The sequence below is a fragment of the Bombina bombina genome, chromosome 4 (genome assembly GCF_027579735.1).
Source record: "Bombina bombina isolate aBomBom1 chromosome 4, aBomBom1.pri, whole genome shotgun sequence".
In the NCBI taxonomy this organism is placed as follows: Eukaryota; Metazoa; Chordata; class Amphibia; order Anura; family Bombinatoridae; genus Bombina; species Bombina bombina.
In genome coordinates this window covers 805,688,393-805,760,481 of record NC_069502.1, presented here as the reverse complement: position 1 = coordinate 805,760,481, position 72,089 = coordinate 805,688,393, and the positions used below count along the sequence as shown (strand labels likewise).

General features: G+C 39.9%; 1 pseudogene; it reads right to left on the bottom strand.

Annotated features, from left to right (window-relative positions):
* Positions 1-17,755: 17,755 nt before the first annotated feature.
* Positions 17,756-68,588, bottom strand: LOC128657055 (zinc finger protein 260-like; annotated as a pseudogene).
* Positions 68,589-72,089: the final 3,501 nt, after the last annotated feature.

Below are 72,089 nucleotides of genomic sequence, written 5' to 3'. Positions count from 1 at the left end.
TTTAAAAGATTTTTTATGTTTACTAGAAGGAGAAATAACAGACATAGCCTTCTTGATGGATTCAGAAACAAAATCTCTTATGTTATCAGGAACATTCTGCACCTTAGATGTTGAAGGAACTGCAACAGGCAATGGTACATTACTAAAGGAAATATTATCTGCTTTAACAAGTTTGTCATGACAATTAATACAAACAACAGCCGGAGGAATAGCTACCAAAAGTTTACAGCAGATACACTTAGCTTTGGTAGTTCCAGCACTAGACAGCGATTTTCCTGAAGTATCTTCTGACTCAGATGCAACGTGAGACATCTTGCAATATGTAAGAGAAAAAACCAACATATAAAGCAAAATTGATCAAATTCCTAAATGACAGTTTCAGGAATGGGAAAAAATGCCAATAAACAAGCTTCTAGTAACCAGAAGCAAAGAAAAAATGAGACTGAAATAATGTGGAGACAAAAGCGACGCCCATATTTTTTAGCGCCAAATAAGACGCCCACATTATTTGGCGCCTAAATGCTTTTTGGCGCCAAAAATGACGCCACATCCGGAACGCCGACATTTTTGTCGCAAAAGGACGTCAAAAATGACGCAACTTCCGGCGACACGTATGACGCCGGAAACAGAAAAGATTTTTTGCGCCAAAAAAGTCAGCGCCAAGAATGACGCAATAAAATGAAGCATTTTCAGCCCCCGCGAGCCTAACAGCCCACAGGGAAAAAAGAGTCAAATTTTAAGGAAAATAAGGAATGTTGAACATCCTGAGTCAAGGCAAATAAATGTTTGAATACATATATTTAGAACTTTATAAATAAAGTGCCCAACCATAGCTTAGAGTGTCACAGAAAATAAGATTTACTTACCCCAGGACACTCATCTACATGTTTGTAGAAAGCCAAACCAGTACTGAAACGAAAATCAGCAGAGGTAATGGTATATAAATAAGAGTATATCGTCGATCTGAAAAGGGAGGTAAGAGATGAATCTCTACGACCGATAACAGAGAACCTATGAAATAGACCCCGTAGAAGGAGATCACTGCATTCAAATAGGCAATACTCTCCTCACATCCCTCTGACATTCACTGCACGCTGAGAGGAAAACCGGGCTCCAACTTGCTGCGGAGCGCATATCAACGTAGAATCTAGCACAAACTTACTTCACCACCTCCATAGGAGGCAAAGTTTGTAAAACTGAATTGTGGGTGTGGTGAGGGGTGTATTGATAGGCATTTTGAGGTTTGGGAAACTTTGCCCCTCCTGGTAGGAATGTATATCCCATACGTCACTAGCTCATGGACTCTTGCTAATTACATGAAAGAAATAAACATGTCCAAGAATGAACTACTTCTAATCCCGCAAACTCTACTCCAGTTTCTAATTTTTCCATCACTGTTGGCGGCACCACTATCTCCTCCTCACCCCAAGTCCGCTGCCTCGGAGTCACACTTAACTCAAATCTGTCTTTCATTCCCCACATCCAATCGCTCGCATCATCCTGCCGCAACCACTTACGCAATATCTCCAAAATTCATCCGTTTCTGAGTGCTGAAACTACTAAACGGCTAATCCACTCCCTGGTAATTTCCCGTCTTGACTACTGTAATAACTTGCTATTGGCCTTCCTCTCTCCCGCTTCTCTCCCCTTCAATCTATCCTAAATGCATCTGCAAGGTTTAATCCAACTTTCTCAACGCTGTTTCTGATGCTTCTCTCTGTGAGTCCCTTCACTGGCTCCCCATTCACAGTAGAATTAAATTCAAAATTTTCACCCTGACCTACAAAGCCCTCACCAATGCTTCCCCACCCTACCTATCCTCACTCATCAACAAATATACCCAAGCCAGCCCCTAAGATCCAACAATGACCTGCTTCTTGCGTCCTCTACCATCACCTCCTATCATGCTAGACTACAGTACTTCTCTCGTGCGGCCCCAACCCTCTGGAATGCACTTCCTTGAGCTGTCAGACTTTGCCCTACCCTCTCCTCCTTTAAACATTCCCTAAAGACCTTTTTGTTCAAGGAAGCTTATCACCCCACTCATTAAAAAATGAACTTCACTTACCCAACAGTTGCCCTCATCTACAGTATCTCCTCACTAATATCATTCTCACCATTGCAGTCCCCACATCCTGTTTCCCATCCTCCCACCCATCTAGATTGTAAGTTCTCACAGGAATAGGGCCCTCAATTCCCCCTGTATTTGTCTGTAAAATTTTGTCTCTTATTGTATTGTTTCTTCGTTGTACTTTTATCCTTGTACTGCGCTGCACAATCTGTTGGCGCTTTATAAATAAAGAATAATAATAATAAAATGTTATTAGGTATACCACAAATTTAGAATTACATGTTAGGTGACTCAATATTCTATATGGTTTCCCTGTTACAGAAGAGAAAAAAATGTCCCCTTTGGAGACATACTTACATCTTTTACATGGTAAGGTTTCACATTTGAAGAAACCCGTTTTATGATGTAAAAGACTTCCAGTCTGCTTATTCTTCCTAGAGAAATCTCTTCTTAAGATACTTTCAAGAGTTCTCGCTTTTCTAGAAATGCACTGTATACCTCTTTTAGTAATACGACTACCTATAAGAGGGCAGAGCTCTTCATACAATGTCACAGATCTGTCTGTAATGTCTGCTATATGTGGTAATAAACCTAAAAGGACTTTCTCATTATCATAAACTTTCTTACTTTTATCCTTCAGTAACGCAAATCTGTCCATTCAACTTACTTCATCCCTGATGTTAGTAAAACCTATTTTATCATAATACAACATATTTAGAGATGCCTGAGGAAATAGCCAGTTAGGCTGAGAAACACGTTGCAATCTGTTACATTTGTTTTTATATTTTTGGGTAAAGTCCTTACACCCCTTTGTTTTTATCAACCATTTTAATAAATATGTTGTATTATATGGAAGCCTGAGCCTGTCTTACTTATCACACCACTTGGATATCCTGGATCCCATCATCCTATTGCAGGATCAGTGTAGCTGGGTCACTGTGATTCCCCAGCTTGTGTCAATTAACACATTGGTGCTGCTCCTTTTGTGAGTATTATTTTATTACAAGATCTTTTTTATTACCACTTTCCCAATGTTGCACTAGGAGGCGCCCTCTCTCTTTGTGATCCTTTTCAGAGATTCCTGGTTTCTGCTATATATCCATGAGAGGAGCTGCTCATTTTCTTCTGAATTGATCTTCATTGGCTACATCTGGATTGTCATACACAGATGAGTTACTACAAATGATGAACCGGGACAATTTTGAAAACTGGACTTTGTGTTATAAGTCCTCACAAAGACTCAGCTAAGTTTTTTACTAACAATGGGTGCTTATGACTGATGACTGAAATCATCTGGTTGTTTTTTATGCATATGTATATTACCTATATAGGTAACATTGTGATTACTCACCTATTCTAATCACATTATACTCACAGATTGTCATATCCATATACTCTGCATTGATAATTTGCTCATTTTATTAGCCATATTATAGCTCCCCCTAAGGTTGGACACCTAGGTGTTATGAACAGTTGTTGAATGTCCTTAGTGCAGTTGTGTCTCAAATGTATAAACTGACCCTTCGGAATGGCCTTTTTTAAATGGAATGGGTGATGAGAGTTAGCCCTTCGGATAGTGTTGCCTGCTATCTGTTTTCTATAGGATTCTGTTATCAAAATCTTGTTTATAGGATCCTTAATAATTAGTAAATCCAGAAATGGTATTTGTTTTTCTGAAAATTCATAAGTAAATTTTGGATTCATATTGTTATTATTCAAGAAACTCACAAATTTTGTATTTAAATTACGGTCCCCACGCCAGATCAGAAGCAGATCATCAATGCAGTGTGAATAAAATTTGATGTTGCTCTTAAATGAATTAATAGTAGTGAAAAGTATCATCCAGGCAAGTAAATACTGCAATCCCAAGAGTTCTGATTACAGACATAAGGGCACAGAGTCTCAATAACAGAATCAGAGAACCCTCTCTGCTCAAGAACTATTTGTTCAAGCTCTACGCCATCAAGCTTAGAGATTCGGCTGGAAAAAAGGACCTTGAGACAGAAAGTCTGGACGCAGAGGAAGTGGTCAAGGAGGACAACTGGACATCTGAACCATATCTGCATACAAAACTCTGCAAAACCAACCTGGAGAAATTATAATCACTTATGCTTCCTCTTGTCTCACTCTGGAAATCACCCTGGGGAAAAACAAGCTAGTTGAAAAGACTATGGAACTAACAGAGCATCCAAAAAAACTGCTTGAGGATCTCTGGACCTCGCACAATACCTGGGAAAATTGTAATTCAACTTAGAGGCCATCAGATTTATTTCTGGGAGGACTCAAAAGATCCACTATTTAACTGAAAACATCCAGATGAAGAGACCACTCCCCTGGATGCAAGGACAAACGACGGTGAAATTCTGTTTCCCAGTTGTACACTCCAGGAATATGAACAGCAGAAATTCAACAATTGATTTCTACCCAGGAAAGAATTTTAAATACTTTCTTCATGGCTAGGGAACTGTGAGTTTCCCCTTGATAACTAACATATGCTACTGCTGCAACATTGTGTGAAATCAGAGCTAAGACTCAATTTTCAACAGAGGCAATGCTGAAGGGCTCTGGAAATTTCAGAGTTCTAAAACATATATAAGTAACCTCTTGCACTCTTTAAAATGCCCACGCGGCCTACCGACCTGAAAGACTTGCATCTGTAGGAATCATAGACCAAGTAGAATGAACAAAAGAAGCCCCCTTATTTGACTTGTATGATATGTCATCTCCTATACCTATGTCTACCTGTAACCTGTGAACACTGTCTCTCAATAAAAAAAAGAAGCCCCCTCCATACAAAGCTGATGCTTCAGCCACCAAAACAGAGACTGGCTTGTTCTGTAATCTAGATGAGTTATTTAAGATAATTGAGTATGCACTATTGTGAAGCATACAAAGCTGGAGAGGCCTCTTGTGGAAATAAGCAAACGGAATAGCACCCAAAGCCACAATCATAAGACCTAACACCTCCATGCAAAGAGCAACCGAGGGAAAAGAAAGAGACTGAAGGTTTAGACAGGTGGAAACTAACTTTAAACTCCACATCTGTCAAGTAAATTCCCATGGAAAAGGAATCTATCTGAACCCCCAGAACAAAACATAATTTATGTAAGAACTTACCTGATAAATTAATTTATTTCAAGGTGGCGAGACTCCACAAGCTGTTACCTATGGGATATACATTCCTACCAGGAGGAGGCAAAGTTTCCCATACCTCAAAAGCCTATAAATACCCCTCCCACCTCAAACATACCTCAGTTTAACGAATAGCCAAGTAGTAAGGTGTTTAATAAATAAAAGACAATAAAGAGAAGCAGGGAAAAAGATATGTTTTAAAGAAAAAATATAACCCACAGATGGGTGGGGACCACATGTAACAATTTAAGGTAGGAATAAAATAAAAACAGCTTGAAGTCTTAAATCATCAAAAACTCAAATTATAGGCATAATTATCAACCTGAGAAAACTGCCTGAAGGACCTTTCTACCAAAACCTGCTTCTGAAGAGGCAAAAACATAAAAACTGGATATTTAGAAAATGTATGCAGAGAAGACCAAGTTCCTGCTTTGCAAATTTGATCAAATGAAGCCTCATTCTTGAAAGCCCAAGATGTGGCAACCGATCTAGTATAATGAGCTGTTATTCTCTGAGGCAGAGACTGACCCGCCTCCAAATAAGCACTGTGAATCAAAAGTTTCAATCAAGAGGCTAAATATATAGCCAAAGCCTTCTGGCCTTTTTTAGAACCATGAAAACAGAACAAACAGACTGGAAGTCTGTCTGAAATAATTAGTAGCATCAACATAATATTTCAATGCCCTAACAACATCCAAATAATGCAAAGACTATTCAGTAGTATTCTTAGGATTTAGGACATAAAGAAGGAATGATAATTTCCCTATTAATGTTGTAAGAGGTAAAAATTTGAGCAAAGACAACTTTATCTTGATGCAAAATCAGATACGGAGACTCACAATATAGAGCAGACAAATCAGAAACTCTTTTAGCAGAAGAGATAGCCAAAAGAAACTACACTTTACAAGAAAGCAGTTTAATGTTCAAAGAATATATAGGTTCAAATGTAGGAGCCTGTAGAATCTTCAACACTAAGTTAAAACTCCAAGAAGGAGAGATACTGTAGGTTTAATTACAGGTTTAATATGAATTAAAGCCTGAACAAAACAATGAATATTTGGAAGATGAGCAATCCTCCTGTGAAACATCACAGAAAGAACACAGATTTGTCCTTTCAAGGTACTGGCAGACAAATCTTTATCTAAACCATCCTGAAGGAACTGAAGAATTCTAGGAATTCTAAAGGAATGTCAGAAGTAATCATGAGAAGTACACCATGAAATATAATTTTTCTAAATGTTATGATAAATCATACTGAAACAGGCTTGCAGGCATGAATAATGGTGTCAATCACAGAGTCAGAGAATCCTCTATGATTAAGAATTAACGCCTAGATAATGAGTTTTGCGTTATGAGGGGGGCGGTGCTAACTTGCACGTTATTGTCACCGCTCACTTACCTGCAGCGCTGGTATTACGTGTTTTTATCAACCCGGCGTTAACAGGTAAGAAGTGAGCGTAGAGCAAAATTGAGCTCCATACCGCACTTCAATACCAGCGCTGCTTAAGTGAGTGGTGAGCTGGTTGTACGTGCTCGTGCACGATTTCCCCATAGACATCAATGGGGAGAGCTGGCTGAGAAAAAGTCTAACACCTGCAAAACAGCAGCCTAAAACTCAGTAACGCAGCCCAATTGATTCCTATGGGGAAACACATTTTATGTTTACACCTAACACCCTAACATGAACCCTGACTCTAAACACCACTAACCTTACAGTTATTAACCCCTAATGTGCCGCCCGACATCACGCCACCTACATTATACTTATTAACCCCTAATCTGCTGCCCCAACATCGCGACACCTACATTATATTTATTAACCCCTAATCTGCCACCCCCAACGTCGCCACCACTATTCTAAACTTATTAACCCCTAAACCTAAGTCTTACCCTAACCCCCCTAACTTAAATATAATTTAAATAAAAGCTAAATAAAATTACTATCATTAACTAAATTATTCCTATTTAAAACTAAATACTTACCTGTAAAATAAACCCTAAGCTAGCTACAATATAACTAATAGTTACATTGTATTTAGCTTAGGGTTTATTTTTATTTTACAGGCAAGTTTTTATTTATTTGAACTAGGTAGAATAATTACTAAATAGTTATTAACTATTTAATAACCACCTAGCTAAAATAAATACAAATTTACCTGTAAAATTAAACCTAACCTAAGTTACACTAACACCTAACACTACACAACAATTAAATAAACTACCTAAATGAAATACAAATAAATCAAATACAATTAGCTAAATAAAAAAACACTAAATTACAGAAAACAAAAACAAATTACAAGATCTTTAAACTAATTACACCTAATCTAATAGCCCTATCAAAATAAAAAAAGCCCACCCAAAATAAAAAAAACCCTAGCTTAACCTAAACTACCAATAGCCCTTAAAATGTCCTTTTGCAGGGCATTGCCCCAAGAACTCAGCTCTTTTACCTGTAAAAAAAAATTCACACAACCCCCCAACAGTAAAACTCACCACCCACACAACCAACCCCCCAAATAAAACCCTAACTAAAAAAACCTAAGCTCCCCATTGCCCTGAAAAGGGCATTTGGATGGGCATTGCCCTTAAAAGGGCATTTAGCTCTATTGCGACCCAAAGCCCAAACCTAAAAATAAAACCCACCCAATACACCCTTAAAAAATCCTAACACTAACCCCCTGAATATTCACTTACCGGGAGAAGTCTTCATCCAAGCAGCAAGATGTCCTCAACGAAGCTGGCAGAAGTGGTCCTCCAGACGTGCAGAAGTCTTCATCCAGACAGCATCTTCTATCTTCATCCTTCTGACGCGGAGCTGCTCCATCTTCAAGACATCCGGCGCGGAGCATCCTCTTCCAACGATGACTACCCAACGATTGAAGGTACCTTTAAGTGACGTCATCCAAGATGGCGTTCCTTAGATTCCGATTGGCTGATAGAATTCTATCATCCAATCGGAATTAAGGTTGGAAAAATCCTATTGGCTGATGCAATCAGCCAATAGGATTGAGCTTGAATTCTATTGGCTGATTGGAACAGCCAATAGAATGCAAGCTCAATCCTATTGGCTGATTGGATCAGCCAATAGGATTGAACTTCAATCCTATTGGCTGACTGCATCAGCCAATAGGATTTTTTCAACCTTAATTCCGATTGGCTGATAGAAATCTATCAGCCAATCGGAATCTAAGGGACCCCATCTTGGATGACGTCACTTAAAGGTACCTTCATTCGTCGAGTAGTCGACGTTGGAAGAGGATGCTCCGCGCCGGATGTCTTGAAGATGGACCAGCTCCACGTCGGAAGGATGAAGATAGAAGATGCCGTCTGGATGAAGACTTCTGCTCGTCTGGAGGACCACTTCTGCCCGTCTGGAGGACCACTTCTGCTGGCTTCGTTAAAGACATCTTGCCGCTTGGATGAAGACTTCTCCCGGTAAGTGGATCTTTGGGGGTTAGTGTTAGGATTTTTTAAGGGTCTATTGGGTGGGTTTTATTTTTAGGTTAGGGCTTTGGGCCGCAATAGAGCTAAATGCCCTTTTAAGGGCAATGCCAATCCCAATGCCCTTTTCAGGGCAATGGGGAGCTTAGTTTTTTTTTATTTAGGGTTTTATTTGGGGGGTTGGTTGTGTGGGTGGTGGGTTTTACTGTTGGGGGGGTTGTGTGTATTTATTTTTTACAGGTAAAAGAGCTGATTTTTTGGGGCAATGCCCCGCAAAAGGCCCTTTTACAGGCTATTGGTAGTTTAGGTTAGGCTAGGTTTTATTTTATTTTGGGTGGGCTTTTTTTTATTTTGATAGGGCTATTAGATTAGGTGTAATTAGCTTAAAGATCTTGTAATTTGTTTTTTATTTTCTGTAATTTAGTGTTTTTTTTGTAATTTAGCTAATTGTATTTGATTTATTTAATTGTATTTCATTTAGGTAATTTAATTGTAGTGTAGTGTTAGGTGTTAGTGTAACTTAGGTTAGGTTTAATTTTACAGGTAAATTTGTATTTATTTTAGCTAGGTAGTTATTAAATAGTTAATAACTATTTAGTAACTATTCTACCTAGTTAAAATAAATACAAACTTGCCTGTAAAATAAAAATAAACCCTAAGCTAGCTACAATGTAACTATTAGTTATATTGTAGCTAGCTTAGGGTTTATTTTACAGGTAAGTATTTAGTTTTAAATAGGAATAATTTAGTTAATGATAGTAATTTTATTTAGATTTATTTAAATTATATTTGTTAGGGGCTGTTAGGGTTAGACTTAGGTCTAGGGGTTAATAAATATAATATAGTGGTGGTGACGTTGGGGGCGACAGATTAGGGGTTAATAAATGTAGATAGGTGGCGGTGATGTAAGGGGCGGCAGATAAGGGGTTAATAATATTTAACTAGTGTTTGCGAGGCAGGAGTGGGGCGGTTTAGGGGTTAATATGTTTATTCTAGTGGTGGCGATGTGGGAGGGACTTGGTTTAGGGATTAATAGGTAGTTTATGGGTGTTAGTGTACTTTTTAGCACTTTAGTTATGAGTTTTATGCTACAGCACTACTGACTTTAAAATGCGTTAGGAATCTTGCAGGATGGGCTGTACCGCTCACTTTTTGGCCTCCCAGGACAAACTTGTAATATCAGCCCTTATGGAAGTTCCATTGAAAAAAGACTATATGCTATTTGCGTAAGTTGGTTTGTGGTAAGGCCAAAAAAGTGTATGGTGCCCCTAAACCTGCAAGACTCGTAATACCAGCGGGCATAAAAAAGCAGCGTTAGGACCTGTTAACGCTGCTTTTTCACCTTCCCGCAAAACTCGTAATCTAGTCGTAAGTGTTCAATTTCCATGCCATTACGTTTAGAGACTTTAGATCTGGATGGAAGAAGGGACCTTGAGACAGAAGGTCTAGTCGTAGAGGAAGATGCCATGGCGAGCAACTGGATATCCAAACTATGTCCGCATAACAAATCACATGAGGCCACACAGGGACTATTAAATCACATAGGACTGTTTCTTCTTGATCTTTGAAATCACTCTGGGAATCAGGACGAGAAGGGGGGGAAATGTAAGGAGGCTGGTAAGAACAAGGTACTGCTAGAGCATCCATCACATCTGCCTGATGATCCCTGGACCTTGAGAGGTACCTGGGAAGTTTCTTGTTCAAACAAGAGCTCACCAGATCAATTTCTGGAAGGACCCATATCAGTACAATTTGATAGAACACATTTGGGTGGAGAGACCACTCCCTGGATGTAGCGATTGATGACTGAGATAATCCGTCTCCCAGTTGTCTACATCTTGGATGTGAATCACAGTGATAATACAAGATTTTGATTCTGCCCAAGAACATATTTGAGATACTTCTATAATAGCTAAGAAACTTTGAGTTCCCCCTTGATGATTGACATATGCCACTGTTGTGATATTGTCCGTCTGAAACCGGATATAAGGTAATGCTTTTCAATAAAAGAGAACCTCAGAAATTGACAATGTTCTGGGTGGACTTGGATGTGAAGGTAAGTATCCTGTAAGTCTATTGTGGACATAAAGTGACCTTGCTGAACAAAAGGTAAGAATAGTCCTTATAGTTTCCATCTTGAAAGTTGGAATTCTCACAAATCTGTTTAAACACATTTCAGAAATGCTTGGCTTTCAATGGGTGATTTGGAATATGGGTGAGAAAAAAAATCTTTCTGTATGAGGTCTTATTCTGAAACCAATTCAATATCCCTGAGAAATTATGTTCTGGATCCACGGATTTTGGACAGATTCTGACCAAAATTCTTGAAAGTGTTTTAGTCTGCCTCCTACCAGAAGAACTGAATTGGGCACCGTACCTTCATGCAGGCTTAGAGGCTGGATTCTGTTTCTTATATTGTTTAAATTTATTCCAATTTGAAGGTCTCCAGTTAGAGCCAGACGGTTTATTGAAGGGGTTGGCTTTCAGTTCTCTATTCTGATGAAAGGATAGAAAATGATTTGGTGCCTTAAATTTTCCTTTATACTTTTTGTCTTGTGGAAGGAAAACCCCCTTATCTCCAGTAATAGTAGAATAAATAGAATCTAATTGGGAACCAAAGAGATTTTTATCCTGAAAAGAGATAATAATCTCGTTTTACATATCATATCCGCATTCCATGATTTAAGCCACAAAGCTCTTCTTGGAAGAATAGCTAAAGGTATAGTTTTAACATTGATTTTCATGATATCAAATACTGCATTGCAAATAAAATTAAGTAAATGAATATTTGAGCATTCAGGATCAGAAGTGGACTGCTTAACAAGACTTGATATACAAAAAATAGATGCATCAGCTATGTCAGCAATAGAAATCGATCTAAAAGGGTCATTGAACAAAGTACTGTCTTCCAAAGGAATAGTAGTACGTTTAACAAGAGTGGAAATAGCCCCATCAACTTAGGGTAAGGTTTCCCAAAGCTCTAACTTAGAAATAGGTAAAGGATATAATTTTTAAAACCTTGAAGAAGGGTTAAAATAATTCCCTGGTTTAGACCATTCCTCAGCAATCATATCAGAGAAATCGTCAGGAATAGGAAAAACCTCAGGGAGATTGATAACCATTTTAAACACTGAATTTAAATGATTATATGGTATATTGTTAGAAGGATTAGCTTCTTAAACTTCTTGCGTGACTATAACTTCTTTTAAAAGAGAACGTATGAGTTCAATTTTAAATAAAAAATAATTATCAACCTCTATGTCTGATATAGGAATCTCAAATTCAGGTGTCCCCATCATTAGAAGATACATCAGTATTAAGTTGGTCAGTAAATATATTACTAGCAGTAGGTAAAACATGTGCTGACCTTTTATGTTTATTTGAAGGCTGTAGAGAAGTCAGGGCCTTCTCAATGGCGGCAGCTGTGGGTATGCCTTCTGCATTAGACTGTAAGGGAAAAACAGCAGTTTCGTTTGAATACATAGAAACATTGTCAGAATGTGATAAAAATTCAAAGCATGCGGGTGCGTGTCCTAGCAGCGGCTCTGAGTGGTCGTACGTTCTGAAGCTCCAGAAGAATTTGAAGTAATCCACCGATTATTATCATTATTCTACAGCATCTGATAAACATTGCAACCTTGCTGGGTTACTAGCACCTATCAAACAAACCTGATAAACAGATCGCTGTATTTATGATTTTGGAGCCAGAATCAGACGTTTGAGGCCGGTAATTACCAGGTAACACCCCCCCCCCGGAATCCCGGGGTACTTAGCCATGTCTGGACTAATCATTTTCCTTAGAACACTCCACAACATACTGTTGTATCAGTCACCCATCTGCAAAGCTAACCTCGCTATCTTCATTTGCTTACTTCAATTACAGTCCAAGAAATCCACTCCCTCATCCCATTACAGAGGAAGAAAGCCGTGACCATGAGGGGCGTTGAGTCCTTATATCATTTGGATCAATATTTTTCTAAAATAGAAGCCCTTCTGCAAGCCCTAATCAATAAAGCACCCACAAAATATGAGTTAAATCATTACATTGAGATTAAAACATTTAAAGAGTACACAGGGCCTACAACAGCAAGCCCATTGGGCATGAAAACTATCATAGATTCATCATGTGGCGCATATATCCCATCCGATACACAGATGACCTCAAAGTTTACACCACCGGACAATCCCCATGATCCACTAACATTTCTAAAGCTGCCTGACTATACACATGGATATATACGCATCAAGGGACTGGCGCTCATCACAATCTGGTAATACAGATGCAAGAAAGCATGGGCACAGCTGGACTAACTTCAGCAACAACACTGTTTTAATTGTCAGCAACCTAAGATTTTTCATAAGAGCATTACGATATATACAACTCCATTATTACGATTTCCTGTTAAAATATAAATTAATCTATAAAGATATTTTAATTGTTCTCCTGTACATTGCTATACACCCTAAAGATTCAGAATGAAGTGGCAGCAAAATTGAAATCAAACAGGTTTATTCAGCACATAAAACACAACATGTTTCGGGAGCTCCTTCCCTTAGTAATGCATGACTAAGGGAAAAAGTTCCCAAAACATAGCATATTTTATGTGCTGAATAAACCTGTTTGATTTCACTTTTGCTGCCACTTCATTCTGAATCTTTAATGATTACCTTGAGGGTGTGGTGGTTACTCTATGTGGTGTGCAGTGGCCTGTGTGCTGGACTGTGCTGTTTGTTGATATTGGACATCACTATACACCCAGCTTTATAATAGTGAGGTTAATATATAGTTATTCTTTCAGAAACAATTATTACCTTTGTTCCAGTCTAACAATTCAAATCATTAACTATCACTAGCTGGCCATACTTTCACAACAGAATATGCCGTCATATAAGATACATAACATTTAAGGAAACCCTACCAGGTGCTGATAATATATTTAACTGATGTTTTTCCAGTTCTGACCTTTATTCTACTGCAACTGTTTTTTTACAATTTTATTTCTGCTAAGCTTGCAGTTTGAATCTTGTTTGAAAATCCTTGTTAGGGTTGTACCTATTATATAATCTCTATATTATTTGCTATATGTTTTAATCAAAGACCCAAGAGAGGTCCAGGTTTGATGTCTACAGGGATAAAAACAAGGAAAATCATTTTATTTATATTATTCTCTTTTCTTAAACATCACATGTAATTTGAATTATGTCCATGTATCTTGTGCCAATATGTTCTTTTTTCTTTTCATGTATGTCCTCAATAAAAAAATGAAAATATGAGCCACATAAATCAGCTGAAGAAGCCACTTCAGTATTTTTACAATAAGCACACTTAGCTTTGGTAGAAATGTGTCCAGACAGCTCAATTCCTGTAACTTCTGGGACAGGTGAAGGCTACTCCATTATGGAAACACAGAAAAATAAAAATAAACAAATTGAGTATGCAATAAAATACTATTTTAACCCCCTGCTTAAGTAAGCTTTTTTGTCTCTCTTTAAAAAAGGTTTGCAAAAAAACGCTTAAAATGTTATAATCCAAATTGCATTGTGATATCATTATGTATAGAACAAAGGATGCATAATCTAGCCCTTTGTTATGATCTAGGTCAATAATAGCAGAGGGGAAAGTACTAATATAGAGAAAGAAAGGCGCGAAAATTATCGTTTGGCGCCAAATGATGACACGGTCAATTACATCATAAATAAGCGACACGGTGAGCGTGCACATGCACGTAAAATAAACTAATGCTTCATCAAAGTGGATGCCAGTTCTTATTCTAAGGCCCAGTGTCATGTCTTAGAAAATTTAGATGATGCCTCATATAAATTTAAATGGTATGCAAGTTAAACCCCCTGCTAAGGCAGAACACAATTGCTGATTATGGCACTGTGACCAGATATTAGTTTGCATTGATAAAAAATACTGCTCTAATAAAATAATCATTGCATAAAGGGGAATAGTACCTGTTCCAGGGGTCTTATATATAAATATATATGCTAACTTTTGAATAAGTGCCCAAACCATAGCTGTGTCAGATAAATCCATATTTATTATACTTACCCATAGACACTCGTCCACTGATAACAGACGGCCAAACCAGTACTGAAACATATAAGCAGAGGTAATGGAATAGAAGTATGATGCAGATCTGTAAAGGGAGGCAGAAGATGAATCCCGGCAACCGAATTTACAAAGAGCCTATGAAAAAGCTTTCTTGTGAGGCAAAAACATGGCGTCATAAGGCAGTACTCCCTTCACATCCCTCTGACAAGCACTGTACTCTGAGGGGAACTGGGCTTCAAAATGCTCTGAAGAGCTTTTCCACTGAAGACATCAAGCACATTATAATGCTTCAAGTATCTCCTAGGGAGGCAAAGTTTAAAACTGAGGTATGTGTGAGGTGGGAGGGGTATTTATAGGCTTTTGAGGATTAGGAGACTTTGCCTCCTCCTGGTAGCACCAATATGAAAGAAAAAACCTTTGTCTGAGGAACCAGCAAACTCTTTGAAAAATTTATTTTCCAACCATGTTGTTGAAAGAACAACAGTCTGCTGGTGTGAGATTCTGCTCAATGAAAAGATGGAGCTTGAACCAAGATATCATCCATGTAATGAAAACACTGCAATACCTTGATCTCTGATCACAGACAAAAGGGTACTCAGGACCTTGGAGAATATTCTGGGAGCTGTATCCAAACAAAATGGTAGAGCAACAAACTGAAAATGTGTGTCTAGAACAGCAAACCTTAGAAACTGATGTTCCTTGTGAATAGAAACATGAAGGTATGCATCCTTTTAAATCTATTGTGAACATAAAGTGACCTTGCTGAACAAAAGGTAGAATAGTTTGAATAGTCTTCATTTTAAAAGTAGGGACTCTGAGCCTTTAGTTCAAGAACTGGTCTGAGAATCCTTTCTTTCTTTGGAACTGATGAAATTAGGATATTGGAGTAAAACTCCATTCCCTGTTCCAACAAAATAACAGGAACAATCACTTCCATAGATTCTACATTCAAAACTCACTGAATAAAGGCCTTAGCTTTTACAGGATTTCTCAGAACATTGGACATAAAAAAGAAAACTTTCCCCTGGGAGGCCTTGTTCTGAAACCAATTTAATAATCCTGGAAGACTATAATTATAACACAGGGATCCTGAACAGACTGAAAGCAAGCTTCATTAAAAAAAAAAAAAGAAAACATAATTTTTGCTTACCAGATAAATTCCTTTCCTTCCGGATAGGGAGAGTCCACGTCTTCATTCCTTACTGTTGGGAAATACAACACCAGGCCACCAGGAGGAGGCAAAAACACCCCAGCCAAAGGGTTAAATATTCCTCCCAATTCCTCACTACCCCAGTCATTGTGCCGAGGGAACAAGGAAAAGTAGGAGAAACAGGGTATAAATGGTTCCAGAAGAATAAAATAAATAATACGGGACCGTCCATAGACAAGAAAAAATGAGTGGGGGCCGTGGACTCTTCCTATCCAGAAGGATTGCAACTGATCAGCGAAATCTGGAGGCCAGAGGGCCCCTCCCATTAGAAGATTAGTAGTGCCCTGGGGAGCAGCATGTGTAATCAGAGATGAATGTAGGGAACGCACCTCACTGGGCGGAGAACCCTCAGTTGTACTAAATATCTTATTCTGTTTGGATATTGCAATTTTATCAAAGCATGTGGAACATACATAGTTGAGCAGGCAGATCAACAACCGGAACCTCCTCACAATAAACACACATATTAGATTTAGTTAAAGAGGGAGTGCCCTCTAACATAGAGTCCTCCATAGGTTGCACCTTTATTATGGACTAGATAGATTAAATGGCACCTTTATACCCAATGGCCGGGGTACTCACCACCTCCTATGACCCAGACCACAGAGAAACCGCTTTGTCTCATGCAACTGCCGGTCAAGAAAGAGGAAGTTGAAGAGGTCACACCCGATCACATGGAGTGCCATGCAGGACCGCCCCTGCACTAAAGAGAAAACACACCAACAAAGGCCACGCCAAAATCTTCCAAGGAAACCTGACCTTTCACACATTAACAGAGCCTCATCTCACACATGTCGCAGTATTAAACACAATAACAAATATTATGCATAAATCCCCCACTGTTAAATAACCCCCTTCCGGGGATATTAACCCTTGATTCTATAGAGATAAAGGAGTCACACTGTGCCCCTGCCTTCTTACGTTATCATATGTGTATAAATGAAACAATCTTACCAGAATCGACACTGTGGAACAGGAACACAGCCCTTCAAGTGTGACAGGTTAGTAGCATAGCTCCTCACATGGACTTGAGTGCAGAAAGCAGGCAGTGAAACTCGTCAATGCCAATTGCTAATGGAACTGTTAATCTGAGTTGGAAAGGTTTCGCAGAAAGTCTCTCCCTGCATCTCCAACTATAACTTTCATCCATGCCCTCACTGAGACTAACAGGACTACTTAAAACTCCAGTCCCATCTAAAAACTGTTGACACATCTCTGCCAACCTCCTGTGACGAAAGGCAAATGACTGGGGGATGAGGGGAGTGGGGGAGGCATTTAAGCCTTTGGCTGGGGTGCCTTTGCCTCCTTCTGGTGGCCCGGTTCTTATTTCCCACAAGTAATGAATGAAGCCGTGGACTCACCTCCCATAAAGATGGAAATTATATGCATGTGAAATGCCTGTAAGGTTTAAAAAATGTACGAGTGAAAAAGTGACAAATACATAAAAAAAGTTTTTAAAACGGAAATTAAATAAATATATAACAATAACCTAAGAGGCTTATAGATTGCCAAATAACAAAAAATATAGTACTTAACATTGGACACCCTACTAATGTAGAAAACCAGTAGGAAGCCAAAACCAGTGCTGAAACATAACAGCAGAGGATCTGGAATAAGAGTATATTCACAAACCAACAGAAAGAGGCAAAGGACACGTCCCTGTGACATTTGTGGAAAGGCTTGTGTTTAAATCCCAATAATTGAAAAATATATCACTACCTATACTACAAATACATCCCTCCAAAAATCATTATACTCTGTGGGGGAAATGAGCCACAACTCGGTCTGAGAACCCCTCTCACCAAAGAATCAAATGGATTGTGGACTTTCACCACCTGTATGAAATAAATCATATTTTTATTACAATTTCAATACACAAGATTTTGAGATTATTTTCTCAAATGTAGTCAAAACATTTAAGGATTAATAAATATATTAAGTAACCTTTCTAAAATAATTCAGTGTTTTTATTTTTAATAAAAAATTGTAAATCAAAATATATTATTTGTTATAACTCAGCACAATGCATTTTATGCAGCTAGGGAGACTATCCTAAACCAGATAAGGGCTTAACATAGCGGTTCGCTCTGTGCAAAATATGAGAATGCTTTATCTCCAAAATTAATTTTCTGATGCGCAATAAGTTTTAACATCGGAGCAAAACTTTTCCCACATTCAGAACATGAAAATGCCTTCTCTCCTTTATGAATTATCTGATGGCTTCTAAGAGTTGATTTCTGAGCAAAATATTTCCCACATTAAGAACATGAAAATGTTTTCTCTCCTGTATGAACTATCTGATGTCTTATAAGACTTGATTTATGAGCAAAACACTTCCCACATTCAGAACATGAAAATGCTTTCTCTCCTGTATGAATTTTGTGATGGCTTCTAAGCGTTGATTTGTCATTAAAACACTTCCCACATTCAACACATGAAAATGGTTTCGCTCCTGTATGAATTATCTGATGACTAATAAGAGTTGATTTGTGAGCAAAACACTTTCCACATTCAGAACATGAAAATGCTTTCTCTCCTGTATGAATTATCTGATGACTAATAAGAGTTGATTTGTGAGCAAAACACTTTCCACATTCAGAACATGAAAATGCTTTCTCTCCTGTATGAATTCGCTGATGTCTAATAAGACGTGATTTCCGAGCAAAACATTTCCCACATTCAGAACATGAAAATGTTTTCTCTCCTGTATGAATTATCTGATGACTAATAAGAGTTGATTTGTGAGCAAAACACTTTCCACATTCAGAACATGTAAATGCTTTCTCTCCTGTATGAATTATCTGATGAATAATAAGAGTTGATTTGTGAGCAAAACACTTTCCACATTCAGAACATGAAAATGCTTTCTCTCCTGTATGAATTCGCTGATGTCTAATAAGACGTGATTTCCGAGCAAAACATTTCCCACATTCAGAACATGAAAATGTTTTCTCTCCTGTATGAATTTCCTGATGGCTTCTAAGCGTTGATTTGTCATTAAAACACTTCCCACATTCAAAACATGAAAATGGTTTCTCTCCTGTATGAATTATCTGATGTCTAATAAGAGTTGATTTCTGAGCAAAACATTTCCCACATTCAGAACATGAAAATGTTTTCACTCCTGTATGATTTATCTGATGTCTAATAAGAATTGATTTCTGTGTAAAACATTTCCCACAGTCAACACATGAAAATGGTTTCTCTCCTGTATGAATTATCTGATGACTAATAAGAGTTGATTTGTGAGCAAAACATTTCCCACATTCAGAACATGAAAATGCTTTCTCTCCTGTATGATTTTTCTGATGGCCTCTAAGAGTTGCTTTGTCAATAAAATACTTCCCACATTCAGAACATGAAAATGCTTTCTCTCCTGTATGATTTTTTTTATGGTTCCTAAGAGTTGATTTCAAAGTAAAACACTTGCCACATTGAGAACATGAAAATGCTTTCTCTCCTGTATGAGTTATCTGATATCTAATAAGAGTTGATTTGTCGGTAAAACATTTAACACAGTCAGAACATGAAAATGCTTTCTCTACAGTATGAATTTTCGGTATTAAAAGATTTGATTTCCTGGTAAAAAAAATCCCATATTCAGAACATAAATTTTCCACGTTGCTATCCGTATTTTCACCATGGGTAGGATTAGGATAATTGCAGTTTGTAAATGCACCTGTTAAGATATACAATAGGATTAATGTTAGTTATTAATGACATAATTATTATATTTTGAGCACATTTCAACTGCTATGAATGAGTGTCTACCACAAGAGTAAGCCACAAGCTATGACCCCGCTACACCTTTCCCTAGCTTTATGCTAATGCTTAAAGGAATATGAAACCCAACATTTTTCTTTCATTATTCAAATAATACCATTTTTTAAAGTTTCCAATTTACTTCTATTATCCAATTTGCTTTGTTCTCATATTATTTGTTGAAGAGATACCTAGGTTAGCAGCTTGCACATGCCTGAAGTACTACATGATAGAAAATAGTGCTGTAATCTAGTGCTCTTGATAATGTATAAGTTGTTGCAAAACTGCTGTGATATAGTGCTACAGACAAGTGCAGACTCCTGAGATTACACTCCTGCTTTTTAAACAAAGGAAAACAAGAAAACTAAGAAAATGTGATAATAGAAGTACATCAGAAAGTTGTTTAAGTATGTTTTATATTTATTTTATAACCAACATTAAAGGGACAGTCAAGTCCAAAAAAACTTTCATAATTCAAATAGGGCATGCAATTTTAAACAACTTTCCAATTTAACTTTATCCCCAATTTTGCTTTGTTCTCTTGGAATTCTAAGTTGAAAGCTAAACCTAGGAGGTTCATATGCTAATTTCTTAGACCTTGAAGGCCGCCTCTAATCTGAAAGCATGTTGCCAGTTTTTCACCACTAGTGGACATAAGTTCATGTGTTTCACATAGATGACATTGATCTCATGCACGTGAATTTACAGAGGAGTGAGCACTGATTGGCTTAAGTGCAAGTCTATCAAATTAACTGAAATAATGGCGTAGTCTGCAGAGGCTTAGATACAAAGGTAATTACAGAGGTAAAACGTGTATTATAACTGAGTTTGTTATGCAAAACTGGGGAATGGGCAATAAAGTGATTATCTTTTAAAACAACAAAAATTCTGGTGTTGACTGTATCTTTAAAGAAATCATGTAAAAAAAAACAAAATTTATGCTTACCTGATAAATTTCTTTCTCTTGTGGTGTATCCAGTCCACGGGTTCATCCATTACTTGTGGGATATTCTCCTTCCCAACAGGAAGTTGCAAGAGGACACCCACAGCAGAGCTGTCTATATAGCTCCTCCCCTAACTGCCACTCCCAGTCATTCGACCGAAGACAAGCAAGAAAAAAGGAGAAACTATAGGGTGCAGTGGTGACTGTAGTTCAAAAATAAAAACCACCTGCCTTAAAATGACAGGGCGGGCCATGGACTGGATACACCACAAGAGAAAGAAATTTATCAGGTAAGCATAAATTTTGTTTTCTCTTGTAAGGTGTATCCAGTCCACGGGTTCATCCATTACTTGTGGGATACCAATACCAAAGCTTTAGGACACGGATGAAGGGAGGGACAAGGCAGGCACTTAAACGGAAGGCACCACTGCCTGTAAGACCTTTCTCCCAAAAATAGCCTCCGAGGAAGCAAAAGTATCAAATTTGTAGAATTTAGAAAAGGTATGAAGCGAAGACCAAGTCGCCGCCTTACAAATCTGTTCAACAGAGGCCTCATTTTTAAAAGCCCATGTGGAAGCTACCGCTCTAGTGGAATGAGCTGTAATTCTTTCAGGAGGCTGCTGGCCAGCAGTCTCATAAGCTAAACGGATTATGCTTCTTAACCAAAAAGTAAGAGAAGTTGCCGACGCCTTTTGGCCTTTTCTCTTTCCAGAGTAGACAACAAACAATGCAGATGTTTGACGAAACTCCTTAGTAGCTTGTAAATAGAACTTTAAAGCACGAACCACGTCAAGATTGTGTAACAGACGTTCCTTCTTTGAGGAAGGATTAGGACACAGTGACGGAACAACAATCTCCTGATTGATATTCTTATTAGAAACCACCTTAGGAAGAAACCCAGGTTTGGTACACAAAACTACCTTATCTGCATGGAAGACCAGATAAGGGGAATCACACTGTAAGGCTGATAATTCTGAAACTCTTTGAGCCGAAGAGATAGCTACTAAGAACAAAACTTTCCAAGATAAAAGCTTGATATCTATGGAATGCAAAGGTTCAAACGGAACCCCTTGAAGAACTTTTAAGAACTAAATTTAAACTCCATGGCGGAGCAACAGGTTTAAACACAGGCTTGATTCTAACTAAAGCCTGACAAAACGCCTGAACGTCTGGAACATCTGCCAGACGCTTGTGCAAAAGAATAGACAGAGCAGAAATCTGTCCCTTTAAGGAACTATCCGATAATCCTTTTTCCAATCCTTCTTGTAGAAAAGACAATATCCTAGGAATCCTGACCTTACTCCATGAGTAACCCTTGGATTCACACCAATGAAGATATTTACACCATATCCTATGATAGATTTTCCTGGTGACAGGCTTACGAGCCTGAATCAAGCTATCAGTGACCGACTCGGAGAAGCCACGTTTTGATAAAATCAAGCGTTCAATCTCCAAGCAGTCAGACGCAGAGAAATTAGATTTGGATATATGAAAGGACCTTGGAGTAGAAGGTCCTGCCTCAGCGGCAGAGTCCATGGTGGAAAGGATGACATGTCCACCAGATCTGCATACCAAGTCCTGCGTGGCCACGCAGGTGCTATCAAAATCACCGAAGCTCTCTCCTGCTTGATCTTGGCAATCAGACGTGGGAGGAGAGGAAAGGGTGGAAACACATAAGCCAGGCTGAAGGACCAAGGCACTGCTAGAGCATCTATCAGCGCTGCCTGGGGATCCCTTGACCTGGACCCGTAACGAGGAAGTTTGGCGTTCTGACGAGACGCCATCAAATCCAGTTCTGGTTGGCCCCAAAGTTGAATCAGCTGGGCAAATACCTCCGGATGGAGTTCCCACTCCCCCGGATGAAAAGTCTGCCGACTTAGAAAATCCTCCTCCCAATTCTCTACTCCTGGGATATGGATAGCTGAGAGATGGCAAGAGTGAACCTCTGCCCAAAGAATTATCCTGGAAACCTCCATCATTTCCAGGGGACTCCTTGTTCCCCCCTGATGGTTGATATAGGCTACAGTTGTGATATTGTCCGACTGAAATCTGATGAACCTGGCCGTAGCTAGTTGAGGCCAAGCCTAGAGAGTATTTAATACCGCACTTCGTTCCAGAATGTTTATCGGAAGGAGGGCTTCCTCCTGAGACCACGAGCCCTGAGCCTTCAGGGAGTTCCAGACTGCGCCCCAGCCCAGAAGGCTGGCATCTGTCGTCACTATAGTCCACTCTGGCCTGCGGAAACTCATTCCCCTGGACAGATGGACCCGAGATAACCACCAGAGATGAGAATCCCTGGTCTCTTGATCCAAATTTAACTGAGGAGACAAATCTGTGTAATTCCCATCCCACTGATTGAGCATGCAAAGTTGCAGTGGTCTGAGATGAAGGCGGGCAAACGGAACTATGTCCATTGCCGCTACCATTAGGCCGATCATTTCCATACACTGAGCCACTGACGGCCGAGGAGTGCAATGAAGAACACGGCAGGAAGATAGAAGCTTTGATATCCTGACCTCTGTCAGAAAAATTTTAATTTCTACTGAATCTATCAGGGTTCCTAGGAAGGAAACTCTTGTGAGGGGGAGAACAAACTCTTTTCTCTGTTCACCTTCCACCCATGAGACCTTAGAAAGGCCAGAACAATATCCGTATGGAACTTGGCACTTTGAAAAGTCGATGCCTGGATCAGGATGTCGTCTAAGGAGCCACCGCTATGCCCCGCGGCCTTAGAACCGCAAGTAGGGACCCTAGAACCTTCGTAAAGATTCTCTGCGCCGTGGCTAAACCGAAGGGAAGAGCCACAAACTGGTAATGCCTGTCTAAAAAGGCAAACCTGAGGAACTGATGATGATCTCTGTGGATCAGAATGTGGAGATAAGCATCCTTTAAGTCCACGGTAGTCATATATTGACCCTCCTGGATCATAGGGAAGATGGTTCGGATTGTCTCCATCTTGAAAGATGGGACCCTGAGAAATTTGTTTAGAATCTTGAGATCCAAGATTGGTCTGAACGTTCCCTCTTTTTTGGGAACTATAAACAGGTTTGAATAGAACCCCTGCCCCTGTTCCTCCCTTGGAACTGGGTGGATCACTCCCATAACCAGTAAGTCTTGAACGCAACGTAAGAATGCCTCTCTTTATCTGGTTTGCAGATAGTTGTGAGAGATGAAATCTCCCCTTTGGAGATGAACCCTTGAATTCCAGAAGATATCCCTGGGAAACAATCTCCAGTGCCCAGGGATCCTGGACATCTCTTGCCCAAGCCTGAGCGAAGAGAGAAAGTCTGCCCCCGACTAGATCCGGTCCCGGATCGGGGGCTACTCCTTCATGCTGTCTTAGATGCAGCAGTAGGTTTTTTGGCCTGCTTTCCTTTGTTCCAAACCTGGTTAGGTTTCCAGACTGGTTTGGACTGGGCGAAATTTCCCTCTTACTTTGCATTAGAGGAAGCTGAAGCTGCGCCACTCTTGAAGTTAAGAAAGGAACGAAAATTATTCTGTTTAGTTCTTAATTTATTGGACCTATCCTGAGGAAGGGCGTGACTGTTTCCTCCAGTAATATCAGAAATGATCTCCTTCAGTCCAGGCCCGAATAGGGTCTGCCCCTTGAAGGGTATGTTAAGAAGCTTAGACTTTGAAGTAACATCTGCTGACCAGGACTTAAGCCATAGCGCCCTACGCGCCAGAATGGCAAAACCTGAATTCTTAGCCGTTAGCTTGGTTAAGTGAAAAACGGCGAAATAAAGGAATTAGCTAACTTAAGAGCTTTAATCCTGTCTAAAATATCATCTAACGGGGTCTCCACCTGTAGAGCCTCATCAAGAGACTCGAAACAGAAAGCCGCTGCAGCAGTAACTGGGGCAATGCATGCAAGAGGCTGGAGAATAAAACCTTGCTGTATAAAGATTTTCTTAAGGAGACCCTCCAATTTTTTATCCATAGGATCTAGGAAAGCACAACTGTCCTCGACGGGGATAGTTGTACGCTTAGCTAGTGTAGAAACTGCTCCCTCCACCTTAGGGACCGTCTGCCACGAGTCCCGTATTGCGGCATCTATCGGAAACATCTTTTTAAAAGCAGGAGGGGGAGAGAACGGCACACCTGGTCTATCCCATTCCTTAGTAATAATTTCCGTAAACCTCTTAGGGACTGGAAAAACGTCAGTGTAAACAGGCACTGCAAAATATTTGTCCATTTTACACAATTTCTCTGGAACTACAATGGGGTCACAGTCATTCAGAGTCGCTAAAACTTCCCTGAGCAATAAGCGGAGGTGTTCAAGCTTAAATTTAAATGCTGTCATTTCAGAGTCAGACTGACGCCTTCCCTGAATCTGAAATGTCACCCACAGATAGAAGCTCTCCTGCTTCGGCTTCTGAGTATTGTGAGGGTATATCGGACACAGGTATTAAAGCATCAGAAAGCTCTGTATTTATTCTAGCCCCAGAGCTGTCTCGCTTTCCTTGTAATCCTGGCAGTTTGGACAATACCTCTGAGAGGGTAGCATTCATAACTGCCGCCATGTCCTGTAAGGTAAAAGAATTGGACGCACTAGATGTACTTGGCGTCACTTGCGCGGGAGTTATAGGTTCTGACACATGGGGAGAGCTAGGTGGCACAACCTCCCTTTTGTCTGTCTGAGAATTCTCTGGTGATAAATCTTTAAGTGCCATAATATGGTCTTTATAGTTTATAGAAATTTCCGTACATTTGGTACACATTCTAACAGGGGGTTCCACAATGGCTACTAAACATATTGAGTTTCCTCTATGTCAGACATGTTTAACAGACTAGTAATGAGACCAGCAAGCTTGGAAAACACTTTAATAAATGTGAAAAAGCAATTAAATAAAAACGGTACTGTGCCTTTAAGAGAAAAAAAAACTAGCACATAAACTGCAAAACAGTGTTAAAAAGTAGTAAACTCTTCGAAATTTTTACAGTGTGTATAAGGGACTAAAGCAGCATTGCACCCACTTGCAAATGGATGATTAACCCTTTAGGCCCCAAACCGGATTTGAAAAACGTTAATAAACAGTTAAACACCTTGCCACGGCTTTGCTGTGGCTCCTACCTGCCCTCAAATACGATTTAGTAAAGAAATAAGCCCTCTATAGTGGTCCTCAGATGCCAGAAGACTCCTTTAGGGAAGCTGGATGTCTCAGTCTGAATATGAACTGTGCATCTAGAGCGTGAAAATAGGCCCCTCCCACCATGCACTCTATGTCAGAGGGCCTTAAGAAAATACTCCTAGGAGTATCTGACTAGCCATGTGGAAACTAGGCCCCAAAAAACGATTTATCACCCTCAGAGAAAAAACGTTCTTTCTATATAACCTGTAAACGTTTTGTCACTAAGAAATATGAGTATTAACATGAATATTACCCTTTTTTGCAAGCATGATCCCAGTCGTGGTTAAATCACTGCATCAGGCTTACCTCAATTATATAAGGCTCTGTCAGCATTTTCTAGACCTTATCATCTCTCTAGAAATAAATACACTGAACATACCTCAAAGCAGGTAATCTGCAGACCGTTCCCCCAACTGAAGTCTTTCCCATACTCTTCAGTTATGCGTGAGAACAGCAATGGACCTTAGTTACAAACCGCTAAGATCATTAACCTCCAGGCAGATTCTTCTTCTAATTTCTGCCTGGGAGTAAAACAGTATGACGCCGGTACCGTTTAAAAATAACAAACTCTTGATTGAAGGTAAAAACTACAGTAAGTCACCACATATCTCTTGATACTTCCTATCTTGTCGAGAGTTGCAAGAGAATGACTGGGAGTGGCAGTTAGGGGAGGAGCTATATAGACAGCTCTGCTGTGGGTGTCCTCTTGCAACTTCCTGTTGGGAAGGAGAATATCCCACAAGTAATGGATGAACCCGTGGACTGGATACACCTTACAAGAGAAATACATTTTCCGAAGATCTAAGATCCAAATATTGTACAGATGAAGCAAAACATAAGAATCACTTATAAAAAAAATCTTTAACAGACCCAATATTAGAAGAAGAAAAAAAACTAAAAAAAAAAATATAATCTGTTTTCTTTATTTAACCCCTTAATGACAAACGACGTGCAGGGTACGTCCTCCAAAAAAATACCCTTAACGCCCGAGGATGTACACTGTACGATGTCGGTCCGCTTATTGCAGTGATGCTTCGATATCGAGGCAGCCTGTAATAACCTTTATAAGCCCTCTGGTGCAGAGAGAGACACTCTGTTGCCCTCTCTGCACCGGACATCGATGGCCGCAATCGTTGGGTGGGAGGCGGGTGGGCGGCCATCGATGGCTTCAATGATGCAGAGGGGGGCGGGATCTCGGGCAGATTAACCGGGGGCGCACATGGACGCGCATGCGTGCACGGGGCGGGCGGGAACCGCTACACTACAGAAAAATGTTAGACCAAAAGTGAGAGAGAGGGGGGTGGAAGTATTAAATATAAATCATCTAAGGGATCTAGGAGGGGGTGGGGGGTTGGTCTATAGGGGGGAAAGCTACACTACAGAAGAAATATATATAAAAAAAATATTTTATTGTAAACTGACAGTACCCAAGATGGCTCCCAATAAGTTAGAGGGGGGGGGATCAGGGAGGTTGGGGGAATCCTACACAGCAGCATATGTAAATATGCTTAAAAATTTAAAAAAAATAATCAAAGATAGCTTTTATTTTAGTACTGGCAGACTTTCTGCCAGTACTTAACATTGCAGGGACAATTGTGGGGTGGAAGAGGGAAGAGAGCTGTTTGGGAGGGATCAGGGTGTGTGATGTGTCAGGTGGGAGGCTGATCTCTACACTAAAGCTAAAATTATCTATGCAAGCTTCCTACCAGCTACCTAATTAACCCCTTCACTGCTAGCCATAATACACGTGTGATGCACAGCGGCATTTAGCAGCCTTCTATTTACCAAAAAGTAACGCCAAAGCCATATATAACTGCTATTTCTGAACAAAGGGGATCCCAGAGAAGCATTTACAACCATTTGTGCCATAATTGCACAAGCTGTTTGTAAATAATTTCAGTGAGAAACCTAAAGTTTGTGAAAAAGTGAACAATTTTTTTTATTTGATCGCATTTGGCAGTGAAATGGTGGCATTATATATACCAAAATGGGCCTAGATCAATACTTTGTGTTGTCTACTACACTAAAGCTAAAATTAACCCTAAAAGTTCCCTACAAGCTCCCTAATTAACTCCTTCACTGCTGGACATAATACATGTGTGGTGCGCAGTGGCATTTAGCAGCCTTCTAATTACCAAAAAGCAACGCCAAAGCCATATATAGCTGCTATTTCTGAACAAAGGGGATCCCAGAGAAGCATTTACAACCATTTGTGCCATAATTGCACAAGCTGTTTGTAAATAATTTCAGTGAGAAACCTAAAATTGTGAAAAATGTAACATTTTTTTTTATTTGATCGCATTTGGCGGTGAAATGGTGGCATGAAATATACCAAAATGGGCCTAGATCAATACTTTGGGATGTCTTCTAACAAAAAATATATACATGTCAAGGGATATTCAGGGATTCCTGAAAGATATCAGTGTTCCAATATAACAAACTCTAATTTTGAAAAAAAGTGGTTTGGAAATAGCAACTTGTGTTTATTGGAAGTGCTACTTCTATTTATTGCCCTATAACTTGCAAAAAAAGCAAAGAACATGTAAAGATTGAGTATTTCTAAACTCAGGACACAATTTAGAAACTATTTAGCATGGGTGTTTATTGGTGGTTGTAGATGTTTAACAGATTTTGGGGGTCAAAGTTAGAAAAAGTGTGTTTTTTTTTCCATTTTTTTCCTAATGTTGTATAAAAAAAAATTATAGTAAATTATAAGATATGAAGAAAATAATGGTATCTTTAGAAAGTCCAATTAATGGTGAGAAAAAGGAAATTTATGCTTACCTGATAAATTGATTTCTTCTAAGATACGACGAGTCCACGGATTCATCCTTTACTTGTGGGATATTATCCTCCTGCTAACAGGAAGTGGCAAAGAGCATCACAGCAGAGCTGTCTATATAGCTCCTCCCTTGACTCCACCCCCCAGTCATTCGACCGAAGGTATAGGAAGAAAAAGGAGAAACTAAAAGGTGCAGAGGTGACTGAAGTTTTAAACAAAAAAATATAATATGTCTAAAATTGACAGGGAGGGCCGTGGACTCGTATCGTAGAAGAAATCAATTTATCAGGTAAGCATAAATTTCCTTTTCTTCTACAAGATACGAGTCCACGGATTCATCCTTTACTTGTGGGATACAATACCAAAGCTACAGGACACGGATGAACAGGAGGGACAAGACAGATACCTAACAAGAAGGCACCGCTGCTTGAAGAACTTTTCTCCCAAAAACAGCCTCAGAAGAAGCAAAAGTATCAAATTTGGAAAAGGTATGAAGGGAAGACCAAGTCACAGCCTTACAAATCTGTTCAACAGAAGCATCGTTTTTAAAAGCCCAAATGGAAGCCACCGCTCAAGTAGAATGAGCTGTAATTTTTTCAGGAGGCTGCTGTCCAGCAGTCTCGTATGCCAAACGGATGATGCTTTTCAGCCAAAAAGAAAGAGAGGTAGCAGTAGCTTTTTTACCTCTACGCTTTCCAGAACAGTCAACAAATAGAGAAGATGTTTGACGGAAATCCTTGGTCGCTTGCAAGTAAAACTTCAAGGCACGAACCACGTCCAAGTTATGTAACAGACGCTCCTTCTTAGAAGGATTAGGACACAGAGAAGGAACAACAATTTCCTGATTAATATTCTTATTTGAAACAACCTTAGGAAGGAATCCAGGTTTAGTGTGCAAACCACCTTATCAGAATGGAATATAAGATAAGGCGAGTCACATTGCAACGCAGATAGCTCAGAAACTCTTCGAGCAGAAGAGATAGCAACTAACAACAGAACTTTCCAAGATAGAAGTTTAATATCTATGGAATGCATGGGTTCAAACGGAACCCCTTGAAGAACTTTAAGAACTAAATTCAAACTCCATGGTGGAGCAACAGGTTTAAACACAGGCTTAATTCTAACCAAAGCCTGACAAAACGACTGAACTTCTGGGACATCTGCCAGATGCTTGTGTAGTAAGATTGACAAAGCAGAAATCTGTCCCTTTAAGGAACTAGCTGATAACCCCTTCTCCAATCCTTCTTGGAGAAAGGACAAAATCCTAGGAATCCTGATCTTACTCCATGAGTAGCCTTTGGATTCACACCAATAAAGATATTTACGCCATATCTTATGGTAAATTTTCCTAGTGACAGGCTTTCGAGCCTGAATCAAGGTGTCAATGACCGACTCAGAGAATCCCCGCTTAGATAAAATCAAGCGTTCAATCTCCAGGCAGTCAGTTGCAGAGAAATTAGATTTGGATGTTGGAACGGACCCTGAATGAGGTCCTGTCTCAGTGGCAGTTTCCACAGTGGCAGAGATGACATTTCCACCAGGTCTGCATACCAAGTCCTGCGTGGCCACGCAGGCGCTATCAAGATTACCGAAGCCCTCTCCTGTTTGATTCTGGCAATCAGACGAGGAAGGAGAGGAAAAGGAGGAAACACATAAGCCAGGTTGAACGACCAAGGTACTGCTAGAGCATTTATCAGTACTGCTTGAGGATCCCTTGATCTGGACCCGTAACAAGGAAGTTTGGCATTCTGACAAGATGCCATCAGATCCAATTCCGGTGTGCCCCATTGATGAATCAATTTCGCAAACACCTCCGGATGGAGCTCCCACTCCCCCGGATGAAAAGTCTAACGACTTAGAAAATCCGCTTCCCAGTTCTCCACTCCTGGGATATATATTGCTGATAGATGGCAAGAGTGAGTCTCTGCCCATCAAATTATTTTGGAAACCTCTATCATCGCTAGAGAACTCTTTGTTCCCCCCTGATTGATATATGCTACAGTCGTGATATTGTCTGACTGGAATCTTATGAATTTGGCTGAAGCCAGCTGAGGCCACGCTTGAAGCGCATTGAATATCGCTCTCAGTTCCAGAATATTTATTGGTAGTAGGGACTCCTCCTGAGTCCACACACCCTGAGCCTTCAAAGAATTCCAGATTGCACCCCAGCCCAAGAGGCTGGCGTCCGTCGTCACTATGACCCATGCTGGCCTGCGGAAGCACATTCCTTGGGACAGATGATCCTGTGACAACCACCAATGAAGAGAGTCTCTGGTCTCTAGATCCAGATTTATCCGCGGAGATAAATCCGCGTAATCCCCATTCCACTGTCTGAGCATGCTCAGCTGCAGTGGTCTGAGATGTAAGCGAGCAAATGGAATGATGTCCATTGCCGCTACCATTAATCCAATTACCTCCATACACTGAGCCACTGATGGCCGAGGAACGGAATGAAGTGCTCGGCAAGTAGTTAAGATCTTTGATTTTCTGACCTCCGTCAGAAAAATCTTCATGTCTACCGAGTCTATCAGAGTTCATAGGAATTGAACTCTTGTCAGAGGAACAAGTGAACTCTTTTTTATGTTCACCTTCCACCCGTGAGTTCTTAGAAAAGCCAACACGATGTCCCTGTGGGATTTGGCTAGATGGCAAGTTGATGCCTGAATCAAAATATCGTCCAGATAGGGCGCCACTGCTATGCCCTGCGGCCTTAGAACTGCCAGAAGGGACCCTGGCACCTTTGTGAAAATTCTGGGAGCTGTGGCCAATCCGAAAGGAAGGGCCACAAACTGGTAATGTTTGTCCAGGAAGGCGAACCTGAGGAACTGGTGATGATCTTTGTGGATAGGAATGTGAAGATACGCATCCTTCAAATCCATGGTGGTCATATATTGACCCTCCTGGATCATTAGTAAAATTGTTCGAATGGTCTCCATCTTGAACAATGGGACTCTGAGAAATTTGTTTAGACTTTTGAGATCTAAAATCGGTCTGAAGGTTCCCTCTTTTTTGGAAACCACGAACAGATTGGAATAAAACCCCTGCCCTTGTTCTAATTTTGGAACTGGGCAGATGACACCCATGGTATATAGGTCTTCTACACAGCGTAAGAACGCCTCTCTTTTTGTCTGTTCTACAGACAAACGTGAAAGATGAAATCTCCCCCTTGGGAGAGAATCCTTGAATTCTAGACGATACCCCTGGGTCACAATTTCTAATGCCCAGGAATCCTGAACGTCTCTTGCCCAGGTATGAGCGAAGAGAGAAAGTCTGCCCCCTACTAGATCCGGTCCCGGATCGGGGGCTGCCCCTTCATGCTGTCTTGGTAGCAGCAGCGGACTTCTTGGCCTGTTTACCTTTATTCCAGGTCTGGTTAGGTCTCCAGACTGACTTGGATTGAGCAAAGTTCCCCTCCTGCTTGGAGGCGGATGAGGCAGTAGAGGGACCACCTTTAAAGTTTCGAAAGGAACGAAAATTATTCTGTTTGGTCCTCATTTTAACCGTCTTGTCCTGAGGAAGGGCATGACCTTTACCTCCAGTAATGTCAGAAATTATCTCCTTTAGTTCAGGCCCGAATAGGGTCTTACCCTTAAAGGGAATAGATAAAAGCTTGGATTTAGATGACACATCAGCAGACCATGACTTAAGCCATAATGCTAAACGCGCTAAAATGGCAAAGCCTGCATTCTATGATGCTAATTTAGCCATTTGGAAAGCGGCATCTGTAATAAAAGAATTAGCTAGCTTGAGAGCCTCAATTCCTTCCAAAATATCATCTAATGGGGTCTTAACCTTGAGAGACTCCTCTAAAGCCTCGAACCAAAAAGCTGCTGCAGTAGTTACTGGAACAATGCACGCTATAGGTTGTAGAAGAAAACCCTGATGAATAAACAATTTCTTTAGAAGACCCTCTAATTTTTTATCCATAGGATCTTTGAAAGCACAACTGTCCTCAATAGGTATAGTTGTACGCTTAGCCAGGGTAGAAATAGCTCCCTCCACCTTAGGGACCGTCTGCCACGAGTCCCGAATGGTGTCAGATATGGGAAACATTTTCTTAAAAGTAGGAGGGGGAGAGAACGGAATGCCTGGTCTATCCCATTCCTTAGTAACAATGTCCGAAATTCTTCTAGGGACTGGAAAAACATTAGTCTAAGTAGGGACCTCTAGATATTTATCCATTTTACACAGTTTCTCTGGTGGGATGACAATAGGGTCACAATCATCCAGAGTCGCTAAGACCTCCCTGAGTAACAAGCGGAGGTGTTCAAGCTTAAACTTAAAGGCCGTCACATCTGAGTCTGTTTGAGGGAACATCTTTCCTGAATCAGAAAGCTCTCCCTCAGACAGCAATTCCCCCACCCCCAAATCAGAACACTGTGAGGGTACATCGGAGATGGCCAATAAAGCATCAGAGGGCTCAGCATTTACTCTAATACCTGACCTGCTGCGCTTACCCTGTAAACCTGGCAGTTTAGATAATACCTCTGTAAGGGTAGTAGACATAACAGCAGCCATATCTTGCAGGGTGAAATAATTAGATGCACTAGAAGTACTTGGCGTCGCTTGGGCAGGCGTTAAAGGTTGTGACACTTGGGGAGAAGCAGATGGCCTAACCTGATTCTCTTCTGACTGAGAATCATCCTGAGACAAACTTTTATCAGCTAAAATATGTTCTTTGCAAAGTAAGGCCCTTTCAGTACATGAGGGACACATTTGAAGTGGGGGTTCCACAATGGCTTCTAAACACATGTCAGACATGTTAAAACAGGCTAGTAATGACCACAAACAGGCTTGAAAACACTTTATTTAGTGAAAAAATAACGATCTGAAAAAACGGTACTGCGCCTTTAAGAGAAAAAAAGCATACAATTTTTCCAAAACTGCTTCAAAATGATAAAATGATCTCAATTTTATTATATATGTATCCTAACTTGCCAGCTAGGATTGCACCACAAGAAAAGGATCACTTAACTCTTATTATAAAAACGTTAGACAAAAAAACGTTATGATTAGTCAAAAAAAAAAAACTGCACCTCGCCACAGCCCTGCTGTGGCGCCTACCTGCCCTCAGGGGTTTGCAAAATCAGATTAACCCTTCGATTAGGCCCAAACTTTCCTGAAGGGCCCACCGGAGCTGGAGCTTGCTGCTTGCATAGGGAATACAACTGCGCAACTGAGGCGCGAAAATAGGCCAAGCCTATCTACCTCGATGTCTCACAGCCTTGCAAAAGAACCGCTACAAAGCGGTCTAAAAACCTAGCCATGTGGGTTCATATACCCAAGTCTAACTGAAGCCATGTGTACCCTCCATTGCCAATAAAAATGAAAACGTTTGTCACAAAAAAACGTTAATTTACCTCCCAACATATAATCGTTTGCCCACAAACATTATGTTATCACTGTCAACCATTTTTTACAGCCCAACATACAGGTCCAGTAATACCCTTCTCTTTCACAATAGGATTACTGCTTACCCCTTCCCTCATGGGGATACTGTCAGCCAATTATGAAATAACACAGTCTCTCCAGAAAGAAATGACTGAACATACCTCAATGCTTGTAGCATGAAAACCGTTCCTTACACTGAAGTTTCTTAAGTACTCCTCAGCCATTCTGTGGGAACTACACTGGATCTTAGTAACAACTGCTAAGATCATCAGTCTCCAGGCAGAAATATTCATCCATCTGCTGCATGGGGAAAAATAGGTCCAATCAAGGGAGGAGCTAGTAAAGGATGAATCCGTGGACTCGTCGTATCTTGTAGAAGAAAACGGTATATAATATGTGTGGGTACAGTAAATGAGTAAGAGGAAAATTACAGCTAAACACAAACACCGCAAAAATGTAAAAATAGCCTTGGTCCCAAATGGACAGAAAATGGAAAAGTGTTGTGGTCATTAAGGGGTTAAAACCTTTAAATAGCTACTCAAGCATAATAAAAGTTTTTAAGTATATTTAAAGTATCATTTATCACCAATATATTTGACGATCTAGTGACATAGAATTGTCTTAAAGGGACAGTCAACTCCAAAAAAAACTTTGACGATTCAAACAGGGCACGTCATTTTGAACAGCTTTCCAATTTAATTTTATTACCAATTTTGCTTTGTTCTCTTGGTATTCTTAGTTGAAAGCTAAACCTAGAAGGTTCATATGCTAATTTCTTAGACCTTTTACTGCTTCTAATCTGAATGGTTTTTCCCCACTAGAGGGTGTTGTTTCATATAGATAACATTGAGCTCAGGCACGTGAATTCACCAAGGTGTGAGCACTGATTGGCTAAAATGCAAGTCTGTCAAAAGAACTGAAATAAGGAGGCAGTCTGCAGAGGCTTAGATACAAGTTAATTACAGAGGTAAAACATGCATTATAACTGTGTTGGTTATGCTAAACTGGGGAATGGATAATAAAGGAATTATCTATCTTTTTAAAACAACAACAATTCTGGTGTTGACTGTCCCTTTAAATTACAAGATAGGATTTTATCTATTGAAAACTAATATGTTTATGTTGTCTACAAAATAAAATATGGTAAACAGAGAATGTGTCTATAAATCTAAGACGTCAAATATTTTCTGTAATGTTAATCTTATAACGCAATATTGACTTTAAAAAGTATTACAATTTAGACCAAAATTAAAAACTATTTGAAAAATACCAGATATAAAACCAGATAACAAATAGAGCACTAATTATAGTGCGGGGTGCAATATCACTAGACCATGCTAAAATAAGTGCACAAATTAATACTACAAGTCCACAGTATAATAGATTTACCAGAGAAGGTTTAACGCAGCAAACACGTCCTTAGCATGCCATCTAATTTTAATGGAGATTGTGACCGTGATAAATATTGCTCACATTACAAGTTTAAAGTTATGAAATAGAATTAGCACGACCTGAGATCTGAAGTAAAGTCTAAAGGCTGTGACACACTGCAAGCCGAGCGGCGTGCAGCGTGTAGATGTGGCTGTGCGCGTTCAGTGTGTCCTGCCTTTTCATCTCTGAGCACTCTGCTGCGTCAGGTCGCGTAGCTGAGTGCTCAGAGATGAAATATTTGAACTTGAGAAACAATGTGACGCAGTGCAAAGCAGCTGCTTCGCCTCGTGCTGCATCGCTTGCAGTGTGTCACAGCCTTTAGGGGTTAAAATAAAAATACTAAAAAAACTGCATGTTAAATAAGTGTTACACTCATACATAAACATTTTAAATAAAAAATGTTTAATACTGAATAAGGTTTAAAAAGGCTTTAAAATAGATGGTATATGACAATGACTGGCAAGGACTCAAAAGGCGTGTATATGTGTATGTAAGTTTAAAAAAGCTCACTCTCACTATCCGAGTAACAAACAGGGTGCAAGCAAACCTAATCAATAATCAAAAGCAGATATGCACTCACTGAACCCTTTTAAATAGTGCTTTATTGTGAACAAAAATTATACATGCCGTGGCGTTTCGGAGATCTCACCCCTTCATCAGACCAAGTGACAACGAACAATCTAACAAACATTTTAACAGATGTTTAACCCCTCCCCCCCTTATCAAAGAACTGTCTTAATTCACAGCAACCAATCAGAAAAATGTCTTGTATAGACTGTCAATAATAAATCAAAATCTTTCATAAACCTTTAAGAAGTAAACAGTCATTATTAACAAATAATTGCAATATATTTTTATCATAGTGCAGTATATCGTAATTTAGAAATAAGTGAGTATAACAAACATAAAATGTATATATAGAGCCAAATCTGGGGTAATTTAACACCTCTTGCAAACATAGGTGAGGTTGCTAAAAGGTTAATACAGAACTTTTAAACTCATCATTCTATATTTAACCATCCAGCAGTGTGATCATTAAATAATATCCTATATATTCTTATAATGAGATAGCTTCTATTAAACTTGTTGCGTATATTAGCAATCTACTATCTACTGAGCATGCGCAAAAGCTCACATTGTATACGTATACTAGTCTGTGATTGGCCGATGTCTGTCACATGATACAGGGGGCTGGAAAATGGGAGAAAAACAAATCTACTGCTTATTTAAAATTCAGAGTAAGTGCTATTGTATTGTCTTTTTATTATGTATTTAATTACTTAATTCTACTGCATTAAGTGGTCCTTTAACACAATTATTATACAAGGAAATATGCAATCTAAATATTTTACTGCATCAACAATGTCATTAAGCTTGAAAAAGGATCCTTAAGAACTAAATGCATATAGAAAAATGTCATTGCTAAATAATGATTATAAAAGATTTACTAGTGTTATTGCACAAAGGCTAAAGAGAGTGATGGACCTGTTAATACATAAATATCAGGTTGGCTTTATGCCGAGGAGAAATTTAACTATCAATCTGAGGAAATTACAGTTAACTATTGATTATTATTGGCAGCAATTTAATAAAAAGAGATCCTTACCTAAAACAGATATTGCTATCATACCAATCGATGCCGGGAAGGCATTTGATACAGTCACGTGGGACTATATTTTCATGGTGATACAAAAATTTGGGATAACTGGACATTTCCTCAGATTTGTTAAGACTATTTACAAAAATAATTTTGACAATATTTTAGTCAATGGAAGTACTATGCCAAATTTCTCCCTTCAGAAAGGCACAAGACAGATGTGCCCCTTATCCCCTTACCTATTTAACCTAGCTATCGAACCACTTGCTATTTATCTTAGAAAAGAAATTGAGGGCATTTGGGAAGGGAAAAGAAAAATTATGCTGTTACTTTACGTGGACGATTTATTAGTCTTCTTAAGAGATTCTAAAACAAAAATTCCTATAGTAATCCAAATCTTAGAAAAGATTAGCTCTTCTTCGGGTCATAAAGTGAACGTAGCTAAATCAGAATTTTTTTGGATACATAAAAACAGAAACAGTTTTAAAAAAAATGCCCATTTAAAGAAACAAAGGATGAACTTAAATATTTGGGTATTAAATTTGCGAAAACCCCCGACTGGTTGAGTTAAACTATCCTTGTATTTTTGCAAAAATATTTAATTACATCAACTTGGTCCAAATTTCCTTTGTCCTTATCGAGTAAAGTCAATTTGATCAAAATAGTGTTGTTCCCTAAGCTATTATATCTATTACAAAATGTACCATTATTTATTAAACATAGAGATTTATCTTTATTTAAAAAAAAATGTGTGAGGTTTTTGTGGGGCAGGAGGTGACCTACTTTAGAAGAGGGAGTAATATCCTTCCACGATATTGAATTATATTATTTAACATGTATGGGGAAAATAGCAATAGATGGGTTAACAATATTATTCAATCTCTGGGTGGGAAGAACAGATAGTTAATCCGCCTTTGCTAAAAGCATTATTACATTGTAAAGGAAAACTACCACCAGGAGTTAGAACCGTGATTACTATCAAAAACATGATAGGTGCCTGGCAATTTATTTTTTTTAAATCTCACAAGCCAATCCTAGGTGGTCTAAATATCTTACAATATGTGGAAACCCAAACTTTAAACCAGCATTAAGATCAAAAGTGTTCCAAGGTTTAAAGAATATAGAAAGGATAGCTACTAACTGATGTCAATCAGACATAATTCAAAAAAGTTTGCAGTTGTCAGACAAGGCAACATTATCAACCTCCTGGAGAGAATCCCATACAAAAATAATTATTAGGACATATATTACGCCCGCAGTGAAAGCAAAATGGGATACATTCTCTGATAATAAATGTTGTAAATGTAGCTTTCCAGCACCTTATTAGCTAAATAAAATAAATAAAATTACGGGACAAGTACATCTTTTTCCTTTACGGAGAAACAATAATCCAGGTAAATATTAAGTTTGTAAAATTATTTTGACAGGCAGATCTTTAGTTTTAAAAAAATGAAAGTCCAAAAAGAGCCCAGATTTGGCAGAGTGCATTAACAAAATCTATGCTAAATTAATAATAGAACAATTTGATACCTCTATAAACTCAGAAATTAAAATCAAAGCCTCTTTTTGGCAAAAGGAAAAACTTAAAGGGACATTATACACTCATTTTTTTCTTTGCATAAATGTTTTGTAGATGATCTATTTATATAGCCCATAAAGTTTTTTTAGTTTTTTTTTTAAATGGATAGTTTTGCTTATTTTTAAATAACATTGCACTGAATTTCAGACGCCTAACCAAGCCCCAAGGTTTTAGGAGAATACTGACGTATACCTATTCCAGCTTGCTTCTGTTTGTGTAAAGGGTCTTTTAATATGCAAAGGGAGAGTGTCTGATATTTCCCAATTGCAGTGGGTGTTCCAGTAACCTTTTAAACAGAGCTAAACTGAGAGCTTCTAAGTAAGTTTTTAAACTGTTTTATACTGGATTTTTATATCAGTATCGGTGCATATTATTCTTTATAGTAAAGTATTACATGCAGTTATATGAAAATAGGTGTATACTGTCCCTTTAAACAGTCATATCCCAAAGAAATACAAACTTTGTTACATTTCCATTTAGGGGGTCAAAGCTCTTGACATACACAATACAGGGAGTGCAGAATTATTATGCAAATGAGTATTTTGACCACATCATCCTCTTTATGCATGTTGTCTTACTCCAAGTTGTATAGGCTCGAAAGCCTACTACCAATTAAGCATATTAGGTGATGTGCATCTCTATAATGAGAAGGGGTGTGGTCTAATGACATCAACACCCCATATCAGGTGTGCATAATTATTAGGCAACTTCCTTTCCTTTGGCAAAATGGGTCAAAAGAAGGACTTGACAGGCTCAGAAAAGTCAAAAATAGTGAGATATCTTGCAGAGGGATGCAGCACTCTTAAAATTGCAAAGCTTCTGAAGCGTGATCATCGAACAATCAAGCGCTTCATTCAAAATAGTCAACAGGGTCGCAAGAAGCGTGTGGAAAAACCAAGGAGCAAAATAACTGCCCATGAACTGAGAAAAGTCAAGCGTGCAGCTGCCAAGATGCCACTTGCCACGAGTTTGGCCATATTTCAGAGCTGCAACATCACTGGAGTGCCCAAAAGCACAAGGTGTGCAATACTCAGAGACATGGCCAAGGTAAGAAAGGCTGAAAGACGACCATCACTGAACAAGACACACAAGCTGAAACGTCAAGACTGGGCTAAGAAATATCTCAAGACTGATTTTTCTAAGGTTTTATGGACTGATGAAATGAGAGTGAGTCTTGATGGGCCAGATGGATGGGCCCGTGGCTGGATTGGTAAAGGGCAGAGAGCTCCAGTCCGACTCAGACGCCAGCAAGGTGGAGGTGGAGTACTGGTTTGGGCTGGTATCATCAAAGATGAGCTTGTGGGGCCTTTTCGGGTTGAGGATGGAGTCAAGCTCAACTCCCAGTCCTACTGCCAGTTTCTGGAAGACACCTTCTTCAAGCAGTGGTACAGGAAGAAGTCTGCATCCTTCAAGAAAAACATGATTTTCATGCAGGACAATGCTCCATCACACGCGTCCAAGTACTCCACAGCGTGGCTGGCAAGAAAGGGTATAAAAGAAGAAAATCTAATGACATGGCCTCCTTCTTCACCTGATCTGAACCCCATTGAGAACCTGTGGTCCATCATCAAATGTGAGATTTACAAGGAGGGAAAACAGTAAACCTCTCTGAACAGTGTCTGGGAGGCTGTGGTTGCTGCTGCACGCAATGTTGATGGTGAACAGATCAAAACACTGACAGAATCCATGGATGGCAGGCTTTTGAGTGTCCTTGCAAAGAAAGGTGGCTATATTGGTCACTGATTTGTTTTTGTTTTGTTTTTGAATGTCAGAAATGTATATTTGTGAATGTTGAGATGTTATATTGGTTTCACTGGTAAAAATAAATAATTGAAATGGGTATATATTTGTTTTTTGTTAAGTTGCCTAATAATTATGCACAGTAATAGTCACCTGCACACACAGATATCCCCCTAAAATAGCTATAACTAAAAACAAACTAAAAACTACTTCCAAAACTATTCAGCTTTGATATTAATGAGTTTTTTGGGTTCATTGAGAACATGGTTGTTGTTCAATAATAAAATTAATCCTCAAAAATACAACTTGCCTAATAATTCTGCACTCCCTGTAGAAAGAAATCAATATCCCAATTTAATGGTATGAAATTAAATGTTATTTGTATAGCTCTTTTTTGTTTAGTTTTTTTAAAACCCAACAGGGTACACACAGCTTTTAATAAAACAGTAAAACAGCAATGATTTACAATGCTACAATTAATTGTGATTATGTCTGTTTTTGATGATGTTATGTTATTTCAGAGTCAAAATGAAAATGTGGTATATATCCCTATATTTGCAGGATGATGCTTCATAAAGTTGTTAATGGTGCATTTACTTTTATGTTTTGACCCGATTATGTTTGTAAAATCGTCTTGCGTGACGTAAAGGCGATGCATTACATTTGAGTCTATACCCCGTTGGTTTAAAATAAATAAAAAAACAACAACAAAAAAAACACACACACACCTACAATCGCCTGTGACGTCACACACGTAAACACACTTGGTCCATGCACACCTTAGACAAATCACACATGTACACCTGCGCAAGGCATCCCTTAGTCACATCACACACATAGGGGTCAATTTATCAAGCTCCGTACAGATCTTGATGCCCCGTGTGTCTAAAGACCGCTGCTCCATAACCTGTCCGCCTGCTCTGAGGCTGCGGACAAAAATTAACCCAATCGAATACGATCAGGTTGATTGACATCCCCTCGGCCGCAAATCTGCAGGGGGCGGTATTGCACCAGCAGTTCACAAGAACTGCTAGTGCAATGATAAATGCCGACAGCGTATGCTGTAGACATTTATTGATGTGCAGCGGACATGATACGCTACATCGTATCATGTCCACTTGCACTATAATAAATTGACCCCATACACTCACCTGTACTGATTTTGTCACAGATTTCCTGCTTCAAAGCTTCCAAGTCATTAGTCTGTTCAGCATTAGATGTGACTTCAGTCTTAAAATCACCTGCATAGATAGTATAAATAAGGTCACAGTATAGCTTTTTTTGCACTGCACAAAGAAGTTGTAATTAATATTAGAATGCCAAACACGCACACTAACGAGCACAATGCATCCCTCAGACACATCACACACGTACACTCACCTGTGCCCTGTATCCCTCAGACACATCACACACGTACACTCACCTGTGCCCTGTATCCCTCAGACACATCACACACGTACACTCACCTGTGCCCTGTATCCCTCAGACACATCACACACATACACTCACCTGTGCCCTGTATCCCTCAGACACATCACACATGTACACTCACCTGTGCCCTGTATCCCTCAGACACATCACACACGTACACTCACCTGTGCCCTGTATCCCTCAGGTACATCACACACGCACACTAACCAGCACAATGCATCCCTCAGACACAGCACACACGTACACTCACCTGTGCCCTGTATCCCTCCGACACATCATACACGTACACTCACCTGTGACCTGTATCCCTCAGACACATCATACACGTACACTCACCTGTGCCCTGTATCCCTCAGACACATCACACACGTACACTCACCTGTGCCCTGTATCCCTCAGACACATCACACACGTACACTCACCTGTGCCCTGTATCCCTCAGACACATCACACACGTACACTCACCTGTGCCCTGTATCCCTCAGACACATCACACACGTACACTCACCTGTGCCCTGTATCCCTCAGGCACATCACACATGCATACTCACCTGTGCCCTGTATCCCTCAGACACATCACACACATACACTCACCTGTGCCCTGTATCCCTCAGGCACATCACACATGTACACTCACCTGTGCCCTGTATCCCTCAGACACATCACACACATACACTCACCTGTGCCCTGTATCCCTCAGGCACATCACACATGTACACTCACCTGTGCCCTGTATCCCTCAGACACATCACACATGTACACTCACCTGTGCCCTGTATCCCTCAGACACATCACACACATACACTCACCTGTGCCCTGTATCCCTCAGGCACATTACACACGTACACTCACGTATACTCACCTGTGCCCTGTATCCCTCAGACACATCACAGACATACACTCACCTGTGCCCTGTATCTCTCAGGCACATTACACACGTACACTCACGTACACTCACCTGTGCCCTGTATCCCTCAGACACATCACACACATACACTCACCTGTGCCCTGTATCCCTCAGGCACATTACACACATATTCTCACCTGTGCCCTGTATCCCTCAGACACATCACACACGTACACTCACCTGTGCCCTGTATCTCTCAGGCACATTACACACATTCTCACCTGTGCCCTGTATCCATCAGACACATCACACACGTACACTCACCTGTGCCCTGTATCCCTCAGACACATCACACATGTACACTCACCTGTGCCTTGTATCCCTCAGACACATCACATATATACACTTGCCTGTGCACTGCATTCATGAGACGCAAGTGGAGCAAAATCATTAACGGTACAATTAGTGTGACCTTGTGCACAATCATCATCAAATACATGACATTTTCAGATAGATTCACTTTTATTATCTAATTTGTTTTGTTCCCTTGGTATCCTTTGATACCAAGAGAATGAAGAAAATTAGATTATAGAAGTAAATTCGAAAGTTATTTAAAATGATATTCTCTCTGTATCTATCTGAAACGTCATGTCTGTGATAATGATTGTGCGCAAGGTCACACTAAGGGTAACGTTAACGGTTCTGCTCCCCATTCTCTCTACCTCATGAAAGAAAAATTAAGGGTTTTATGTCCCTTTACCGAGGCTGACATTTATTTAGCGCACCCTATACTTTAAATGGATAGCGCAGGATTTGCTACTAACGCTCATATTACATTGGCGACAAAAGTGTTACACTCGAGCACATTACAAAATAGCACTGGAAACTTAGTGCTTTTAGAGACCTGAAGTAAAATGTAAAAAACAAAAATAATCCTTTTATGAATCAGATAGAGAGTAATTTTATACAACTTTACAATGTACTTCTGTTACCAAGAGAATGAAGCAAATGCTGGGAGCTAGCTATACACATCTGCTGAGCCAATAACAAGAGGCATATCTGTGCAGACATCAAACATCAACTATTTTATACAACTTTACAATGTACTTCTGTTACCAAGAGAATGAAGCAAATGCTGGGAGCTAGCTGTACACATCTGCTGAGCCAATGACAAGAGGCATATCTGTGCAGACACCAAACATCAACTAGCCAGTAGGGCATTGCTGCCCCTGAGCCTACCTAAGTATGCTATTCAACAAAGGATACCAAGAAAACACAGAAAATTAGATACTAGAAGTAAATTGGAAAGTTTGTTTAAACTCTATCCTCTATCTGAAGCACAAAAGTTTATTTTGACTTTACTGTCCCATTAAAACACATATTTAATACATTAAAATTAAGTATTTCACTTAGAGTTATACATATTTAATACAAAAACAAGGTTTATTATTGAAAGAAATGTTCTAATAGTGATTTAAAGGGATATGGTCTATGATCTGGTGCACAAAGGTGTATATGTGTTTTATATATATATATATATATATATATATATATATATATATATATATATATATATATATATATAAATAAATAAATAAATAAAGTATATATATGTATGTGTGTGTATATATACAGATGTCTATGCACAAAGGGACTCAGCAAGGTCACAATATCCGACCTCCATATGTTACCGCGCCTGAGGCATTGGCTCTTGCAATACAATTTTACTTTTAACTTGTAATATGAGTACAAGAATAGGAGCGCTATAGATTTAACTTGAGTGGAGTTAGCACTCAGCAGTGCTTATATTTTTGTGCTTCATGTGTAATCTAGCCCTTAGTTATTCATACATGAGCTGCTCACTGACTTGTGTCTGCTGTGTAACCATCTGAGAAAATATAACTGTTATTTACATGAGGCACAATGTCACCATCAGAATGTTCCCTTTACTTAACCTCTTAATGACAGACGTACCATGTACGTCTGTGGTCGTTTTGAGTTTAACTAGCGCAACTTCGGAGGCAAGATCTGCGCTATATCCGGCGGATATTTAAGGGTAGTGTATTAATTATTGCTAATCACCTGTAGCCGTATTTATAGGAACTTCATCCTCCTCAGTCTTCACATGATCACACACATACGGTTCTCCTCTGTACTCAACTGCTGAGCCATCTGAAGGCGTCACATCCATACGGCCTGTACAATAAGAATATACATGTATGTGTAAGTTATTTGTAGTGCTCATGGGATATATTAATTTCTCTCTCATTATATATAACGAAAAATCATGTGAGAACGCAAAACAATTACTATGTGCACACAAGAGAATTATTTAGTAGACCCACACTCACCTGTAACTTACATACCTAACACACAATATATGTGCACACTCACCTGTAACTCACATACCTAACACACAATATATGTGCACACTCACCTGTAACTCACATACCTAACACACAATATATGTGCACACTCACCTGTAACCCACATACCTCACACACAAGATATGTGCACACTCACGGTAACTCACACACAATATATGTGCACACTCACCTGTAACTCACACACAATATATGTGCACACTCACGGTAACTCACACACAATATATGTGCACACTCACCTGTAACTCACACACAATATATGTGCACACTCACCTGTAACCCACATACCTCACACACAATATATGTGCACACTCACGGTAACTCACACACAATATATGTGCACACTCACCTGTAACTCACAAACAATATATGTGCAGACTCACCTGTAACTCACATACCTAACACACAATATATGTGCACACTCACCTGTAACTCACATACCTAAGTTATTTGTAGTGCTCATGGGATATATTAATTTCTCTCTCATTATATATAACGAAAAATCATGTGAGAACGCAAAACAATTACTATGTGCACACAAGAGAATTATTTAGTAGACCCACACTTACCTGTAAATTACATACCTAACACACAATATATGTGCACACTCACCTGTAACCCACATACCTAACACACAATATATGTGCACACTCACGGTAACTCACACACAATATATGTGCACACTCACCTGTAACTCACACACAATATATGTGCACTCTTACCTGAAACTCACATACCTAACACACAATATATGTGCACTCTTACCTGAAACTCACATATCTAACAAACAATATATGTGCACACTCACCTGTAACTCAAACACAATATATCTGCAGACTAACCTGTAACTCACATACCTAACACACAATATATGTGCACACTCACCTGTAACTCACACACAATATATGTGCACACTCACCTGTAACTCACACACAATATATGTGCACACTCACCTGTAACTCACACACAATATATGTGCAGACTCACCTGTAACTCACATACCTAACACACAATATATGTGCACACTCACCTGTAACTCACATACCTAACACACAATATATGTGCACACTCACCTGTAACTCACGTACCTCACACACAATATATGTGCACACTCACGGTAACTCACACACAAGGTATGTGCCCACTCACCTGTAACTCACATACCTCACACACAATATATGTGCACACTGACCTGTAACCCACATACCTCACACACAATATATGTGCACACTCACCTGTAACTCACATACCTAACACACAATATATGTGCACACTCACCTGTAACTCACATACCTAACACACAATATATGTGCACACTCACCTGTAACTCGCATACCTAACACACAATATATGTGCACACTCACCGGTAACTCATGTACCTCACGCACAATATATGTGCACACTCACCTGTAACCCACATACCTAACACACAATATATGTGCACACTCACGGTAACTCACACACAATATATGTGCACACTCACCTGTAACCCACATACCTCACACACAATATATGTGCACACTCACCTTAAACTCACACACAATATATGTGCAGACTCACTTGTAACTCACGTAACTCACACACAATATATGTGCAAACTAACCAGTAACTAACGTACCTCACACACAATATATGTGCACACTCACCTGTAACTCACGTACCTCACACACAATATATGTGCACACTCACCTGTAACTCACACACAATATATGTGCACTCACCTGTAACCCACATAGCTCACACACAATATACTGTATGTGCTGACTCACCTGTAACTCACGTACCTCACACACATAATATATGTGCACACTCCCCTGTAACTCACACACAATATATGTGCTGACTCACCTGTAACCCACACCATATATGCACAACCACCTTGTGTACAATCACCTGTAACCCAAAAACACACAACACCCATGCTACCTTCATCCCTGAAACACCTGCACACTCACCTGTAAACCTGTGTCCCGGAGACACAATACATATTCACCTGTAACACATATCCCTCAGACACAAAATATGTGCAGTTACCTGTGACCTGCATTCCTCAGACACAACACACGTGCACACTCACCTGTAACCTGTGTCTCTCAGACATACCACAAGTGCACACTCACCTTTAATCCATGTCCCTCAGACACAACATACATGTACACTTACCTGTGACCTGCATCCCTCAGACACACCACAAGTGCCCACTCACCTGTATCCTGTGTCCCTCAGACACACCACAAGTGCCCACTCACCTGTGTCCCTCAGACACACCACAAGTGCCCACTCACCTGTATCCTGTGTCCCTCAGACACACCACGAGTGCACACTCACATTGACTGATGCTGTCACTGGTTTCCTCATCTGGTGCTTCCAGCTGATGCCTCACACACAGATCTTCTGTTCTCTCAGCTTTCACTATATCAGCGTTATCTTCATCTGTAAAAAAAAAGTAGATTCAGTTTTTATATCACATGATCTAGTTTTTTTATAACTTTACCATAACACAGTTTGTGCATTTCCTAGACAGACAATAACAACAGCAAATTCACACATTCTCCTTTTCTCTCTCATCCTTTTTTTTTTTTTTACCGTGATCCTCTATATACCAGTATACAAAATACAACATGAACTAAACAAGGGTTAAACTCATTGTGTTAACTGCGCTTATAAACCAGACCGTAAACTACAAGGGAGAGCAGTAAGTAACTGTGTGCACAGCCCCGGCAGACTCTCACGTATTACTACTCACCGGCAGGGAGGGAGAGCAGTAAGTAACTGTGTGCACAGCCCCAGCAGACTCTCACGTATTACTACTCACCGGCAGGGAGGGAGAGCAGTAAGTAACTGTGTGCACAGCCCCGGCAGACTCTCACGTATTACTACTCACCGGCAGGGAGGGAGAGCAGTAAGTAACTGTGTGCACAGCCCCGGCAGACTCTCACGTATTACTACTCACCGGCAGGGAGGGAGAGCAGTAAGTAACTGTGTGCACAGCCCCGGCAGACTCTCACGTATTACTACTCACCGGCAGGGAGGGAGAGCAGTAAGCAACTGTGTGCACAGCCCCGGCAGACACTCACGTATTACTACTCACCGGCAGGGAGGGAGAGCAGTAAGTAACTGTGTGCACAGCCCCGGCAGACTCTCACGTATTACTACTCACCGGCAGGGAGGGAGAGCAGTAAGTAACTGTGTGCACAGCCCCGGCAGACTCTCACATATTACTACTCACCGGCAGGGAGGGAGAGCAGTAAGTAACTGTGTGCACAGCCCCGGCAGACTCTCACGTATTACTGCTCACCGGCAGGAAGGGAGAGCAGTAAGTAACTGTGTGCACAGCCCCGGCAGACTCTCACGTATTACTACTCACCGGCAGGGAGGGAGAGCAGTAAGTATCTGTGTGCACAGCCCCGGCAGACTCTCACGTATTACTACTCACCGGCAGGGAGGGAGAGCAGTAAGTAACTGTGTGCACAGCCCCGGCAGACTCTCACGTATTACTACTCACCGGCAGGGAGGGAGAGCAGTAAGTAACTGTGTGCACAGCCCCGGCAGACTCTCACGTATTACTACTCACCGGCAGGGAGGGAGAGCAGTAAGTAACTGTGTGCACAGCCCCGGCAGACTCTCACGTATTACTACTCACCGGCAGGGAGGGAGCAATGTATTTCAGTCTGATGACTATTCATGTCATCTGTCTCATCCTCTTCCTTCACATTTAATAGCCCAGTGCCCGGGTTTTCCTCTAGACGCCCTGTAATTACAGCAGGAAATTACCTGATAGAGCACAGTACAGGGTGTAACATAAACTTATATAACAGCAGTTTGTATGTTTTATCTTCTTTTACAATAATATCCTGAAGTCTAATTAAATCACGCTTTGTATTAAATGCAGCCACTTACAGCAATGAGTAAAATGTAATCACTTTTGGGAAGAAATTGGCACAGATTTTATATAATACAATTTAAATAATAAAAAAATAAGTACAGTAGCACAGCTAAGGAGAAAAAAAATAAATCACAATTTAAATGGTTAAAATGGCCAAAATAAACCAGTGTCTTGGAATACTGTAGTCACATCGTACGTACCTAACTACTTGACCCAACTTAATTTGTGCCTACCTCAGTATGCTCTCATGACAAGCACTGCTGTCATACATAAAGAATGCTCCTGAGCCTACTTCAGTGTGCTCCCATGACAATCACTGCTGCCTCATATAGAGCATGATCCTGTACCTACCTCAGTATGCTCTCATGACAAACACTGCTGCCTCATATAGAGCATGATCCTGTACCTACCTCCGTATGCTCTCATTACAAACACTACAGCCTCATATATAGCATGCACCTGTACCTACCTCAGTATGCTCTCATTACAAACACTGCTGCCTCATATAAAGCATGATACTGTACCTACCTCAGTATGCTCTCATTACAAACACTGCTGCCTCATATAAAGCATGATCCTGTACCTACCTCAGTATGCTCTCATTACAATCACTGCTGCCTCATATAGAGCATGCTCCTGTACCTACCTCAGTATTCTCTCATTACAAACACTGCTATCATATATAGAGCATGATCCTGTACCTACCTCAGTATGCTCTCATTACAATCACTGCTGCCTCATATAGAGCAGGATCCTGTACCTACCTCAGTATGCTCTCATTACAATCACTGCTGCCTCATATAGAGCAGGATCCTGTACCTGCCTCAGTATGCTCTCATTACAAACACTGCTGCCTCATATAGAGTATGATCCTGTACCTACCTCAGTATGCTCTCATTACAAACACTGCTGCCTCATATAGAGCATGATCCTGTACCTACCTCAGTATGCTCTCATTACAAACACTGCTGCCTCATATAGAGCATGATCCTGTACCTACCTCAGTATGCTCTCATTACAAACACTGCTGCCTCATATAGAGCATGCGCCTGTACCTACCTCAGTATGCTCTCATTACAAACACTGGTGCCTCATATAGAGCATCATCCTGTACCTTCCTCAGTATGCTCTCATTACAAGCACTGCTGCCTCATATAGAGCATGATCCTGTACCTACCTCAGTATGCTCTCATTACAAACACTGCTGCCTCATATAGAGCATGCACCTGTACCTACCTCAGTATGCTCTCATTACAAACACTGCTGCCTCATATAGAACATGATCCTGTACCTACCTCATTATGCTCTCATTACAAACACATCTGCCATATATAGAACATGCGCCTGTACCTACCTCAGTATGCTCTCATAAACATTGCTGCGATATATAGAGCACGCTCCTCTGCCTATCTCAATATGCTCTCATGAAAAACATTGCTGCCATATATAGAGTGCGCTCCTGAGCCTAATTAAGTATGCTCTTATGACAAGCACTACTGCCATATATACAGCACGCTCCTGTGCCTACCTCAGTATGCTCTCATGACAATCACTGCTGCCATAAATAGTGCATGCTCCTTGTCACGGATACCAGGCTGCCAAGGCGACCCCCACCCCCCTACAACCTAAGTCACTGTTTATTATATTGTTTTTGCTTTTTTTGTGGCTTACGCATTGTCCTAGACTCATTCTGTCCTGTGCTCGCACTGTTTGTACCTCCTCATGGAAGACCTGATCGCTTATCGCCTGACCCCTTCCTGGCTGGCCGGGCTCACGGAACTACTACCCAGCCAAGCTACCCTGTAACCCCGCTGACCTTTACCCTAGGTCGCTCCAGTGGCCTTTTGTCACAGAGCTCCGCTCTTTTGGGGATTAGTACCCTCTAGGGAGGGCAAGAGGTGGGATGATTGCCGGAAGGGAGCTCCCTTGTGAACTTGGGGTTTCGGACCCCCCTACAACTCCTACACCCCCCTGGCTTACCCTGTGTACCTTTGACCAGCTGCTGCTTCGGCCCCCATCGACGGATCATGACACTTTTTGGACTGGGACACCTTGGGGACCAGGGCTCTCCACTGGTACCTGGGAATAGCCGCCGCTCCCTCAGGATCACCACGAATACACTGCCTCTGTATTACGGGGACTATGGCTCCTATGGGGGCGCCAGTCTGTCTGGAGGGGCGGGAGATCTGGGGGTCAGATAAGACCCTTATGATGGGCAGTGTGTATATAAGAAAAAGAAGGGGAGTGGTGCGAGTGCTAGCTCTAAGGTATATTTGCTATCTCTTCCTATAGGGGATCATTGATTCCTAAGAAATGATCCAAAAAATATTGTGCAAAGGAAGTGTGGGACAGAATCCAAGCTGGAAATTGAAGACTCCCTCTGTGTTTTTTGACACAGGATTTCTTGAAGTGGACGAGATTCACAAAGCTTGCTGGTCTGACGTCACCATCTATACCGGAGCTCCCAACGGACTGTCAATACACGTTTGTATAGCGGAGAACTGTGAGTTACAAAGCTGTGCACAGCCGAAGAATCTATTTCTGATATTGGTGCAAGACACTATACACCAACGAATAAGTCACAAACCATTTGGGAACATTTTAGCTTAACATACAAGTATTGGCTTTGTTTTATTGTTTTTTGCTAATCGTTACCATAAGATACAAAAATAGCGCTATTTAGTATGTAAGATTGCTACCTACAATTGATAACATATCATTGCTGAGGTACACTTAGTATTAAATATATTGATTATTATAGATGCCGGCATCTTATAGCAACTTTAGTGTGCTACATTAGCAATTTTTAGCATTTTAATAAATCTTTTGTTACATTTTGTACAAATCACTTCTTGTCACCTTGTCTCATCTGTTTTTTGTATTGGGAACATTTAGAAATACTATAAACTTATCAGTAATATTGATCACTCTAAAACATAGTACTATCACTTTAAAACATAATACTATCACGGCAAAAAATTGTCTACACAAAATTTGCAAGGTAGGCTTCATTTCTTTGGAGCGCTTCTGTCCCACGCTTCCTTTCTTTGCACAGTGTGTATATAAGCAGTGTGTGTTTCACAATAAAGTCTGTTCGTGTTTCACCTTAAAGGGACAGTTCACCCAAAAAATGTCTCCCCTTTAAATTGTTCCCACTGATTCATTTTACCTGCTGGAGTGTTTTAAATGGTTTACAAGTAGCTCCTTTACCCCTATTTTGGCATTTGAAATAGCTGATTTAGGCTGTGGTGTCCCATCCTATACTGAAAATTAGTATACTGGAGTAGATTATATTGAATAGCCTAAGTAAACACAGCCAGCAGAAGAGATTACACTCTCAGTGGGGGGCATGCTAGTTAAGTAATAAAATTATAATTTTCCATTGTTCTCTTTAAGTATTGAGCTTTGGTTTTCTAGACAAATATAAGATAAGGAAGCAAGTGTGTGTACACAAAATGATAACACAATGAGATCTGATATTACCTTAAGCTCAACCCATTGTAATAGGCTGTGGTTCAAAAGCACAAAACCAGGGGGTGGAGTCCGGTGCACACGAGAATGGTCGCATAATCTTGCTGCTCTGGTCCTGACTATGCTATATTCAACCTTACCTATGGTTTATCACAGAGTTGAACCATGAGAAACCCCTTGAGTACACCCTGGACTCCTATCTAGCAGCTGGCAAAAGCCAAATTTAACCTCTTGTGCTACATCTTTGAATTGGGATCGGAGCCCTATCCTGACTCTGCATAAGTGGCAGCCATCTTTCCAACCTCGTGGCTGCAGGATTTTACAAATTCACCCGGGCTCCCAAGTCACGCTGAGGACTGTTGCCATTATTTAGACCCCCCTGCAGGTACCCTTTGTGGGCCTGTCGTTAAGGAGAAGTGCCACCTCACCAGTCACTGCAATTTAAAACTATTCTCATAGCATTATACAGCGTTACTTCGTCAATTTGCCTTATACAGGGAGTGCAGAATTATTAGGCAAATTAGTATTTTGACCACATCATCCTCTTTATGAATGTTGTCTTACTCCAAGCTGTATAGGCTCGAAAGCCTACTACCAATTAAGCATATTAGGTAATGTGCATCTCTGTAATGAGAAGGGGTGTGGTCTAATGACATCAACACCCTATATCAGGTGTGCATAATTATTAGGCAACTTCCTTTCCCTTGGCAAAATGGGTCAAAAGAAGGACTTGACAGGCTCAGAAAAGTCAAAAACAGTGAGATATCTTGCAGAGGGATGCAGCACTCTTAAAATGGCAAAGCTTCTGAAGCGTGATCATCGAACAATCAAGCGTTTCATTCAAAATAGTCAACAGGGTCGCAAGAAGCGTGTGGAAAAACCAACGCGCAAAATAACTGCCCATGAACTGAGAAAAGTCAAGCGTGCAGCTGCCAAGATGCCACTTGCCACCAGTTTGGCCATATTTTAGAGCTGCAACATCACTGGAGTGCCCAAAAGCACAAGGTGTGCAATACTCAGAGACATGGCTAAGGTAAGAAAGGCTGAAAGATGACCACCACTGAACAAGACACACAAGCTGAAACGTCAAGACTGGGCCAAGAAATATCTCAAGACTGATTTTTCTAAGGTTTTATGGACTGATGAAATGAGAGTGAGTCTTGATGGGCCAGATGGATGGGCCCGTGGCTGGATTGGTAAAGGGCAGAGAGCTCCAGTCCGACTCAGACGCCAGCAAGGTGGAGGTGGAGTACTGGTTTGGGCTGGTATCATCAAAGATGAGCTTGTGGGGCCTTTTCGGGTTGAGGATGGAGTCAAGCTCAACTCCCAGTCCTACTGCCAGTTTCTGGAAGACACCTTGTTCAAGCAGTGATACAGGAAGAAGCCTGCATCCTTCAAGAAAAACATTATTTTCATGCAGGACAATGCTCCATCACACGCGTCCAAGTACTCCACAGCGTGGCTGGCAAGAAAGGGTATAAAAGAAGAAAATCTAATGACATGGCCTCCTTGTTCACCTGATCTGAACCCTATTGAGAACCTGTGGTCCATCATCAAATGTGAGATTTACAAGGAGGGAAAACAGTACACCTCTCTGAACAGTGTCTGGGAGGCTGTGGTTGCTGCTGCATGCAATGTTGATGGTGAACAGATAAAAACACTGACAGAATCCATGGATGGCAGGCTTTTGAGTGTCCTTGCAAAGAAAGGTGGCTATATTGGTCACTGATTTGTTTTTGTTTTGTTTTTGAATGTCAGAAATGTATATTTGTGAATGTTAAGATGTTATATTGGTTTCACTGGTAAAAATAAATAATTGAAATGGGTATATATTTGTTTTTTGTTAAGTTGCCTAATAATTATGCACAGTAATAGTCACCTGCACACACAGAAATCCCCCTAAAATAGCTATAACTAAAAACTACTTCCAAAACTATTCAGCTTTGATATGAATGAGTATTGTTGGGTTCATTGAGAACATGGTTGTTGTTCAATAATAAAATTAATCCTCAAAAATACAACTTGCCTAATAATTCTGCACTCCCTGTATTTATTATGCCATGGAGACAGCGATATATATTTTGGAGGAGCTGCGCTGTCTACTTGAATCTCATAGCGCTGCCTTTGAAGAGAAGCTGCACGCGGCATTTAGCTTTACAGAAAATTATGCTTTGCAAAACAGCACATACAGCCTGAGCAGGTCTCAGTGAAATGTGGAGGCTGTGGTGTGGTGGAGCTCCAGCATCTGCTGCCTGCCAATGACGAAGCTCATTCTGCTCCTGAAGAGCTCACAGTCCGAGATGTCAAGGCTAAACTACCGGATTACAATATAGAGAGCTCTATTGCCCAATCGAGTGAAGACAATATCCATGGAACAAGCGGTTTCTTGAATATTTGGCACTCGCTATTTGCATCTACTGAGCTTCCTGCTGCGGAGCCTTCAGTGTGGGTAGCCAGCGCTGAACAGACAACAACTTACACGATGGGCTGTAATTCCAAAATGAGGGCATGTAAAGGGGGACTCTACTGGCCTAATATGCATGCACCCAAAAATAACGTTATGTGCACGAATAGTGATGATACCTACCATCCTTCCCTGTACAATTTCACTGCATCTAAGGTGGAGCCTTGAAGGCAGGACTGGGACTGGTCTTGACAAGCACCCTACCATCCTTTCCTACACAGGTTTGCTGTATCTAACATGGGATCCTGGAGGTTAATTACAGGTTGTTTGTGGAGATCGAGGCAAGAACCAGTAGATGCATAGCCTGCTGTTTTGCATTTGGTTCTGGCTTTGCTACATGGTGCTGGTTGGGACATAGTTACTCTAGTCTAACTACCTGCCCATTTGCAGCCTGCATATGTCCATTCTAACATATGGCAATGAACTGTAGTCACAAAGCCTGTTCTATTGTATTGCATTGCCTTAGTTTTTAGTGTTCCTATAAGGCTGTTAAGTTAAATATCATAATAAGATCTTTTCATCTGGGTGTCAAATTCTATAAATATTATGCTCTAAACTATGAGAATGCTCCTAATGTTGTTCTGGTTTGGAGCTTATAAATATATGTGCACCCTGGACTGTGACAAGTAACTGTAGTCACACAGCCTGTTCAGTTGTGTTGTATTGCCTTAGTTTTAATGTATCATTTGATGTTAAGTTAAATATCACAATATGATCTTCTCATGTAGATATCAAATCCTATCAATACTATGCTCTAAACTGCGAGAACGTCCCTCATGTTTAACTACGTGTATATTTGCAGCCTGTGTCTGTCAACTTTTAGATCCCATGGTACTTACTCTCTTAGGACACTTTGTCAGACCCATAGTTTCAGACACATTGCACTCTCTATGACCCTTTAGCCGTTTGCTGTTTTATCAATTCCTACCTTGGTATGCATATGCTTAAAAAAAAGGATAAACTTATATGCTCTTGTACCACACATAGTAGCTAGCTTATAGGACTGCCTCTTCACTTGCAACCCAGAACATACTTTAGTCAGAGCCCTATTTGCATTTCTAGTGATATAATCTTTACTTTATTTTTCACTCTGGGATGGCGCCTTGCTGTTAGCGGTCGGGACGGCGAGACGATGAGTCCCTAACTTCAGCATTTAGGTGTTTGTTAGATTATCATACATTTACCAGTTTAAACATTAGAGCCACATATACACCTTTTATAAAATTAAATACCTGTTCACACGGGTTTATCCATTACCTCCCTTGTAGGCTTAAGATATGATTCTGGCTATCCTCAAGGCAGAACACTGTGTGATGTGCAAACTCATCGCAGAATCTGGAGTGTGTCTGCAGAAAGACCGGACGTGACAGTAAAAAAAAAAATTGCCTGCACTTTTAATTTTTACCTGCAGGTGTCACTGTCCCGTTCTATCTCAGTCTAAATATTTACTACGTTGCTCTGTTTTCAATTTCTTCTCTCTTCCTGAACTCAAATGCGGAGGGTAACAGATTGCAGAATTGGTAAGTCAGGGCCAGACATTATACATCCAAGTTTTCTGTGTGCTAAAGTTGTAAGTGAATTGGTAAATTTATTGGAAGTGTGTGTATATATTTTTTTAATAATAAATATGCAGTTTTTCATATTGCTCTCCCAACCCATGCTGCTTGCTAAGAGACGATCCTCAACCCTGACTTCCCACTCCCTTCTCTGTCTGCGCAACTTCATGCCTCAATTTGGATTATTTGCCTGCCACAATCGCTAGCAGGACCTGAAGCAACTCCACTTGTTTCACTAGATGAAGACTCCATATGTCCATCCTCCATTCCATTTAAACAGCAGAATAGGTGCCAGACAGAACACTGTGTGTGGAGCAGCTCCATATAAAGAAGACCGGCAATGCGTGTTCTACGCAGCAGCTGCCTATGACACAAACTCAGAGTAGATGAAGAATATATTGTAGGCTCCTTAACACGCTACAGTGTAGCAGCGTTCAGTTGCGATGTTTTCCCTCAATTTGAATTATTTGCCTGCCCACACAAATTTACTTTGGATCGCTAGCCAGACCTGAAGCAACACTACTTGTTTCACTAGATGAAGACACTGCTTCACATTCTGTGGGCTTCTTGCACAGACCTGTCCCTGCATCAGTGCACAACATGGTGACTTGCAAGATATTATATACCGGAGACCAGGTACTGTACAGCATAACAATTTCTGAACTGATATCCCATGTTGTGCACTGATGCAGGGGCAGGTCTATGCAAGAAGCCCACATGTGAAGCAGTGTCTTCATCTAGTGAAACAAGTAGTGTTGCTTCAGGTCCGGCTAGCGATCCAAAGTAAATTTGTGTGGGCAGGCAAATAATTCAAATTGAGGGAAAACATCGCAACTGAACGTTGCTACACTGTAGCGTGTCAAGGAGCCTACAATATATTCTTCATCTACTCTGAGTTTGTGTCATAGGCAGCTGCTTCGTAGAACACGCATTGCCGGTCTTCTTTATATGGAGCTGCTCCACACACAGTGTTCTGTCTGGCACTGATATACTGCTGTTTAAATGGTATGGTGTAAATGGAATGGAGGATGGACTGGGGCTACATACATACGCAGTAAAATACTTGGTCTGATTCAAGTATACATGCTGTTTGAGTTAATAAAGGTTGCACTGTTTGGACCTATTGTTGTCTTTTCTAATAACTAACTATGTTTTGCTGGAGTGCAATGTGGATTTGCATATGGCTTATGATTGGAGGGTGGGCGTGCTAGCCTCAAGCAGAGCTCAGCCCTTTTCTTGGGGAATGTCAGCACCTTCCAGAATATTTCAGGAGCAGGAAATAAAAAAGTAAAATGTACTAAAAGCATTGTTTTTCAAAATTCCTATACATATCTCATTTAGTTAATTAGGGAATTTATTACTGGTATATGATCCATGATTTTAGTGTACACTGGCCCTTTAAAAAAATGATTCTAGGAGCCAGATTTAGTTTTTTTAATAAATGTGTTAATATGTATATGTATATATATATATATATATATATATATATATATATGTATACATGTGTGAGGAGATATATATATATATATATATATATATATATATATATATATACATACATACATATACGTGTGTGTGTGTAGTAATCATAATAAAATCAGTATGGTGGGGTATATGTGCAATTAAAGTATGTTTATATAATATATTGCAGGGGGTATGCATGAAGAGACCAGGGTGATATTGATATGAAGGGGGGGTATGCATGAAGAGACCATGATGATGATATTGAATACAAAGGGGGTATGCATGAAGAGAGTAGACCAGGGTGATATTGATATGTGGGGGGGGGGGGGGTATGCATGAAGAGACCATGGTGATATTGATAAGCAAGAGTGGTATGCATGAAGAGAGTAGACCAGGGTGATATTGATATGCAGAGGGGGGGGGGGGTATGCATGAAGAGACCATGGTGATATTGATAAGCAAGAGTGGTATGCATGAAGAGAGTAGACCAGGGTGATATTGATATGCGGGGGGGGGGGGGGGGTATGCCTGAAGAGACCATGGTGATATTGATAAGCAAGAGTGGTATGCATTAAGAGAGTAGACCAGGGTGATATTGATATGCATGGGGGGGTATGCATGAAGAGACCATGGTGATATTGATAAGCAAGGGTTGTATGCATGAAGAGAGTAGACCAGGGTGATATTGATATGCAGGGGGGTATGCATGAAGAGACCAGGGTGATATTGATATGCAGGGGGGTATGCATGAAGAGACCAGGGTGATATTGATATGTAGGGGGGTATGCATGAAGAGACCATGGTGAAGTGATTTCTATTTCAAAATGACCTGCAGAAAATTTTTAACTAAAAAAAATCTCATCGCAGAAAGTGAAAAAAAGTTCTGCTTCTGGGCTGGCTATTATTTTTCCTATTGCTAATATTCTACAACAGTCCACATCTAGGTGCTCAACAAGAGATCTAATTTTCTCTTCTGTTTACCTAGCAGTGGAATCCACCTGGCTTACAGTCCATATCTTGTTTGGCCCTTGAGACCTTTTTTCTGTGACAACACCAAATGATGCCACTAGCTTATTGACCCCTACATCCTATTTAGATATAACCCCCAGCATTAAGTGTAGCTCCATCCTCTACTAAGTACTTAAAAGTTGTAAATTAGTTATTTTCTGGCAGAGCCCCTTCTATAACTTCTTAACGCTATACTGTTCTGTTAAAGTACTACAAAAATAAAAAATGAGGTTTACAAGATGAGACGCAAAGTGGCCTCTTCACTTTCAGATGCCTTCTATAAATAGTATTACCACTTAAGCACTTGAGTTCCAAGAGTGGCCTCCTTAATCCATTTTATAGGGTTTATAAGTAGAACACCCACCATTAATGATAAGCACTGCATTCTTTTCCCAAACTTTACAGCGCAATACTAACTATTCAGAAATTAGTGTCATTTTAATGTGATGTACGTAAAGCTTTCTAATTGTATTGTAATCATATGCTTTGTTTTCCCTTTGTTTGCTCATCGTATATTTTGTGTACACCTGTACATGAACCTCAATAAAAAAAAAAGCAGAAAAACAGCTACTTCATATACACAAATAAACTGAAAATGTAATTTCTCATAAATTTTATACTATGCAGCTGGTATAACAAGTCATTGAAAATACATTCATATAAAAACAATTTTACAGTGTACTGTCCCTTTAATACTGGTCTTGTCTGGTTATTAGGGTGGGCTACTTGCTATAATCACTTTCCAGCTATACAGCTACAGGTTCCGGGGAGAAAGCAGGACCTTATGGCGGAGATACCCAGTCGGGGTATCCATTGTCTGTAACACTCCTATACCTACCTCAGTATGCTCTCATGACTAACATTGCTGGCATATATAGAGTGCTCTCCTATGTCTACTTCAGTATGCTCTTATGACAAGTACTGCTGCCATATATAGAGCATGCTCCTGAGCATACCTCAGTATGTTCTTGTATCAAACACTGCAGCTAAGCGCTCCTGGCCCTACCTCAGTATGCTCTAATGACAAACACTGCTGCCATATATAGAGCATGTTGTTGTGCCTACTTCAGTATGCTCTAATGATAAACACTGTTGTCATATAGAGAGAGCACTTCTGAGCCTACCTCAGTATGATCTCAGGACAAACACTGATGTCATATATAGACACAACAGATAAAGTAAAGCTTAGCACCTGGAACTCCCATCTGGGGTAGTGCACGTAGGACATACAGCACTATGAATAAGCATCTGTTTATTAAAGCAAAATGTGCACATTTACCTGTCTGTTATGCTTTAATAAACAGATGCTTATTCATAGTGCTGTGGACTACACATCTTTTTGCCATATAGACAGTGCTCCTGTGCCTACCTCTATATGGTCTAACGACAAGCACTGCTGCCATATATAGAGCACGCTCCTGTTCTACCTCAGTATGCTCTCATGACAAGCACTACTGCCATGTATAGAGTGCGCTCCTGAGCCTTGTCTCATGACAAGCACTGGTGCCATATACAGAGCGCGCTCCTGTTCTACCTCAGTATGCTCTCATGACAAGCACTACTACCATGTATAGAGTGCGCTCCTGAGCCTTGTCCAATGACAAGCACTGCTGCAATATATAGAGCAAGCTGCTGTGCCTACTTCAGTATGATCACATGACAAACACTGCTGTCATATATAGAGAGCGCTCCTAAGACTTCCTCAGTATGATCTCATGACAAACACTTCTCCCATATATTGACAGTGCTCCTGTGCCTACCTCTGTATGGGCTCACGACAAGCACTGCTGCCATATATAGAGCACGCTCCTTAACCTACCTCAGTATGCTTTCATGACAAGCACTACTGCCATGTATAGAGTGCACTCCTAAACCTACCTCAGTATGCTCTCATGATAAGCACTGCTGCCATAGATAGCGTGCACTTCTGAGCCTACCTCAGTATGCTCTCATGACAAGCACTGCTGTACATATAGAGCATGCACCTGAATCTACCTTTGAATGCTCTAACGACAAACACTGCTGCCATTTATAAAGCACACTTGTGAGCCTACTTCAGTAAACTCTGATGACAAGCACTACTGTCATGTACAGATTGCACTCTGATTTCATAAACTGGTGTTGTACAATTTAAGCACACTAGAGTCAAACATTGTGCAATGCAAAGTGCCTACAAAAACAAACAAAACCATGTTTAGACATTTTGTATATAAGAAATTGGCAACATGTGCAATAGCTGATTGGTTGGTACACTATGCATGGAGCTTACCTATCCAATAAGTGCTCTTTATGCAGAGACTGGGCATGAGCACATCGTGCCGATCTGGTCATCCCAGAGGCAGAACTTTTTTTTATTTTATTTTCTGCAATGAGATTTTTTTTTGTGAAATATTTTCTGCAGTGTCTTAAAATAAATTTTTTATGCCCTGACTCACCGTTTCTGCAATGTGCTATTACCCTGTACCACACTGGAGTTCAGGAAGAGGGGAGGAAATTGACACACATACATACGCACATACACACAGATATACACACACAGATACAAACATACACACACACACACATTAAAGAACAAAAAAAAAATCTTGCTCCTAAGTATTTTGATTGGCTCCTAGACTCCTAGAATAAATTTGTTAAGCCCTGACTTACATTTCTGCAATGTGCTGTTACCCTGTACCGCACTGGAGTTCGGGAATGGGGAGGAAATTGAAGAGAGAGGAATGTAGTAAATAATTAAATTGAGAAAGAATGGAACAGTGACACCTGCAGGCAGAAATTAAAAGTGCAGGCAAAAAAAGAATTCTGCAGAAATGGTACATTTTCTGCGATGAGATCGTATATCGCAGTATGTTCTGCCTTGGGGCTGGTCATTAACAACATTAGTAAAGCAAGATTGTATACACAGCAAGGTAGAGACTTCTGTACATTACCAATATACTATCAACCCCTTTGTCCCTTTAAGACAATGAGATCACTGAGGTTTCTGGTTAGTTAATGTAAATATTTTCCCATTCTGATGACAAAACCAGGTGACATACATGTGACGTCCTGCTTACCTCCGTGTGCATCAGGAAAGTTTGAGGTTTGGTTCTCAATCTTGGCAAACATTTTCTTGTTCAGCACAACTGAATTTGTCAGATATTCTTATAATGTTTCCCCTTTACTGGCAAACGCAGTGACGTCTATTGTACGTGATCTTCACAGTAACAGGAGCCTAAACACAGAGAGATAGAGAGAGAGACACTCATGTACAGTTCATTGTCATATGGGGTATACATTAAAGGGACAGTCTAGTCAAAATGAAACTTTCATGATTCAGATAGGACATGCAATTTAAAAAAAAAAAAAAAAAAAACTTTACAATTTACTTTTATCATCAAATTTGCTTTGTTCTCTTGGTATTCTTTGTTGAAAGCTAGTCCTCGGTAAGCTCATATGTTAATTTGTAAGGCCTTGAAGGCCGTCTCTTATCTCAGGGCATTTTGACAGTTTTCCACAGCTAGAGGGCGTTAGTTCATTTGTGCCATATAGATAACATTGTGCACATGCACGTGGAGTTACCTAGGAGTAAGCACTGATTGGCTAAAATGCATGTCTGTCAAAACAACTAGAATAAGGGGGCATTCTGCAGAGGCTTAGATACAAGGTAATCACAGAGGTAAAAAAGTGTATTAATACAACCATTCTGGTTATGCAAAACTGAGGATTGGGTAATAAAGCTCTAGGCACACTGAGCAACGGGTCCATATCTGGCTTCCCGCATCACCATTAGGGAGAATGGGTAATAAAGGGATTATCTATCTTTTTAAACAATAAACATTCTGGAGTAGACCGCCCCTTTAACTTCTCTAACAATATATAGCTTTTTATTTTATGTTATTATTTACAAAGCCTTAAACCTTTAATTTGAGCCATTTGACAACCTTGTGCTGAAGCTGTTTACAACCATTTACATTTATTGTTTTTGAATATCAACTTCAATGTGTTTATTTCTTCTGTGAGTTACTATTTTCAATAGACCTAGCACTTTTAGAAACCAACTTTAGTTTGCATTAATTAATGAATTAATGAAAATATAAGCCCAAATTGGTGATTATTCTCTGGAATTCCCTTGTGTACCCATGCACAGTTTTACACTATACTGCAGTAGCTTATAGCAAGTGGAACAAAAAGCATTTATTTTTTTTACACATCACCAACGTTGTTTAATGGCACCTGGAGTTTGATAAGAAGCGCTATTTATACCCTGACAGTTCCCTCAATTAGGGAAGAAAAATAGGTAAGAGAACCTCAAAGAAAGCAGGTGGTTTAGACTAGCACTCATTCCTATCTAACGTAATTAAAAAATAAACTTTTAATAAGTAAATTTAATACCGGCCTAAATACCAAGTGTACCAAATTAAAACTAAGTCTCAAATGTCCCCCTGTTTCCTGGCCGATAGCAGCTCCCTCGGCTTCAGGTGACAGGGACACTTGGACTCCAATTTAAAAACAACAACATTCACCAACGTGCAAATGAATGCACAAAATGTTTGGCAGCAAACTAGTTTCGGCTGTACTATCAGCCTTTCTCAATGCTGTGGACATAGTACAGCCGAAACTAGTTTGCTGCCAAACATTTTGTGCATTCATTTGCACGTTGGTGAATGTTGTTGTTTTTAAATTGGAGTCCAAGTGTCCCTGTCACCTGAAGCCGAGGGAGCTGCTATCGGCCAGGAAACAGGGGGACATTTGAGACTTAGTTTTAATTTGGTACACTTGGTATTTAGGCCGGTATTAAATTTACTTATTAAAAGTTTATTTTTTAATTACGTTAGATAGGAATGAGTGCTAGTCTAAACCACCTGCTTTCTTTGAGGTTCTCTTACCTCTTTTTCTTCCCTATGTCATAATTTAGGTGGGTAAGCACCGGAACAATTACCAGTTCCATATATTCCTATATACACTAAACTAGTGCCAGTACTCTACACTCTTTCTTATTAGTTCCCTCAATTAAACAGACTCCCAGGATTCAAGTATCGGCTGAGTCACAGGGATGAATAAACTTTTATCAGTTTGTCTGAGCTACTATCACTTAAAGGGACAGCAAACACCTTGCAATTACAGGACATTCCTGTTGTGTTGCTATAGAATAACATATCAGCCAAGTCTAACATTAACATCCTTCTTTACAGCAGTTATTTTTCAATAGCCAAACTCCAACCAGCATTTTCTTTATTTAGAGACGCCAATCTGGGGTTTAGCCCACAGACAACAAGGCTAGCCCCAGTACATAGCCGAGTTAGCCTTGAGAAGCCAGCAGGGGTGCACCCCAAGTTCTTAGAATTAGAAATTGCTTAAAGTGAATGTAAATTTTGATGCGAAAGTGCCCGGTTTTTAAAAATTTGATTAAAAACAGGGGCACTTTAATTCATAAAAATTTACATTTCACTCATGTTGTGAAAAAATACTTACCCTTTAATCTTGACAGCTGCTCCAGCTTCCTCCGCCCGTCGCAAAGCCTCTTCCTGGGTCTAAAGTGTGGAATCTGGCTTCCTCCAATCACGGCTTTGAATCAGACACCGATTCCCCCGGGGGGGGGGGGGGGAGCCGTGATTGGAGGATGACCAATCCATCATTTCTTACGTCAGAAATGGCTTGCGACGACCGGGGGAAGCTGGAGCGGCTGTCAAGATTAAAAGGTAGGTTTTGATGAATTAAAGTGCCCCTGTTTTTAATCGAATTTTTAAAAACCAGGCACTTCAGCATCAAAATTTACATTCACTTTAATTTTCTGAACCAAATTACACAGAAAAGGGGCAAAATAGATAGAGAAAATATATTGCAAAAAGTTATTTCATTACATAGAACTAAACATTTAAAAAACAGATAAACTCAATGTGCTTACTGTACAGTGTGTGTATATATATATATATATATATATATATATATATATATATATATATAGTTCCCTTTACCTCCCACATACACAGACCCCTCACCAGTATCTTCTATACAGCTATATATAATTATAGAGATGTTCCCTCTGCCTCTCACAGATACAGACCCCTCCCCAGTACCTTATAGAGATACATATTATCACAGACAGGTTCCCTCTCAATCAAACAGAGCCCCCTTCTACAAAAACTTAGTAGAGAGGTTCCATACAAACACAACCCTCTCTGCAGCATCTTATATACAGATATAGATTATTATAAAAAGGTAATAGTCTATTATAGTGTTCAAATGCTGTTAAAACAACTAATTTTAACACTAGCAACACTGTAGTGCTATGTGTTTAACCAATGGTTAATCACATTGTTAAAGGGATATGAAACAATTTTAGACAACTTTATAATTTATTTATATTATCAATTTTTCTTTGTTCTCTTGGTATAATTTTTTGAAAAGGAGGGACATATGCTAAGGAGCCAGCCCATTTCTGGAGCACTATTTGGCAGCAGTTTTGCAAGAATGGTATCCATTTGTAAAACCACTAGATGGCAGCACTAGTTCCTGCCATGCTACAAGGCAGAACGTCCAGTGATCTGAGCTGTCATCGCAGAAAATGCAGAATGTCTGCAAAAAGAAAAGGACACATGCAGGAACTGTCAACTATTTAACTTTCCAGTGCTGCTCCACATTTAACTGTTCTCTTCAAACAGCAGTGCGCTCTGGCTGCACTGTGTAAGGTTTCCTTACCACAGTGCATCCAGAGCAAAGTTCTGTTTGAAGAGAACAGTAAAATATTTGTTTAACAGCGCAAACCTTTCCCAGTCTGCAAAGCTGTTTTTTTCTGAATCTAAGACGTTCTTATGAGCAATGCACATTTTTATTACTACATTTTTATGTTAGACAAAGAGAAAAGGAAACTAATTTATTCAAGAGACATTTTATACAATTTCTTTTGTCTGCAGCTAATTTGCAATTCAATTTTCAACTATTGCACTATATAATAAAACTTAAAAAATTACTTTATCCTCCAGTTAACCAACACATTACAATTGAACTGGCGCTTTAGTGTAACTGCCTAATTTTAAATTACATTTTATTTAAAATTATAATCTGCAGCAAGTTTTTCACTAAAAAAACTAATCGCAGAAAGTGAAAAAAAAATTCTGCCTCTGGGCTGACATGTAGTGCCCCAGATGCCTATCTAGTTATCTCTTCATTATGGAATAACATGGGAACAAAACAAATTTGATAATAGAAGCAAAACAGAACACTGTACAATCTGCGTTCTTTTCGCAGAAACTGAAGGATCTCTGCAGAAAGAACGGCAGTTGCAGTTAAAAATATTTTTTGCCTGCACTTTTAATTTCTGCCTGCAGGTGTCACTGTTCCATTCTATCTCAATGAAAATATTTGCTACGTCCCTCTCTTGTCAATTTCCACTCACTTCCTGATCTCCAGTGTGGTACAGGGAACAGCACATTAGAGATGGGAAGTTCGGTTCTTCTGTGTGAATCGGTTCATTTCGGACAGTTCGATTAACTGAACTGGTTCATGAACCGATTCACCAGTTCACCTACTGAACATGAGATAGAGGCTCTACCTCATGTTCAGTAGGTGAACTGTAGAGCCGCAGATTTGTTCCTGAATCATGAGTCACTGACTGTGTGAATTGTGTGACTCATGATTCAGTTCAGCTCCTCCTGAGTCCTCAGCCAGGCAGCGTTGGCTCCTTCACAGATGCATACAACACAGTACATATAACAGAGCATGCTGTATACTCTGTTCTATGTACTGTGTTGTATGTATTTTCCTAAGATAGGCATATCTTATAAAAGACTTATATTATAATAAAAGTGACAATAGAATATGACATTAATATAGTAATAATATAGTAACAATATAGACCTTAGTATTAATGTGTAAACAGCCCAAAACTCTGTATGGCTTATAAATAAACATGCTGCTTCTCTAAGGGTTAATTTAAGGTGCAGTTTGGGGTATATTTGAATCAGTGTACTGTTAACTCCTTTGCAATGAATCGTTCAGTTAACAGTACACTGATTCAAATATACCTCTAACTGCACCTTAAATTAACCCTTACAGAAGCAGCAGGTCTCAACCTTATATTTATTTATAAGCCATACAGAGTTTTGGTTTATAAATATAAGGTTGAGACCTGCTACTTTTGTAAGAGTTAATTTAGGTGCAGTTAGGGGTATATTTGAATCAGTGTACTGTTAACTGAATGATTCACTGCAAAGGAGTTAACAGTACACTGATTCATTTGCAAACAGTTCACTTCTTGAATCAGTAACAGTACTGGTAATATGATCCTAGAGTGAGACTGTCTGATTCATTGCAAAGGAGGAGTTAGCAGAAGCAGTACACACTCTAGAATCGTATTACCAGTGCTGCTGCAGACTCAGGAAGTGAACTGTTTGAAACGAATCAGTTCAGTCTGGTGAACTGATTCATACAGTTCACTGAAAAGATCCAGTTCAAATGGACGATTCGTTCATGAACTGGACATCACTACAGCACATTGCAGAAAAGGTAAGTCAGGGCTTAACACATGTATTCTAGGAGTGTAGGAGCCAACCAAAATACTTAGAATTTTTTTTTGTTCTTTAATAAGTGTGTGTTGTGTATATGGTGTGTGTATATGTGGTGTGTGTGTCTATACGGTGTGTGTGTATATGTGGTGTGCGTGTGTATATGGTGTGTATATATATATATATATATATGGTGTGTATGTGTATATGTTGTTTGTGTGTGTATGGTATGTATGTGTGTGTATATGTTGTGTGTGTATATATATGGTGTATGTATGGTATGTATGTGTATATGTTGTGTGTGTATGTGTATATGTTGTTTGTGTGTGTGCGCGTGTATATATGGTGTGTGTATGTGTATATGTTGTTTGTGTGTGTGTGTGTGTATATGGTGTGTGTGTATATATATTGTTTGTGTGTGTGTGTGTGTGTGTGTATATATATATATATATGGTGTGTATGTGTATATGTTGTTTGTGTGTGTGTGTGTATGGTATGTATGTGTATATGTTGTGTGTGTGTGTATATATATGGTGTGTATGGTATGTATGTGTATATGTTGTGTGCGTGTATATGTGTATATGTTGTTTGTGTGTGTGCGCATGTATATATGGTGTGTGTGTGTGTATATATATATATATATATATATATACACATATATATGGTATATGTTAAAGGCTCACACTGTGGTCCCCTGTGCCTCACACACACAGCTCACTTTCCAGTACCTTATATAGAGAATTCAGATATATAACATTGAGATCCTCTGTGACCCCACACACAGCCCCCTCCCCAGAATACTATATACAGATATTATATATTATAGTTTCCTTCTGTCTCATACCACCCCTCTTCAGTACTTTAAACGAAGATATACATATAATAGAGAAGTTACCTATGCCTCAAACACACAGTCCCCACCAGTACCTTATATACAGATATATAATATGGCGGCCCCCTGTGCCTCGCACACACCCCTCTTCCTCACACACATATTATAGAGAGGTTCCCTCTGCCTCACACACCTAGCCCAATCTCCAGTACCTTATATACAGACACCTAATATTATGGTTCTCTTTGCCTCTAAAATAAAGTCTTCTGCAGTAGCTTATACAGATATAGTCACTAAGAGAGGTTCGTTGTGAAACACATATCTCCCCAGTGCTTTATACACAGACACATTACCAATTAGAAAGTTACCTACATAGAACAACCATATAGATTGCTGAACTGAGGCAGTCAGGCGGTAGCAGCTTGTTCCGTAGTGTACAGGACGGCAGCGATCACATGGTACACACCGGAAGCTGCATCCATTGAAGTTACCCACCCAGCTACTTCCTGTAGTACTTGTTCCCGTGTGGTTACAGCAGCCATGTGACTTATGACATCATAGGTCCTTCTGATGGAATGGAAGTAGCTGTTACACTATCCGTATTTAACACGGCTGATTCACGTAGGTAAACACAAGCAAAGCAACCGTTTTATTAGTGTTATGTACCTGCATATGCTGTACTAAAGAAATCCTGTATGTATGAAGCAACAGGCTCTGGGAGGGAGCTGGATGTGTGTTTGTGAGGCAGATGGAGCCTCTCTATAGTATTATATAGCTGTATATAAGGCACTGGGTAGGGAGCTGCGTGTGTGATGCAGTGGGAACCTCACAATAACTTACATCTGTATAGGGATCGGTTTGGATGTGTGTGCGGCAGTGGGAAAATCTATATACAAATTTAGATCTGTATATAAGGTGCAGGGGGCAGTGAGTGTTAGACACAGGGCATCTCCATATAATAATAAAGATCTAGATCTGTATATAAGTTGATAGGAAAGGGTTGTGTATATGAGACACGGAAAACCTCTCTATAATAATATATATCTGTATATAAGGTACTGGGGAGGGGCGATGTATGTGAGACAAGCAATCTCTCTGGGTGTATGTGTGAGGCAGAGCCTATAATTAATAATACAGTTCTATATATATACGGTACTGGGGAGGGGGCTGTGTGTGAGGCAGAGGAAGACTTTCTAAAATTTCATATCCCTTTATATAAGGTAGTGAGTAGGTTGCTGTGTGTGAGGCTGAGGGAACATGAATTATTAAATGTTTATATATAAGGGAAGAGTGTATTTATGACATATGGACCCTTTCTATAGTACTGTGTATCTCTGCTTGATGTTCTATAGGGGGCGTTTTATCAAGCTGAGGCGGACAGGGGCACATATACGGGCCCCTGTCTGCCGCAGCTCGCCTCTGGCGGTCTGAATTCTCCTGGAGTAATTCAGCATTGCACACGAGCGCTATTTTGTGCTTGCGTGCAATCGTGCCCGGACAGGAGCTGTCAATCTCCCCGGTCGGAAAAGACCGGGGAGATTGAATTTCGCCAAGCAAGAGGTGGCGAAGAGGTTAGCAAAGCAGCAGTCTGATGACCGCTGCTTGTTAAATATGGCTTGCAGGTTCTTGTGTGAGAACCTGCAGCCGTAGGGGCTCAAAGGCTGGCGAAAGCCTTTGATAAATTGACCTCTTATTAGTGGGTGGTGCATGTGATACAAAAGGGATCTCTATAGGTTCAATGTATAGTGTCTCTATATAAGGTGTTGTGGAGGAGGCATGTGGGTGAGACCGATACAGAACGTGTAGAAGACATTAGTGACAATGGTTATAAAAAAAATACATTATTAATTACATAAAGCTTAATTATCAATGTTTTATACACACTGGCACCAACGTCTGTGACACCCCTGCAGTACATCAGCCTTTAGTTCTGCAGCGTATTGCTTAATAATAAGACAAGTAGTGCAAAACTAACCATAAACTAACCATAAAGCCTTATGTGCTCCCAAAGACGAATAAACAATAAAGGTTTAGTTTTCCCCCTATATATATATATATATATATATATATATATATATATATATATATATATATATATATATATATATATATATATATATATATGTAGAAATAAGTAAAATGTGTCTCCTCAGTGAACTGAGTTGACACAAGTGATACTCTGTTGTGGGCGCTGGTCAAAGGGTGTATAGGAAATAGTGGCAGCTATATAGGACATATACTGGGAGGGTTGTGAAGCCCTAGACAGTAAAAGAGAATATATATTCAAAGGTGGATACAGCGCCTATATGTCCAATATACTGATGTGGTGCAGTCTATGGTGGACACAGTAGTTTTGAGACAACCTTGCTGGAACGCTCTTTTTGGAAAGAGAATCTTGTGGCTACTTTTCTTCCATATAGTGGTATTATCCTCCTGTATGAAAGGGAAAATACTCTGGGTGCTGAAATCTTAAACTTTGCTAACTGTAACCATTGACTTCAAGTGTTGCAGTGTGTTCCCTTCTGCTAGACAATTTAAAAGCCTCAAATCTAACACCAGTCTCCCAGATCCACAAACCAGTTTAAAAGGTATCCTCACGCCGGAGAAAGTTAATACCAGAGCAGAAAGAGCACTCCAAGAGGCCAACCACGAATCCATAGGAAGTACAAGGGATCTATTCATCATCAGAGGCACATCCCTGCATACTCCAAGAGGTCAACGAACACCACAAGCAGGATACAAGGAGGAAACCCAATCATCTATATATACCCCCAGTGCGGCATACTTACCTCATTCGATTGAGGTAAGATCTGGTAAGGGTATTATATACCAACTATATCTATACAACCACTACATCTGGAGATTCACTACGATTTAGATTACTTCCAGGACTCATATGAACATCGTTTCAGAGTTCATATATTTTATATGCTATTTTTAGCTGGACTTTTTATTGTTATTTTATTTTAATATATATATATTTTTCTTTTATTTTTTCTTTTATTTTCTATGTTCTTATTTGCTTTTTCCCATCCTTTATTCCTCACATACCACATCAGTATATTGGACATATAGGCGCTGTATCCACCTTTGAATATATATATATATATATATATATATATATATATATATATAGTGTAGGTATAGCCATTATTTATAGATGAGATTGCCATACTGTTGACTCCGGTCATATAAGTTGTAGAAGAATGACACAAAAATAGTTTTGCATTTCATATGACTGCTTTTTTCATATTTGGGTATTATTGCAAACTAAAGTTTGTTTCTAAAAGTGATTGGTCTGCTAAAAAAACGCATATAATTTGTGTGGGTTAATTCACAGAAAACCCCCCCCCCCACACACACACACACTGAAATTGGTGTTTAAATACAAAAATGTACAAATTATTAGAAACGGCTTCAACACAGAGGTGTCACATTCCTCAAAAATAAAATGTAATTTGTGACATAATTATATGAACTCTTAGAATAGTTTATTTATTATACTCACTGTCCTCTGATTAATCAATTTTATTCACTTTATCCCTTTGTAACCAAGCAGGGGTATTCCTGAGTCCTGGTCTGTTTATGATGCTCAGATTTTGAACATAAATAATTCAAAGTGTTCCCCCCTATGACAATGAACTGTACATGAGACCCTTTTCCCCCCTCTATCTCTCTGTGTAGGCTCCTGTTACTATGAAGATCACGTACAATAAACATCACTGCGTTTGTCAGTAAAGAAGAAACATTATTAGAATATCTGAAAAATTCAGTTGCTGAACAAGACAATGTCTGACAAGACCGAGAACCACACCTCAGAGCTTCCTGATGCACACGGAGGTAAGCAGGACGTCACATGCATGTCACCTGGTTTTGTCATCAGAATGGGATAGTATTCAGGGATGTGCAATTCCTATCGCCCGACGCCCAGGACATTCAGTTCTGGGCGCAGGGCATGTGGGTTGTTTTTTCTTTTAGCCCTGCTGCG